A 72089-nucleotide genomic window follows, 5' to 3' on the forward strand; every position below is an offset into this window, starting at 1 on the left:
GCTTCTTCTCTTGATGTTACTTGATTTTCACTTTCTGCGCCTAGCTGAAAGGCGTTAAAGAAAAAGCGCTTATGGGAGACAACCTATTATTTTATTTCTGCAATTTTTGTTTTATATTTGATTCAAGATGCTTGTTACTACTGTAGCAATATCTTTGTATCTTTATTTTCTTGTATTGTTGTGCCAAGTAAAGTCTTTGATAGAAAGTTGATACTAGATTTGGATTTCTGCGTAGAAACAGATTTTTAGCTGTCACGAATTTGAGCTTTTCTCTATGTAGAAAAATCGTAAAATCCTGAAAAAAATCATGAGTAATCCTCAGATATGTACGCAACTTTCATTCAACTGGAGCTTTTCCATCTGAGCATGTTAAGTGCCTGGAACAAATTCGTCTTTACGGACTGTTCTGTTTTTGACAGATTATGCCTTTTATTTTGCATTGCCTCTTTTACTGTGTTTGAGTGGATTTCTTTGCTCCATTAAATTTAAGTAGCCTTGGGTAATGTCCAAAAGTGTTGGGAATGATTGTGTCCTTGCTGAACATGTGAATTTTTGATTATGCACTAACCCTCTAATGAGATTGATTTGAGTTTGGTGTGAAGGAAGTTTTCAAGGATCAAGAGATGAGGATGATATAATATGATCAAGAAGAGTGAAAAGTCTAAGCTTGGAGATGCCCCCGTGGTTCATCCCTGCATATTTCAAGAAGACTCAAGCGTCTAAGCTTGGGGATGCCCAAGGCATCCCCTTCTTCATCAAACTTATCAGGTCACCTCTAGTGAAACTATATTTTAATTCTGTCACATCTTATGTGCTTTACTTGGAGCGTCCGTGTGCTTTTATTCTCGTTTTTTATTTTAAGTTTTCTGAATAAATCGGATCCTAACATGCTTGTGTGGGAGAGAGACACGCTCCGCTTTTTCATTTGAACACTTGTGTTCTTCGTTTTATTTTTCATGTTCATGGCGAAAGCTGAAAGCCGCAACACTTATTGTTATTTGGTTGGAAACAGAAAATGCTCCATGTGGTAATTGGTATATTATCTTGAATAATTTGATACTTGGAAATTGTTTTGAGCTCTCAAGTAGATCATGTTTAAGCTCTTGCATCATGTAGTTTAAACCTATTAGCGGAGAACTACCGTAGAGCTTGTTGAAATTTGGTTTGCATGATTGGTCTCTCTAAGGTCTAGATATTTTCTGGTAAAAGTTTTTGAGCAACAAGGAAGACAGTGTAGAGTCTTATAATGCTTGCAATATGTTCTTATGTAAGTTTTGTTGTACCGGTTTATACTTGTGTTTGCTTCAAACAACCTTGCTAGCCAAAGCCTTGTACTGAGAGGGAATGCTTCTCGTGCATCCAAAACCTTGAGCCAAAACCTATGCCATTTGTGTCCACCATAACTACCTACTATGTGGTATTTTTCTGCCATTCCAAGTAATTACTTCATGTGCTACCTTTAAACAATTCAAAACTTTATAACTCCTTATTTGTGTCAACGTTTCATAGCTCATGAGGAAGTATGTGGTGTTTTATCTTTCAATCTAGTTGGGCAGACTTTCACCAATGGACTAGTGGCATATACATCCGCTTATCCAATAAGTTTGCAAAAAGAGCTGGCAACGGGGTTCCCAGCCCGAATTAATTAACTTTCATTAATAATTCTCTTCACATGTTTTGCCCTGATTTATCAGTAAGCAACTTAATTTTGCAATAGACACTCCTCCATGGTATGTGAAATGTTGGAAGGCACCCGAGGATTCGGTTAGCCATGGCTTGTAAAAGCAAAAGGTTGGGAGGAGTGTCATCTATAAATTAAACTAAAATACATGTGTAAACAAAAGAGAAGAGGGATGATCTACCTTGCTGGTAGAGATAACGTCCTTCATGGGAGCCGCTCTTTGGAAGTCTGTTTGACAAGGGGGTTAGAGTGCCCACTACCATTTGTTGACAACAACAAACACCTCTCAAAACTTTATTTTTATGCTCTCTATATGATTTCAAAACTTGAAAAGCTCTAGCAAATGATTTAATCCCTGCTTCCCTCTGCGAAGGGCCTTTCTTTTACTTTATGTTGAGTCAGTTTACCTACTTCTTTCTATCTTAGAAGCAAACACGTATGTCAACTGTGTGCATTGATTCTTACATGCTTACTTATTGCACTTATTATATTACTTTGTGTTGATAATTATCCATGAGATATGCATGTTGAAGTTGAAAGCAATTGCTGAAACTTAAATCTTCCTTTGTGTTGCTTCAAAACCTTTTATTAAGAATTTATTGCTTTATGAGTTAACTCTTATGCAAGACTTTTTGATGCTTGTCTTGAAAGTACTATTCATGAAAAGTTTTTGCTATATGATTCAGTTTTTTAGTCATTATCTTTTTGTTAGCAAACTATAGACCATTGCTTTGAGTCACTTCATTCATCTCATATGCTTTACAATAGTATTGATCAAGATTATGTTGGTAGCATGTCACTTCAGAAATTATTCTTCTTATCGTTTACCTACTCGAGGGCGAGTAGGAACTAAGCTTGGGGACGCTTGATACGTCTCCAACGTATCTATAATTTCTTATGTTCCATGCTAGTTTTATGACAATACCTACATATTTTATTCACATTTTATAATGTTTTTTTGCATTTTCTGGGACTAACCTATTAACAAGATGCCACAGTGCCAGTTCCTGTTTTATGCTGTTTTTGATTTCAGAAAAGTTGTTTTACAAATATTCTCGGAATTGGACGAAACAAAAGCCCACGGCCCTATTTTCCACGGAGTGTTCCAGAAGACCGAAGAGGAGTCGAGGAAGGCCAGCAGGGGGCCCTCCCCATATGGCGGCGCGGGGGGCCCCACTGCCGCGCCGAGACGTGGGGAGGGAGCCCCTGGCTCCCCCGACGCTGCCCCTTCACCTATTTATTCTTTCGTCCCCGAAAACCCTCGTACCGAGAGCCAAAATACCAGAACAGTTCCAGAGACGCCGGCGCCGTCAACCCTAACTCGGGGGGTTCAGAAGATCTCCTCCGGCACCCTGCCGGAGAGGGGAATCATCACCGGAGGGCTCTACATCACCATGCCCGCCTCCGGACTGATGCATGAGTGGTTCATCCTTGGACTACGGGTCCATAGCAGTAGCTAGATGGTTATCTTCTCCTATTGTGCCATCATGTTTAGATCTTGTGAGCTGCCTATCATGATCAAGATCATCTATTTGTAATGCTACATGTTGTGTTTGTTGGGATCCGATGAATATGGAATACTATGTCAAGTTGATTATTGATCTATCATATATGTGTTGTTTATGATCTTGCATGCTCTCCGTTGCTAGTAGAGGCTCTGGCCAAGTTGATACTTGTGACTCCAAGAGGGGGTATTTATGCTAGACAGTGGGTTCATGTCTCCATTGAATCCGGGGGAGTGACAGCAACCCCTAAGGTTGTGGATGTGTTGTTGCCACTAGGGATAAAACATCAATGCTTTGTCTAAGGATATTTGTATTGTTTACATTACGCACAGTACTTAATGCAATTGTTTGTTGCTTGCAACTTAATACTGGAAGGGGTGCGGATGCTAACCCGAAGGTGGACTTTTTAGGCATAGATGCATGCTGGATGGCGGTCTATGTTTTTTGTCGTAATGCCTTAAGTAAATCTCATAGTAGTCATCATGATATGTATGTGCATTGTTATGCCCTCTCTATTTGTCAATTTCCCAACTGTAATTTGTTTACCCAACATGTTATTTATCTTATTGGAGAGACACCACTAGTGAACTGTGGACCCGGTCCATTCTTTTACATCTGAAATACAACCTACTGCAATCATTGTTCTCTTTTGTTTTCTGCAAGCAAACATCATTTTCCACACCATACGTTTAATCCTTTATTTTCAGCAAGCCGGTGAGATTGACAACCTCACTGTTAAGTTGGGGCAAAGTAGTTTGATTGTGTTGTGCAGGTTCCACGTTGGCACCGGAATCCCTGGTGTTGCGCCGCACTACACTCCTTCACCAACAACCTTCACGTGATCTTCATCTCCTACTGGTTCGATAACCTTGGTTTCTTACTGAGGGAAAACTCGTTGCTGTACTCATCATACCTTCCTCTTGGGTTTCCCAACGGACGTGTGCTTTACCATCAAGATTATCATCAAATCTTGTAGTGTGAAGTTCGAAGAAAATGATGGCTCCCAAGTGGGGCAAGTTGATGTATGTGCAGGTGATGAAATACCTCAAGATGCCATAGTAAGAATGGGTGTGGGATTTTTCCGCCCCATTGAGGGACACCGTGTGGCGTCTCGGGAAGGACTATGCTCTACCACGGTGCAGCCCTCATCTTCTCAACATCAACAAACTCCATCTCTTGAAGCTAATGATGCACCAACCCAAGAACAAGAAGAAAATCCTCCCTCTCATGTACAAGATCAAGGACAAGATCAATCAAGGATTCATGATGGATCCGATGAATATCCATTCAATATTATCCTCTCACCGGATAATGTCCAAGATCAAGCACATGATATTGAGAAATCTCAAGAAATTGAGGAAGCTCAAGTTGAAGGTCAAGACGGGGACCCAAATGATCAAGTTTATCAAGTGACACCTCCAAGGCCAAGAAGAACCAAGGAGGAGATCGAGGCCCATCGTCTAGCAAGAAGAGAAAGGAACCTTGAAATTCGTGAACACACTCATGACAAGGTCCTTGGTGATTTAAGGGCAAGTGTTACCACAAGAAGGCAATTGGCTAACTTTAGCAATCATCATGCTTATATCTCCTTAGTGGAACCCAAGAAAGTGTTTGAAGCCCTTGAAGATTCGGATTGGTTGGAAGCTATGCACGATGAACTCAACAACTTCAAGCGCACTAAAGTATGGACTTTAGTAGAGAAGCCAAAGGAGTGCCGCAATGTTATAGGCACTAAATGGATATTCAAGAACAAGCAAGATGAGTTTGGAAATGTTGTGAGGAACAAGGCAAGATTGGTGGCTCAAGGTTTCTCTCAAGTTGAAGGAATTGACTTTGGAGAAACTTATGCTCCCGTGGCTCGCCTTGAGTCCATCCGTATCCTTCTTGCTTATGCATCGCATCATAACTTTAAGTTACAACAAATGGATGTGAAAAGTGCATTTCTTAATGGTCCTTTGCATGAAGAGGTTTATGTTAAGCAACCCCCGGGGTTTGAGGATCTCAACTTTCCTAACCATGTCTATAAGCTTGATAAAGCACTTTAGGGTCTCAAACAAGCTCCTAGAGCTTGGTACGAGCACCTTAAAGAATTGTTGATAGACCGTGGGTTTGATGTTGGGCTAATCGATCCCACTCTTTTTACTAAGAGGGTCAATGGGGAGCTTTTTGTTTGCCAATTATATGTTGATGATATTATCTTTGGCTCTACTAACAAGGCTTTCAATGATGAATTTTCAAAGCTTATGACCGATAGGTTTGAGATGTCTATGATGGGAGAGATGAAGTTCTTCCTTGGTTTTGAGATCAAGCAATTGAGAGAAGGAACCTTCATCAATCAAGCAAAATATCTCCAAGACATGCTCAAGAGGTTCAAGATGACCGAGATGAAGGGTGTAGCCACTCCTATGGTTACTAAATGTCATCTTGCACTTGATCCCAATGGTAAAGAGGTGGATCAAAAGGTATATCGCTCCATGATTGGATCCTTGCTTTACCTTTGTGCATCTAGACCGGACATAGTGTTGAGTGTTGGTGTGTGTGCAAGGTATCAAGCTTCTCCTAAAGAGAGTCACATGATGGCTCTCAAAAGAATCTTTCGATATTTGGTTGATACCCCAAGATATGGTATTTGGTACCCTAAAGGCTCAAGTTTTATTCTCAATGGATACACTGATGCGGATTGGGCGGGAGACAAGGATGATAGGAAATCAACCTCCGGGGCTTGCCAATTCCTTGGTAGGTCCTTGGTGTGTTGGTCTTCTAAGAAGCAAAATTGTATATCTCTCTCCACCGCCGAAGCCGAATATGTTGCCGCCTCAAGTGGATGCACTCAATTGTTATGGATGAGGCAAACTTTAAGGGAATACGGTGTCATTTGTGACAAAGTGCCTCTATTATGTGACAATGAAAGTGCCATCAAGATTGCCTATAATCCGGTGCAACATTCAAGAACGAAGCATATTGAGATCCGGAATCATTTCATTAGGGATCATGTTGCCCATGGTGATATTGAGCTTATCTATGTTCCTACCAAAGATCAACTTGCCGATATATTCACGAAGCCTCTTGATGAAGCAAGGTTTTGCTATTTGAGGAATGAGATAAATATCATTGATTCAAGGAGTATAGCTTGACCATCTTGCAAACACACCTTTATCTCAAAACTTTATTTGGTTTAGATGTGGGCATGGAAATAGGGGGAGTGCGGTTTAAATTATTGAGCTACCCCTCCCCCCATAATGCCAACATTAAGAAATCATTCTCTTTATATCATATGTTGATATGTGAGCTTCAATGATGTGGTTTGGGCCCAAGATATATCTTCGCGGTGCCATGCCATAACACTCATATATGGTGGCCTAGGCCACCACACTCTTCTTTGTGAAGAGTTGGAGTTATATGGATTTTCATGAATTTTATTTGACTATCTTTTGTTCTTATGGGAAATCACTCATGTTTGGTCTTTATTTGCAATGTTTTGAAAATATGGGTGATATCGTACCATCAATAGTGTGATCTTTCTATCCTAAGCCCCATCTTTCCTAAAGAAACAATTCCAATCTATATACACTAAAACTCTAAAAAATTTCGAGGTTGTTCGGGCTTTGGGCAGGTTTGGTGGCACTGTCGGTGCCTTCACCCCGGCACTGCCGGTGGTGACACCCCGGCACTTCCGGTGGTTCCACCCCGGCACTGCCGGTGGCAACAGCACTGCCGGCCTCGGCTGGGCGGCACTACCGCTGTGGGCGTGGGGTTATGTTGAGGGCCCGCAGGGGGAGTTAGGGCAACTGCCTCATTCTCCCCCACCCTGCGTCCCTCTCCTCCCACCCGACTCCAGCCGTCGCCGCTGCTGCCCCTGCCCTCCGGCCGCCGTCCCGGTCCCTCCCTCCTCCTCTGGTCGGCTGGATCCGGGCAGAGCAACCTCCTCCATGGCTTCCTCCTCTGGTTAGCTTCCTCTCCTCTCTCTCTCTCCCTCTCTAGAATGGGTAGACCTTTCTAGAAGAAAGAAGGCTGGATGAATCTCTCCCTAGGTTTTGCCATTGAGGTAGATGATGTAGTACATGGTGTTGTGAAATTTTGAGAAACAATGGCTGAGTCTGCGGTAGATCTGGGTGTTTCCCCTGTTGATCGGCACTGCCGACCTCACCTCGGCAAGATTTGGGCCGGGCTGCCGCCCCATCGCACCGGCATCGTCGGTTGGGCGGCTGCCGCGCCGGACCACCCCGGCACTGCCGGCCTAGCTGATGCTAGATTTTCGTCAGCTTCTTCCATTGTATCTCGCACATATCATTCACCATGCACTGATTGTCTTGTTTTCTCTGTTTTAGTGTACCTTATCATATGCTCCTTCTACCCATTGCTTTCACAGGTGCAGGTGGTCCTCATCGCTCTAGCTCGGGCAAACGGGCGGTACCTAATGACTTTGAAGCTGAAATCCTACCTGTCAAGAAATCATCTCGTTAGGAGAAGGGCATGGCTGATACTGAACCTCGCGGTAACATCATCCGAAGGCTGCGAGGCATGCCTGTTGGGAAGTGGCCGGATCATGAGTATGCTCGGCTGCGTCAGACCAACATCTACACCACTCCCAAGGCCGACAATTGCTCTACGCTGTTCTGGACTAAGTATCAAGAGAAGATTTTTGATGATCTCTATGCTAATGCCACCTATAGAGTTTCTCCTATGCATCATATCAACTTTGCTCACATGGATAAACACGCCCAATACTTTGCAGAAGCTCGAGAGATTTGTGACCAGTTTGGTCTTTTTCTGCTGATGAAGTTTCAACATCCTTACTGTGTTGATGTGATTGGGCAATTCTTTGCCACAGTCTATGTTGATAATGATGATGCCAAGACTATGACTTGGATGACACATGGTCGCATGTTACATGGCACTTGGGACCAATTTGCAGCATGTCTTGGTTATCCAGTGCTCTCTGCCGATGAAGACGGATATTTTAGAGCTCACAACACTCCCAAGCCCATTGAGAAGACTCTCCTTGTTGATCTTTATATTGAAGGAGAAGTGGTGTATGGATCGCAGAAATTTCTTCGCCCGGTGTATGAAATCCTTCTCCACATTTACCGAGAGGTCCTTAATCCCAAGGTTGGCTGCGTTGATCAGATCTATGGGTACCTTGGAAATTTGTTGTATCTCTCTCATCAGCACCGTGACTCTGACCTTCAGCTTGATGTGATGGACTTTCTGTGGAATGGGTTTTGGGCATGCATCATATCTCGCAAGGCTCCTGTGTTTGCTCCCTACTTCATGTTCTTCATTTGCTCTCGTTGGGACAATGCTGGGTATGGCAAACTCACTGATGATGTTATTCTTCTACCTCACAAGCCCAAGGATCTCAAGGTCAAGCCTCACCCCAATCCTCCTCGTCTTCCCAGTGCTGAGGATTCTGCTGAAGAAGACTCTGACATGGAGTATGCTCCTCCTGCTGACAGTGGCTGGGTTGCTCGCATAGAGGCCAAGTTGGCCAAGATGTTTTGTCTTAAGTCTGACATCAACAGGCGTCAGTATCAAGCTCATAGGGAAAGGAAAATGGAGAGGAGGAACACAAAGCTTATCATGCGCAAGTTGGATATTCCTGTTGAGAGTGGATCTGAGGAGATTATTACTCCTGAAGAAGAATGGCTCTCTAAGCATGGCAATGTGACTGAGTTTGAACAGCTTGGGCTTCCCGGTCCTTCTCGCCGTCGGCGCCCCACTAGTGATGAAGTTGAGCCCGCCGAGTCTGAAGACGATGAAGAGACGGAGGAAACCTCCGAGGATGAGTGAGCTTTCATGGGACGATGTAGCATCGCTTCTTTTCTCCTTTTTGGTGTCTTGATGCCAAAGGGGGAGAAGAAGGTCTAGTAGGACTTGCACGGGATTTGCTAGGGTTGAGGGCACAAGCATTTGCTTTTTATCATTCCGTTAAAGCTTGTGTCCTCCGTTTATCATCTATGCTTATGTTGAACCTTATCATGTGTTTTATGTTGTTTAAAACTCTGTTCTATGTGTGGTGGGAAAGACCATTTAGTGAGTGACTTATTGCTATGGTTTTCGGTATTCTATATGGTTGAGAGTATTGTCATGAAATGGTATGATCATCTTATATATCTCAACTTGTCTATGGGTTTATCTCAAATTGATACTTGATATGATTATGGGACTCTTGTTCATGAAATTGAGATTATTGTCATGAAATGTTGAGGATGTCATTATGAAAGGGTATGATCCTCACATCTCAACTTTTATCATCTTCCATACATTATCTGTCATATTTGTCTTATAAGCATTGTGCTCTCTACCTTGAAAGTTAAAGTTGCTCCATACCTAATGTGTGCATATATATTCAAGCACTAAATTTCTTGTATGCACACATCTAGGGGGAGTTTCTCTCTTATGTCAAACACAATGCTATTCTTGCTCTATACTTTGCAAAATCCCGGTATTGTCATCAAACACCAAAAAGGGGGAGATTGAAAGAACATTTCATGATCTCTGAGGTTTTGTGTGTTTGTTAACAACACCGGTGACAATTTAACTATGTGCTAAGTGGATTACAGATAGAGAAAAGATACCACGGGTAAATCTCGACCCACTCAAAAAGGAAGAAAAGAAGAAGAAGAAGCTGAAGTCTGTCCCTGGCCGGCACTGCCGGTGATACTGGGCCAGCACTGCCGGTGGGTGCACCCCGGCACTGCTGGTGGCTGCACCCCGGCACTGCCGGCGATTCTGGCCCGGCACTGCCGGCCTACCTGCCGACCTGAAGATTCAGAAAGTTGGCCGGCACTGCCGGCGTCTCAAGGCCGGCACTGCCGACGATTCTCCTCCAATGGGCAGAAAAGTTGGTGGGGTATAAATACCCCCCTTCCCCTACCTTGGAAAGGTGCTCAAACCCTAAGATCTTCATCCACCATTGCAGAGCCACCAAGAACACCAAAATAGCCAGATCTCCTCCCTCAACCACCCAAATCCCTTGTGCTTTGGAGAATCAAAGGAGAAGACCCCGATCTACATCCTCACCGAAGCATTTTTCATTTCCCCCTCATATGCTTGAGGGCCCTCTTGCTAGTGTTCCTCTTTGGATCCCTAGTTGTTTGTTGTTGATTTATTGTTGTTGATTGTTGTGTTGTTACAGATTTGTGAGCCTCCAATTTGGTTGTGGATGTGTGCCCCAAGAACCTTGTAAAGGCCCGGTTTCCGCCTCGAGGAAATCTCTTAGTGGAAGTGGGCTAGGCCTTCGTGGCGTTGCTCACAGGAGACCTGAGTGAAGCCTTCGTGGCTGTTGGTCTGGCTTTCGTAGCGACCACACTCCTCCGAACGTAGACGTACCTTCTTGCAAAGGAAGGGAACTACGGGAATCATCTCCATGTCTCCGTGTGCTCCACTCCCGGTTACCTCTATCCTTTATCTCCTCTATATATTGCGTAGCCATATCTTGCTTAGTCGTTGAACTTGTCATATAAGTAAATTCACATAGTTGCATATCTAGAGAATTTACCTTTGTGTCAAGCCTAAATTTAAAAAGAACTAAAAATTAGTTAGCACCTATTCACCCCCCCCCCCTCTAGGTGCGACATACGATCCTTTCATTACTCTCTTTGCATTTGGAGAGGTTTATAGGATTGGCACGGCTAATGGACTTCAACACTTATCAATGCATGGAACAATTATGCTACGGTGGAAGAGTGGTGATGTTCCATCACCGGGGTTCATGGTCAGCGGCGAAAATGTCTCTTGCTTAGAGCACCTTCAGCCGTTTTTCCGGGAAGGTTCTCAGGATCTTTTTTTATCTGGATAGATGAAAATGGCTCAGTCGCGTCCCGGATTCTCGTTTTCGTCCGAATTTGGGCTTTCATCCATCCGGCGAGCCCAGATCATCCCGGCACCTCGGGGAGCGCTCGGGGAGTCCGAAGGAAACGAAATCGCGGGAAACATCGAGAAAACTTCCGCACGGTTGGTGGCTCCGACTTGTCGGTGAAAAAGGCCAATTGTCTTTCGCGCGCTGCAAAAGCCTGCCGCCGGTCAGTTGATACGTCTCCAACGTATCTATAATTTCTTATGCTCCATGCTAGTTTTATGACAATACCTACATATTTTATTCACACTTTATAATGTTTTTATGCATTTTCTGGGACTAACCTATTAACAAGATGCCACAGTGCTAGTTCATGTTTTCTACTGTTTTTTATTTCAGAAAAGTTGTTTTACAAATATTCTCGGAATTGGACGAAACAAAAGCCCACGGCCCTATTTTCCACGGAGTGTTCCAGAAGACCGAAGAGGAGTCGAGGAAGGCCAGCAGGGGGCCGTCCCCATATGGCGGCGCGGGGGGCCCCACTGCCGCGCCGAGACGTGGGGAGGGAGCCCCCTGGCTCCCCCGACGCTGCCCCTTCGCCTATTTATTCCTTCGTCCCCGAAAACCCTAGTACCGAGAGCCAAAATACCAGAACAGTTCCAGAGACGCCGCCGCCGTCAACCCTAACTCGGGGGTTCAGAAGATTTCCTCCGGCACCCTGCTGGAGAGGGGAATCATCACCGGAGGGCTCTACATCACCATGCCCGCCTCCGTACTGATGCGTGAGTAGTTCATCCTTGGACTACGGGTCCATAGCAGTAGCTAGATGGTTGTCTTGTCCTATTGTGCTATCATGTTTAGATCTTGTGAGCTGCCTATCATGATCAAGATCATCTATTTGTAATGCTACATGTTGTGTTTGTTGGGATCCGATGAATATGGAATACTATGTCAAGTTGATTATTGATCTATCATATATGTGTTGTTTATGATCTTGCATGCTCTCTGTTGCTAGTGGAGGCTCTGGCCAAGTTGATACTTGTAACTCCAAGAGGTGGTATTTATGCTAGATAGTGGGTTCATGTCTCCATTGAATCTGGGGGAGTGACAGCAACCCCTAAGGTTGTGGATGTGCTGTTGCTACTAGGGATAAAACATCAATGCTTTGTCTAAGAATATTTGTATTGTTTACATTACGCATAGTACTTAATGCAATTGTCTGTTGCTTGCAACTTAATACTGGAAGGGGTGCGGATGCTAACCCGAAGGTGGACTTTTTAGGCATAGATGCATGCTGGATGGCGGTCTATCTTCTTTGTCGTAATGCCCTAAGTAAATCTCATAGTAGTCATCATGATATGTATGTGCATTGTTATGCCCTCTCTATTTGTCAATTGCCCAACTATAATTTGTTTACGCAACATGTTATTTATCTTATTGGAGAGACACCACTAGTGAACTGTGGACCCCGGTCCATTCTTTTACATCTGAAATACAACCTACTGCAATCATTGTTCTCTTTTGTTTTCTGCAAGCAAACATCATTTTCCACACCATACGTTTAATCCTTTGTTTTCAGCAAGCCGGTGAGATTGACAACCTCACTGTTAAGTTGGGGCAAAGTAGTTTGATTGTGTTGTGCAGGTTCCACGTTGGCACCGGAATCCCTAGTGTTGCGCCGCACTACACTCCTTCACCAACAACCTTCACGTGATCTTCATCTCCTACTGGTTCGATAACCTTGGTTTCTTACTGAGGGAAAACTCGCTGCTGTACTCATCATACCTTCCTCTTGGGGTTCCCAACGGACGTGTGCTTTACCGTCACAAGCATCAGTCTTCGCTGGACGCGTAGCTTCCACGCGGCGAGTTAATACCGCCGCCTCGAATTCAAACGTAGCTCTCTCTATTTATCGCGGAACAACCGCGTCTGGCCGCATTCACCACCGTCTCCCTTCTCTCCCTAGCCCAGTCTTCTCTCCCCAGTCCTCCTCCAGCGAGCAATGGCGGGCCACAACGAAGGCACGGCGAACAACGGCTTCGGCCGGCGTTCCCTACACCAGTGGGAGGCGGGACTTATGCACATGGCGGGCTACCAGGCGCCGCCGGACGTCCGCGCGCCCGAAGGATGGCGCCTGAGCGTGGGGGGCGTCCCGATCCCGCCGCTTCCGGTCGGAGCCGACGCGCTTGACGCCGCGATGGACGCTGTGCGAGTCACCCTCAGCGAGGAGCAGCGCGCGGAGGAGTGGTACCTCCCGACAACTACGACGCCTGGAACGAGCTCTTCCGTCGCCGGTACGAACGGGAACTCGCAGCGTACGACGGTCCTCCCTCTCTCCTCCGGTAGCGTAACAGAATAACGCCACGGCGCCCTGGCTGGTGGAGCGCGCCGGGCCGCACGCTCGAGAGTGTGCTCGCGCACATCGAGGGCGGCAACTCCCCCAACCTGGGGATGCCGCCGCCGGCGGCGGTGCCTTCCGTGTCGCGCTAACACGTCATCGTCGGGGTCGATGTCAAGGTTTCGACATGTAGAACGCCGTTTTTAAATTTTAATTTATGTTTCCTTCTGGCCGAATTCAAATATATTACAGATTCGGTCCATATATGTACGAACTTGTCTATATATGTTAAATATCTCTAAATTTCGTCTATATTTGAACGTATTTCGTCTGGTTTGTCTGAATTCGTCTATATTTGTTCAAATTTTACATCCATTCTGGGCTCGCCGCTGGGAATATAGGCCCCTCCCCAGACCAAATGTTACATCCATCTGGCGCTAAATCTGGATTTCGGCGATTACAATCAGTCAAACAAACCACGCACGAACCAGTGCAGAATGGTAGCAGATTACTCGCTCGGCGAGCGCGCGCACTTGAGGTGTTCGGCAGCGCGCCGGTTCACGAACTCCGCCACGTCGCGCAGCAGCCTCTCGCCGTCCGCGTGGTCCTCGAACACGTAGAACGCGTGGATGGCGTCGGGGAACTCGACGACGGTGGCCTCCACGGCGCCGGCGGCGCGGAGCGCGTCCGCGTACGCCCTCTGCCGGTCCTGGTGCACGTCCCACCCGCCCACGCACACCAGCGTCGGCGGGAACGCACGCCACTCGCCCTCCCCGCCGCGCCGAATCGCCGCCGGCACGTTCGCCGCCTCGTGGTCCCGCGTTGCACCCGGCGGCAGGAACGCGCGCCACACCCATGCCATCCTCCCCGGCTCGCCGAACGGCGCGTCGCGGAGCCGCAGCTCCGATGCGGTCGGCGCCTCGCCGCCGAAGAAGGGCTGCAGCAGGACCAGCCCGGCCACGCCGCGCTGCATGCGCGCGGCGACGTGGTGGGCGACGTTGCCTCCCGCGCTGTCCCCGGCGACGAAGACGGCGGTGGGGGGTGACGGGAGGGCACCCCCGCCGCCGGCGAGGATCCAGCGGAGGGCCGCCTCGCCGTCGTCGTAGGCGGCCGGGCAGCGGTGCTCGGGCGCGAGGCGGTAGTCGACGGAGGCGACGACGGCCGGGATGGACGCGGCGAGGCGGCGGCACAGCGCGTCGAACTGCGCCGTCGCGGCGGAGTGGAACACGAAGCCGCCCCCGTGGAAGTACACGACCACCGGCAGCTGGGTGCCCCCGTCGGAGTGCGCCGGAAAGAAGAGGCGGACTCGGAGGTGGTCGGAGACGGCGTGGTCGGAGGACGACACGCCGGCGGCGTCGGGGGCGAGGCTCGGTGGGACGGTGCGGTCGAAGAGCGAGAGGAGGAGGCGGTTGGCCGTGCCGTCGGCGCGGAGGGACGCCGAGTGAAGGATGGAGACTGCGCCCAGGAGCAGGCGCGCCCGCCAAGGCAGTGGGGGTTTGGCCGGCGCCGGCGGCGGAGGATCCAACGACGCCATATCGCTTTCGCTTCTCGCCTTGTGGAGTTCTGGTTGCCCCGAGTGAGGTCGCGGATGGCGGATAAGGAAACGATTGCTTTCCCTAAAAAAAAACTCGTTTGATTAGCAGATGGGCCGAACAAGTTGCGCGAGTAATAAATATGCGGGCCTATCCAGACGATTGAGCCCGTATGAAGATGGATTCGTACCACCACGAGTCCACGATGATGGATACCACACACCAAATTGGTTTCCCCAAAAATAAATTATAGACGTGTTTATTTTTAGCAAACTGTCTCTGGTCCAAATTAATTGCCAGATCGAAGGGGGTAGTATTGGTTATTGAAATAAAGCAATATCCAACGAAGAGAGAAGACACATATGTGGACCAATCTCTACACAAGTAGCTGACATACAGGAGTATGAGGCTCGAAACTAAAATGTATATCATGAATAAAACTAGCGTTGTTTGAAGTAAAACTACTCTTGGAAGATCAAACATCAAAGTGTTGCTCCTTGAAAAAAAATACTACCATAGGATTCGAACTGGTGACCTCCTCTTTGAGGAAAGAATGGCACAAAGCTCGCACTATGCCTGCATTCAACGTCACAACATTGATGATACCAAGAATTTATCTAGGTTTGGTGGTTTGAATTAAAATTTTAAGATTCAGTATTTTGATATGTACTGTACGGCTAGAGAATGCAATAACCAGTCTTATCGCGCCCACCGGTAACCCAAAATCATACTCAAACCCCACTAGACATTTTTTTCACCATGTCCCGTGTTTTCCGAAAATCACATAACCATCTCCTCGAACTCCGCCTTGCCTTGGCAATCACTGGTGACGAGGTGTCGTGGTTGATGTAGACTGTTTTTTCGATCTCATGCCCCATGAGCGCATGAGTCGTGCCATGCGAGTACGGTCGACGTGCACTTTGACCACTGGTCGTGGCTGTGCGGCGTTTTCAGTGACTGCCTGCAAATAATCGTGTTCTAGCCATGTCACGTATATGTACTAAAGGTCTCCGGTATTGAAAATGCGTTTACCAAGATGTTATGTGCATAATCATAACTAGAAGTGTACACACTTATTTCAAAGGAAATACACTGTCGTTAAACACAACAATAGTTAACTGGATCACGCGACACGGCATTTGACAACAAAAATCAGTTACGGAGGGCCCTTAGCTAGTGTTGTTGAGAAATGGCCAGGTATCAAAAATAAGCTAATCAGTATTAATACGATCATGTTCAAAAAAGAAGTATTGATACGATGGGAGAACTTGCTGAAGACTTGTGAATGATCGCAGCATGCAAATGTTAACGCAGAAACATTTGTTTCGGCTCCACCGGAATCTGCTAGGCTGTAACTTGTCCATCCCTCCCAGCCCAAGTAGAGTACGGCCTGCTGGCATGCCTTGTTAAGGCTTGTCCCTTTTGGAGGGAGTTTTGGACGAGGAGTTTGGAGCTAATTGAGCCCTGCTGGTTTGCTTGTTTTTTCTTGGCTCCAGCTCGAGGAAGAGTTGGGACTGGAGGAGTGGAGGAGGAGGTCATCCAGCATGATGATGGGATCGGGCCGGAGGAGTACCGTGTAAAGCTCATTGCTGGAGAGGAGGTTATCCGGTGGCCGGGACTCAGGAGCATGGCCAGAGCTGGATGGGGCAAGTGTTCTTGTTGGAGGTACGGTCATCCTGTCAGCGGAGGAAGAGCTCGGTGCTTGTGAGTCCGCGATGCAGATCTCGCGGGAGAAGTCGAAGAGAGGGGAGAAGCGGTGGATCCTAGCTAGGGTTCCATCGCAAGGATGCACGATTGCACGTCAATAAAGAGCTTGACACGATGGGCTCCCCTCCTTTTGCCTTTTATTTTCCTTTCCATAGGATTCACAACCAATATTTTTCGCTTAACAATGGCAAAGTATTAGAGCATGTCTAGCAGACCCATGAAAACCCATACCGTAAAACACATATGAGGTACCTTGAAAACTATTTGCAGCATCGCGCGGGCTTGGGTGAAACAGGTCCTAGCGTATGGGTGGACGATGCATCTATCCTCGAGACCCTATCACCTTTTTCGGGCTGGTGGATAGAGATTTCGGCCGAGCTTGTGCCCAAGGTGACACCGCCATTATTGTTGAATCGGTATACTAGACGACAGAGGATGCGGCCGCAAGGGGGCCGACTCCTTTGATCGGGTGGTTGCCATGTTGCTTCCTTTTCCTCACGATGTTAGAAGGATTGGTTGACCCGGTGGGGCCGTCAGCCGCGGAAGGAGCGAAACCTTAGAGAGGCTACGATTAGGCAGTGCGAATTGGATTTTGATGGGCGACTGCTACTGTAATTCCATGGTGGTGATTGGGTCGTGTAGCGAGGCTAGAAGCAGCGGGGTAGGTGAGATCAATGTCGTCACTTGAGTAGGGAGGAAGGAGATGAATGTCCCTCCGCCAATGAGCGTGACTGGATCTGAGGTAATGAGAATCTTGACGGTGGTCTAGACTATATCGGGAGTTGCACGATCCATTTTCTGCACCTCTTAAAAGTTCCAGGCCAATCAATTTTAAGGCACCGGTGCGGGTCATTTCTTCAAATGAAAACCTAAACAGATGGTTATTCTTAAGGGTTGGGTATTTTTAGTGATATGCAAGAGTTGCTCTTATAATTTTCCTTTTATTCTTTCATGAATATGAAAATAACGAGGTTCTCCTTTTGTACATGTTACGGCCTGAGATACGCGCATCTTGCTCCACATAGATGTACCTCTATGGGCAGCGGAGGTTCCGAACATGGGACCTACAAATTTGTCAAGCACACCCTAGGTGGCACTAGGAGGAGTTCTCCCATAGTGGGATTGTTGGAGGACACCCATTACTCGCTTCACTTGTCGCAGAGTTGCCGGATATGGGACCTACAAACATATGTGGCCATGCACCATATCTTCCCAAACAAAATTCGGCGTACTCACGCCGTTCATAAATAAGTGGACATCTACCTCTAAACTTTGTCCACAAAAGAGTGTACTACTATCTTTTCAATGCACTTTAATTGTTTCTCTCTTATGGCACGGAAATTAAACCCAATAATATTTTTTATGAGAAACACAGTACAAACGCAGGCGCTCACATACACGCGCATACACTCACCCATATGAATGCACACACGCACACCCTACCCCTATGAGCACCTCCGGAAGACCGAGCCGGCGAATTGGATCTTGAAATTAACGAAGTCACCACAGGCGCCTCGCTATCGACGGGAACGTCGCCTCCCACTGAAAGAATATTCCGCCTTTATGAGACACACAGATGTCAAACCTGGGGTTTGAACTCTGGTGGGCTGGGGGTACAACCACCCTCCTAACCACCCAACCTCGGGTTGGTTCTCTAAACCCAATAATATTGAGCACATATTTTCCTTGTTTTTTACAAGCACTTAGCTCATTGGAGGTGAAATAATTAAAGAGGAGAGATGCATCTTCCCAATGCATTTTTCACTTCACTTCATAATTTACCTTGAAAAGCCTGCATGTGCATTTATTTGTGGACGGAGGGAGTATATTTGTACTTCACGGGGTCTTATGTCTTCCCATGATTATTATTTTGAGAATAAAAATGCTAAGGACAGAATATAAAAAAAAAACGCTAGTATTTCTGAACTTGCCTGCTGGGCACATCTTCATGGCTTGACAAACCGACGGTCTCCACAGCCGACATGAAATATTTTCTCCAAGGTCATAGATTTATAAAGCCTAGGCTCCACGAGCTTGGTGGCTTACATGTGTGGAGATCTATTGCAAGTCAACCGTCGTCTTTATAGGTGTATATAGCCGACAGGGCACCATCTTAAGCACATTGTAGCGACCACGGTGTTCCATGACCAATTTTACATGTAGTGATTAGCTAGCTCTGATCTAGTACAACTCTCCAAATGGGAGCCATGTTTGCACAGAAGCAGGTGAGATGGATGTACATGTGCTTGTCACTGTTACGATCATGAGATGAATGTGGTGCAAACTTTTTGCAAGGTGGCTGTCACTGAAACAACTAATTACTAGCTCTACTGTGGATTGGTGGAAATTGTAGGCATGCAAAAGGAATCGTAGGGCACAGGCAAGTCAACTGCTAGATCGATCACTGTCCGGATGCAAGACGGCCGTCTTGAGAATGGAAAACGAGTTCCATGCAGTTACCGGCTGGAGCGGGCAACCCGGCCGGCCGGCCAGCATCATCTCAGCCGCATTAATCCGCCGGCGCCGCCAGCGCATCCACGACCTCATGCCGGACGCTGCCGCCCCATGACCCGTCGCAGCCGGCCATACACATAATAAACACATCTCAAATCTACACGGTCACTTCAAATAGAACGTCAGGATTCAAGAACCAACATTGTTGCCTGATTGACCAATATATATCTTTTCATTCTCTGAAATTCATCGATAAATTGTATATGCTGTGTGTTTGCCGTGGGATAACTGGCACGGCACTTCGGGGTTTGGACACAACCACTAGAATGTGGGCCCACTACCATGCTGGCATATATCCCCGCCATGGTTGTGATCGTCATGTCTTAGCCTTTCACGTATAACCATAGCTTGATATTCATGGGGCTCGAAGCCTCGGAGAAGCGACAAACCAACTTAATTCATGCGACTACATTTGAGGATAAATAAGAGTTGTAGTTATTATACATGTTCATATATAACTTTTCAGATGTCAAAATGACTTTTAAGTCAGAAAAAATATGTCTCATATATTCGTTAACACCTACCCATATCGTGAAATTTTGCCTTCACGGCATATGACTAAAAGAGAGCCGAGTTTGATGAACGAAATATATGGTGGATAGAAATACATGATAGATCCACATTAATAGAGGCGTGTGGTAAGGCAAGTGAGAGAGGCAACCTAGCATTATAATTACGCTCTATTGTTGTGCCAATTTTGAGGCTTTTTTGATTCATTGAATTTGCATAGGAATTGTATAGGATTTGGATCCTATGAGAGAATTTTCTATACAAGGCGTTTGATTCATAGTAACATATCATATAGAAACTAATACTATAAGAATCATGTAGTGTAAATCATATAGAAAAAAAACATGAGATCATAACTCATGAAAATAATTCTTTGCTACAAAATCAAGCACACTTCATCTTCCCATGGGATTCAGGTAGCTGTAACATCTTAAACACATACTTTCCCTATTCCTATAATTTTTCATATAATATGAATCAAAGGAGCCCAGCTTGAGCTCATTTCCCTCATACTATATATGTTATAAATCGGACGCATGATCCGTTCTCTGGGTAAAAAAAAGTACTCCAAAACTGATCCCTATCCTTCTTCCTAGATATTTTTGCTGAAGACTATGTTGGTTGGGTCTTGAATTTGAGATATATCAGTGCTCGCACCACACTAACTAAGTTTCATACACAAAACAATTTACCCAAAGCTCAAAAGAAGGTGCAACAATTATTTAAAGAAAATCAAATTGAACTTGATGCTCTGGCAAAAGCGATTCTAGCTCATGCTTAAGCACTACCAGCTTGTAAGAGAAAGGAAAAGAATAAACGTGCCAAAGGAGATGGCACTTGGGATGACACTCAACTTGATGCCACTTGTCAGTATGTAAAAAGGCTTGACTTGTTGCTCTTGGGCAGCAACGTGGTCAGCAAGCTTTTGCATCACTCATGAAGCACTTCTTTTCAAATAAAGTAGTTGGGTGCATAGTGGCAAAAAGCTAATGTGTTTTTATATCGGATCTATGCTTGCTAGGTGGCATATCGTGACGTGGTATAATTTACGATGTAGACATAATTTTATGTGTCGTGCACAGTACTAGATTAGATAGCGAGGCTCTGCACTAAGTATTCATAGGTTACAGGTGGCACGGTAAAAAATATCTGGATATCTGGTGATGACAACCAGAAGCAAGTCAAAATATAGGAGAGATGAAAGGCTAGCTCTCCTTCTGCCCCTCTGCCTCTCTCAAGCTATGTAATAAACCCCGTTCCACAGCTTTGATATATAATAGCGTAAGCCCGCTGTAGCCTAGGTCAAAAAAAAAGGTTATGTAATCTCTCGTCAACGTTGAATAGATATTACTGGTTGGGTTGTGTCTCGGAGAAATGAGATCTTTGTACAAATTGATAGTAGTCATCATCTCTCGTTAGATATTTGCTGCTGACAACGTTGAGATACTATATGCCACTTGGTTGCATTATGGAGGATCATGTCATTAACTTTGATTGAGATGTCGCTAAAAAGGCGAGTAGACGCCCAAAGGCCCCAAATAATGGAGGCAAGTGACAGCGAGATTCTTACAACGCCGAGTATAAAAATACTGCAGGGAGGTTTCGTGAGCATGGCCACGTCAGACCCAGATGCTCCACGTCGGCACCCCGCGTGGCACGGTGGCATGGACCACCCGCGCAGATCGATGCGCCGAATTCTCCCGGATGCCGCCAGCGTGGCACCGGCGGACGGCATCGCGGGCGCCGGCCGAGCCAAGTTTATCGACAAGCAAACGACCGGCTTTGCGCCACGTCACCCCCTCGATGCGTTCTTATCCCCACGATGCGTCCGAGACGGGCCCTGCCATTCTCCACTAGCTACCACCTCCCTGCTCCTCGTCAAACCCCCGGCCTCCTACGGTTCTCTACAAATTCTCGTCGTCTCGCTCGTTCCACCTGCGAATCTGCGATTGACGCGTATCCACTGCTGCTCTTTGTGCCGTTGATCGGCTTCCGAGTTATAGTTGCCGTTGGGTTTGCATCCTTCCATCGGCTTCAGAGCTGACCGGAGAAGCTAGCTAGCTAGCTAGGGAAAGAGGTTTGCTTGCTCTGTTTCTTGGTGGTTCAGGGATGCCGGACTCGGACAACGACTCCGGCGGGCCGAGCAACGCGGACTTCTCTTCTCCCAAGGAGCAGGACCGGTTCCTGCCGATCGCCAACGTGAGCCGGATCATGAAGAAGGCGCTGCCGGCCAACGCCAAGATCTCCAAGGACGCCAAGGAGACGGTGCAGGAGTGCGTGTCCGAGTTCATCTCCTTCATCACCGGCGAGGCCTCCGACAAGTGCCAGCGCGAGAAGCGCAAGACCATCAACGGCGACGACCTGCTCTGGGCCATGACCACGCTCGGCTTCGAGGACTACATGGAGCCGCTCAAGCTCTACCTCCACAAGTTCCGCGAGCTCGAGGGCGAGAAGGCCGTCGGCGTCGGCGTCGGGGCAGCCCCTTCCTCCGGCGGCCCCGGCTCGCAGTCGCAGCAGAGGGAGTCCACCACGCCCAGGGGCAATGGTGAACCCGGTGGCGGCTACGGCGGCATGTTCGGCGGCGCCGGGGGCGGCGGCATGTTCATGATGATGGGGCAGCCCATGTACGGCGCCTCTCCGCCGGCATCAGGGTACCAGCATCCGTCGCATCACCACCAGATGATGACGGGAGGGCAAGGCGGCTACGGCTACGGCGATGGCGGTGCCGGCGGCGGGACCTCGTCGTCCTCAGGGTTCGGCAGGCAAGACAGGACATGACTGTACCTGCTGCACGAACTTCTTGGTTGTCGTATCTGTTTTATTACTGTTAACTGATGAAGTTGGAGCTGGTGCCGTGCAAAGGCTAATTATTCTCCAACATTTTCTTGTGCTTTAAATGTGCTTAAGCTAGCTATTTTACTATTGTTCATTAGCACCACCACCGTAGTTGCATTTAACCTCTTGAGGATCCATCATCTGTGCTGCTAAAATGGGCTTTTGACAAGGTACATTTTAAGATCAATGGCAAGTGCATTTTGACAGGAAGTGATGAGTATGTTCTTTGGTGGCCTGGATATGCGTTACTCTTTCTTACTCCGTATCAATCTATTTCTCTATTTATTTGGGCCAGTTGTACTACTACCTGATTGGTACTTTTCTGTCTGAGATAATTTGGAATATGGGTGTCGGTTGTGTGATCTCAGGTGTCGGCATGGATAATCTTTTCAAGAAGATTTGTTTAGAACAAAGGTAATACTGAGTCTTAGTATGCTGCTAAGATATAAGAGCATATCTAAGGGATCCCTTAAATTTTGTCAAAATTGTTCTCAATATGTTCATTTGGAGGCCGCATGGGCATGTGTCCGCCCGACGTCCGCTGCTGCACCCAACGGGCGACCCAAGTTGAGCACCCCATGTCCCCCCTTTGGGCCTTTTTCTCACTTTCATCTATTTTTGTAAGTAAAATATTTTGCTGAATAACATCACAAATAGTTCATCGTGTGAATAAATAAATAACAATGAAATTCAAATAGCCAAGCATCGGCGAACGCATCGGCCATTGCATGCTAGTTGAGCATGATGACGACATGCTGCGTGAACATTCGCTGATTTGCGGCTTGTTACGCGGCGAACCAGGCGGTTCTCCTCCCTATCCCTTTTACGCCAGTCTTGACGATTCTTGCTTTGGGGCAAGGGCTCTTGAACTGTAGACCTTCTCGGTAAAACAGATTAAATGGATCATTATCGAAATGATTCGAATTGTTTTATTTGGCGGGAGCGAGGCCTTGGTTGCAGCGGTGGCGGGGTGGGCCAAGAACGGAGGAGTCCATGTTAGCTAGGGCAGCGGCAACGGAGCTTGGGTCTAAGAGAGGAGAAATATTGTGAGAGGGAGAAGGCTTGGAGTGACTGACCGCCGGGCCTGATGCGGACACAAAAGCACCGCACCTTCGGCCCCTAAACTGCCACGAGTCCAGAGCCAGGGATAAGTGGGCTATATCCCGACGGCGGACAGATTTGGGGGCTGCTGTTGGGAGCTTGATTTAGGCCTCCCATGCCCGCCAGTTCCAAAATGGACAGATGGAAGAAGTTTGGGGGTCTCCCTTGTAGGTGCTCTATGAGAGGTTTGTGTGAGGATCAAATTATTGTGGGGTTTAAACCTGGAAGCCGGTTAAAATGTGTTAGAAGAACATACTCATAGATACTAAGATTGAGATTTTTCAAAATTAAGGGTTCCTTTTTGAACATCTCCGGTCTCGACACATGGATACAAGCAGCAAATAGACAACACCATTAAAATAAAATATGGCGAGACTGCATGTACTTAGTGTGCAAGTAAATGACAATGCACAAACTGCTGATCTGTGATGAGTCACCAACCCGACCTTAACTTATTTAAGCAGTGCTAAACAAAGTTTATGCATGCGCATATGCTGAGGCAGTAGTAATGTTATCCTCTATTGACATGGATGAGTGAGCAGTTAGTTGCACTTAGCTTTCACTCACAGGCAGCAAGAAAGGGCAAAAATTAAAGGAGAAAAGGCAGGGAAGATAATGATGGATGGATAGCTCGATGGAGCACTTGGGTGACTCGGGAGGTGGAAGTTTCCACTGGCCTTTTGGGGGCAGGGACAAGTGAGCCCTGATTCCATTGGCCACTGAAAGATCTCCCTGGCTGATTGGACGACAGTTACATGCCTGCCTTTGCCTTGGCACCCTCTTGGGCTGCTTCTTCTTCCCTATCTGTGTCGAGAGAGTGGGAGAGACACTGCACTGCGTTTGCATGGGAGGAGTGTCCTGAAAGGTTGGCTTGACGCATCATCTAATTATTAAGGTCACTGTCCCTGTTATACGTGAGAATCTAGCATGGAGAGACACCTGTTGCTGGGGAAATCAAAGTTGAGATATTCTCGCCCATGTGAAGGCAAAAAAGGAACCGACTTGATGCAAAGGAGAACGAGGTACACATGGGGGTGGTAAACTATACGGAGCACCTTGGCATCAGAACATGCCAATTGGTTCCGAGAGGATATGTGCAGAATTAATTGCAGGCGAAGAACTTCAGGACAGCGATACTAAGAATAATACAGTTAGCATATACACTGATCGAGTATCTACGGATAGGCTAAATATAGTTCCACGGGTGCCTTGGCTAAAGCAGAGAAATTCGCTAGAACTCCCATCGGGTCTCAGAATCACACGACTCTTTTTAAAAAGAATTGCACACATCCAAAAGATTCAAAAACAACCTCAGATATAAATAACTCAATTTAGTTTCTGGATTTCCCAAAACGGATTTCATGTTTCGTGAAAATCGCAAATAATTTGTGTGTTATGGAAAAAATAACAGTCGCGGACACTTCTTGAAACCTGAAAATGGTATTCTAACTTCTCATGTTTTCTTTCCAACCATATCGCTAATCACTGAATATTTTGAAATGATATTGTTGTAAACATCGGCCACAACACCGCGTCACCACTAAAGATCAAAAGAACCGCTGTTCCAAGGTAGCGACACCTCCATGGAGGGACTACACCACAACGACACCACTGCCCAGTCGGAAAGATTTAAGATTTTCACTCGGGACATGCAGGTTGCCCGTCGTGATACATGTGTCAGCACTAGACGCACAAACGAGTGCCAAAAGGGGAAGTTCCTGGCTTGGAGTGGACTGACGAGGATATTGGTCTTCTAAGGAGGCACAAGGCTCAATAGGATTGATAGGATACTCATATTAACAAGGTATACCTTCTTTTCTGGAAGCTCATTCCCAAAAAAACTTCGAGGTTAAACGTGTTTCGGCTGAAGTGATTTGAGGATGGCAGGCCGATCGAAAAGTGCTTCCCAAGATGCACACGAATGAAGATAAAGTGCGCGAAAAAAAAACTTTTATTGATATGTAAAGCCAATCTAGAGATCCTCAAGCACTACGGTAACAAGCAAAGCTTGGCTGGACTGTGGCCAAGGCGTGACACTTATAAGGCAAATTTTAGTGACATTCGTTAACGTCAGTCTATCTCTAAATACGAGATATCCACATTTCATTCAACCATCCAATTGTTCATGTCAAATCCCACTAACATTTGTTGATGATTAATCTATCGCTACATACAAACTATTCACATCACATCGTGCATTCTTAAAACCATTATATCATCATGTCATTTCTGTGTAGCCTTCAGATTGATGAGACCATAGCAGGATGCTAAGCAGTTATTCCACGTAGATTTAATTTACCATTTTGACTAATCTAACCAATTGAATCGTGCATAGATTAGATAGATATATTAAGGGCAAAGGAGTTAACATCCTCTCAGCGCTCCACACCTCAGCAAAAGTCTACGCACCGTAGATAGTAGATATATTAAGGGCAAAGGATTTAACATCCCCATTCCCCTCAGCTCTCCACACCTCAGCAAAGGTCTATGCACTGTAGAGAGCTAATAACTTTAGCCAATGAGACAGCGTCACGTCTTAGTTTTCCTAATGGTAGCTTTCCCCCAATAATTTTTCAGTAAAAGCTACAGCTTCAAAACTCAAGAATAGTCACTAGCAGCAGTAAATTGTTTTGGCGCGTAATTTCCCTGATGGTAATTTTCTCCAGTAATTTGCCAATAAAAACATGCATCCTGAGCAGAAAATTCTTAAACGGTTATGATGCAGCAGTAAATTTTACGATGGTGCATTTATTAATGGTGATTTCTCAACGATTTTCACCCGACGATGCACGAACGATAATTCTTTCAAAGTAACTTTCGATATTCATATTTAACCTTGCATCCGTATTTTGTTGTACTCCCTTCGGTCTTTTTTAATTGACTTAAATTTAGTATAAAGTTGTACTAAATCCGAGTCAATTAAAAGAGACCGGAGTGAGTATTTTTTTAACAACTTCAACAATAACTCTTTAACTTCGATCTTTGGCGATAATTCTTTAGGCAGTCTATATATTAAGGACGGAGGAAATGACAGCCTCCTAGCGAACAGTCATGTCATGTTTACTGTAGAGGGACGGATTTTATCCAATGAACCACATCACCTCTTTCTTTGATGAAATAGAGAGCAGCTCTCAGGACACGCCGGTAATTTGCTAGAATAATTAGTGTCGAATAAAAACACGCCAGACAATCTTGGGACGCAGATCTTTTACTCCAACAACAGCTACCAACGGTAATTATACTTTTATACCTTTTCGAGGATCCGCACGTGTCGTAGAGTCCCTATTTTTTACCAATCAGATAGAGACACGTCGGCAGTTTGCTACAGTAGTTGAATAGATAAAAAATTGACAGAAATTTCCGAGTGCAGATCTTTTACTCCAACAACAGCTACCCGGCCGTAATTATCCATCATTAACAATACTTTCTCATTGACACGTTATTTTTTACGGTAATTCCCCATTTGTACTATTTTGCTAGAAAATTAACCGATTGAAAATATATAATTCCAACAACAATTACCCGATGGTAATTATCTTGCAATAGTTCTACAACGGTGGTATTTTACCAGCAACGCTCAGTACGCTTCAACAATAATTCTTTGACACAAACTTCCATCCTTAATTGCTTCCCGCTGGTAATTATTCACACTTTAACTCCAACAGGCGCGGCGTATCGCCGTGTCACCCGTCCTAGTAACCCGTTTAGACAAGATAGATTTTCAAAGAAGTTGCAGAGCACGGGGTATGCTTCTAGTTTACTTTTTTTTTGGGCGAAAAGTACTATCTATCTATTAATAATTATCATCAGTAAAAAAAAATCAAAAGTAATATAGATCAGATGTAGGTATTTGGAACGCCTAGCGACAACTACGAGCAAGCAAGCCGAAGGTGCGCCGCTGTCCTCGTCCCTCTATCACCGGAGCCGAGCAAAGCTTGTTGAAGTAGAACTTGTTGTGGTACTCAGACGAAAAATTATCATGCTACGGTCCAAGAACCAACATAACAGAGCAGACACCAGAAACAGAGCAAACCGAGGGGCGTGGTCAGTGAGGGGACGAAATTCTGGATGGGTTTTACCCTATGGCCTCTGTGTCTCCTAGAGCTGTACGTACAGGTTTCTTAGTTAGTTTACATAAGTCCTCATACTCATATTTACACAAATCTGAGTCTGTTTATCGAGTGGCGCACTTGCGCAGATGTGATGATCTGTTTTGGAGTTTATGGGTGAGGGTTGCACTCGGAAAGAGCAGTTGACCTTGTCTCACTAAAGGAGAGTGGCATTAGTTGACCGGGGACAGAATACAACACGAGTGTACTAGTGGGAAGCCGGGTGGTCAACGCCACAAATGGCAAAGGCACTCGCCCGTATCGTGCATGTACATAATACAAACGGCTGCAGCCACCACTGCGCGATGCGTATACGATGTCAACCCATGCATGTATCTGCATGCATGCGCCTCTCACAAGAAAAAGGGCCGGGATCGATGAGCCGCCAGACCAGTGAACGAGCCGCATTGTGCTCCGTTGCAAGAAGCCACCCATCGAAAAAATGAAGTGGCCGCTGTCAACGCCTCAACGCGGACTTAGAAGTGAGTGAGATTGCGCGTGACGGATGATGGTGGGTTGGGGAAGGAAAAGGTGTCAACGCCTCAACCGGAGAGCGATGCAAGATATTTTTCCATGAGCGTGGTCCTTCGACCATCGCGTGGTCGATCGGCTGGTAGACGGCGGCTTGCGCGAGTCGTGAGCGCCCACCCACGAGGGGATATGATCATGCATGGCCGCCAATGTATCTAAATATTAATTAAATAGTCTTTAGATACATCTAAATTTAGAGAAATCTTAGACGTCTATTTATAAACAGGGGTAGTATGTATGCTTTTTTTTTCCGCGCACTTTGTTTCTCGGATGTTACATTGTTGTTTTACGCGTAGTTTCGATTTCTTCCTTTGTGCTACAGTATAACTATTACCCAAACCGTGGTGTGATTTTGTTCCCGCTAGTCTAATGTTTTTTTCACTGAAGACAAGACTATACTAGTTGCAAACTAGTTCTAATACACTTTTGAACAAAATTGTATTCCACTTGCGGCTTTCGTTCCCTTGGCACTCATGATTTGTGTTCCATAATCCCTACATTGCCGCTCCTTTTTTTTACCACTGTTTTGTTCTACATGTAGATTCGATTTGTTCCTTCATGTCATAATTTTTTGACCCACTTTTGTTGGCGTCCGGTCTAAGGGGGTGTTTGGAATGCGCGCGGGCCTTACAAACCAGGGCAAGCCAAATATTTGGCACAACTTTTCCCGCCTGCCGTTTCGCCCAGCCGTTGGTGAGAAAAGTGACCGCATGACCAAAAAATTGGCTCGGATCCCAGAATTTGGTTTCAATCCAAACCCACGCCCACGCCCGTGGTCAACACCAAAATTTTGGCTGGGCAGTTTCGGGCTACAATCCAAACAGACCCTAAATTTTCATTCCCGCGTAGATGTGACTTGTTCCTCATACTCTACAGTTTTGTTACATCTTCAACTGTCACGACCAAGTTCGGATATTGTGCATTTTTTAGTCTCATACCGCTTATCCAAGAAATTTTTCACATGCTTATATACCATGTTCTGCCACAGCAAGTACAAGGTGTGCTCGGAAAAAAAAACAACTTTTTTTGAGAGAGAGAGAACTGCGGAAGCTTTATTGCATAATGTTTATGGGGATATAAAGGTGATCCGGTGGATCAATGAGCCATACATGACGACCAATGTCAAGACTGGTAGACATTTTAGCTAATCTATGAGCTTCCCCATTTGCTTCAAGCCGTTCATGTCGGAAGACTGATTCCTGGAAACTTGATCTGTACTGAGAGATGTCACGCAAGATCATACCATTTTTGCCATTATACATTTGACCATTAATCTCCTTCACCACCGTTAGACAGTCTGAAACTATCATCACCTTCTGTAGATGCAGGTTTGAACCCAAATTGAGTGCTTCTCTACATACATAGGACTCCAGGAGTACTGGATCGGTAACTCTATCAAAGAACATAGCCGAAGCACCTACAAACACTCCCTGATCATCATGGCAAACAACTCCAACAGCACCTCTTGGCGCCGTTTATGCGACTGCAGCGTCGGCATTCAGTTTCATGTATCCTTGTGGAGGTTCAATCCAGCAAGTTGAAAATTGTTGGGCCGCTGACATCTGTTTTGAACTCCCCGGGTGAGTCCAATCTAGCTCCGTAAATATCGCTTGATGAAACAATGGGTGGAGAGAGGGTTTTGGAACTCATCTTCATGTATGGCCCTCCGTCTAGCCCACCAGATTTCCCAAAGCGTGACCAAAACCTGGACGAACTTTCTTTGACTCAGATTAGTGCATAGCGACATCAACCAAAGTTTTGGGTCTGGCGTCTCGTCCATTCGCAGCAAATCCACCAGATCATCATCCATCAAAGCCCAGACCGCTCTTGCCATATTGCATCTTTTATCTCTTAATAGGAACCCCCACTACCACATTTTCCTGCATTTTCGTGAAGCCACGTCAGCACTTTAGTCCCACAGCGTACGTCCCGCCTCGCGTCACCTTGCTTTGCGTTGTTGCTTCTTTCTTCGTACCTGGATCGAACGACATGGGCTGGAACGACATGGGCTGGAAGTCTAGCTCGCGGGCTTGCAGGCTTCATTTTCTGGCTCCCTCAACCGTTCAGCATGTACTCGAAAAAAAAGGCAGAGCCGCTGTTCCTCTTCCTCAGCCGGCGCGACCTTCCGTCCTCCGCCTCCCAATGATCCACCAGCGACCTCTAGCCTCCTCCACATAATGCTGATGAAAATGCTTCATAAATTCCATGAATCACCGCTGGAAACTGCTCGAAGCAACTCATCTGCCGCCGCTGCCCCTAACATATAAAGAAGGCCATGCTGCGATAAGATTCAATCAGGACACCCTGCTCGCCCCACCACCGCTGCCACCAGCCTCAAAGCTGGTACTGCTCGCGCCCCATACTAATTTCTTCTCTATTTTTCCAATCTCTCACTGTCTATTCCCAATCTGGCAGGTTGAGCTCTGCTCCAAGTTTTGGCCCTGCTGACCATTTTCTTGGATCGATTATGACTATTGGTACCTCAGCGCCACCGGATTTCTTTAAATTTTTGGCGTTGCCGGTCAGCTCGCTCAAGAATCATCGGATTTATTCATTTTGTGGTCTGCTAGCTGAATCTAGGGAACACCACCTATCATCACGTGTACTAACTGCAGGCGTTGCAGAGCACCTACTTCCGTTGGTACGCAAATATAATATCCTCTCCTGTTCGCTAATCTTATCTCCTGCTCTTAAGTTTGTATTTGCATTGGCTGATCACATAGCACCTCATATTTGTTACCTCTCCTGAATTAATTATTATTTAGTTTCGTTGTAATTTTCTCTCCTACAAATCTTTCGTCAATGCATGTGTTCAGAAATATGTTGTCTACAGACCACAAGAACAGTACCTCTTCTTTTCAATTCGCCTGTGTGCGGTTGCAAAGATGGGTGCCCCTGAAAGTTCTGAAAATTCTCAAAACCATCATGTTAATCATTCCATCTCACGCAGAGGTGGACGACCATGCCGTCAGTCAGAAGCTGTTGCCACCACTCAATTAAACCATTCAACTTCTTCCATAATCGGCACCATCGTGTGCATCTTAGGAGTAGAGATAAGTCAAGGTCAATATATCTATTACACTGATCGACATTTGTGTCAACTTATTAACTTTTCATGTGCTTCATATCATCACACTACAACATGTACAAAATGTTTTGTACATGGGCGATTAAATCAGGAATCATCTGCATCAGATCTGGAAACAAAAAATTTAACCATTACCCACAACAGTAAGCCCTTCTTATGTTCACATTAGTGTACCTCGCATTCAGCTTTTTGGTCAATAAAATAAGTAAATAAACATTTCAGGAACTATCTTACCAATGGGCACTTCTTTATAGACCTATGTTGGATTTATTGACCTCACAGAACAGCTCAGTTTCAAAGCACTTCTTTGATCATATTCGGCAATACAATACCATGTTTGCAATTACTTCAATGGGTGCTAAAGTTATAATACCATATTAGGCAATACAATACCATGTAATGGGTGCAAGTCATTCTTCCATATCTAAATACAAATACAACTATGAACACACACGCTTCTCCCATCATTCGTACATGGAGCAACAAGGAGGCAAAAACATGTACTGCTCAGCGTTACATTTTTGTTTATATTCACATTGCTACATTCATGTAAATTTCTTTCTATCTTTCAGGACACAATTGAGAATCACCGCGTGTGTACTTCCATCTTCAACTAATCGACACATGGAAGCCAACAAGATGTTTACGGAAGCAATACAAAAACTCAAGGACATGAGACGACCCCTACATCTAACTCTAGAAGAAGGGAATGAAGGGGGACCTTCACAAGCCTATTAGGATCTGATCAGACGTTCTTCACAATCAAACACATAAAAAATGTAAAGAGATATGTCATGGCTATCCTTTTCGATGATAAAACTTTATAGAAAGACAATGCGCATAGTTTCCAATGCACTTATCAACTAATCAGATCATGTAATAAGCTTATGACCTATCAAATAAATATATGCGCTTCTTATCAAAGCTTTCATATAGCTAAATATATGAATTCTTATCCAATATATCACTAAAAACATCCCGCAGCAACGCGCGGGGTATCATCTAGTTCCACAAGAGTGGCGCCAATCATCCACTGGCTCGTTACAAATCGAGCAGGCTGAGGTAGTAGACATGTGGCAATGTTCTCATTCCTGACCCGTAGGAAAGGACGACCGAGCCAGTCTCCAATCGTTTGCCACAACTTTTTCCACTAGTTCTCGTCTTCTTCAGTACTAGATGATGCTGCTCGTCCTAACCATTTTTCACGCCTTTGCTTGGTTTCAATTAGCATTTTATAAGCTGATTGAACCGAGAATACACATGTTTTCTCATAATGCCAAGCCCATATATCCTGTTGCGTAGTGTGACTTATTGGAATCTGCCTGATGGCTTCAACATACATCGGTAGCATGTGGTGGTTCAGAGCTTGCATATTCCACGTACGAGTTGCTGCATATATAAAGTCCGAGACAAGCTGGGGTGGATTTCGGCGACATGGGCATACCGGTCGCAGATTAAAGTCCCTCAGCACCCAGTTATCATCCCAAACATTGGTTGATCTACCACAGAGATGCGCTTGATCAAGCCTTGTTTCAGTACATCACGTCCTTCACATAGTGATCTCCAAATATGAGAAGGGTTACTTCCAAGAGGGGCATTTAAGCATCCGTGCACTTAAGGAGCTTCGATCCATCAACACACGCCACACTTGCAGAGCTAGCAGAGCAAGGTTGAAGATCTCTATATCTCTGAACCCTAGTCCTCCTTTATATTTTGGCATCGCCATTGATTCGCAGGAAATCCATGCTGTCTTTCTTTCACCATTCTTACCGCCCCACCAAAACTTCCTGATCAACGACGTGATATGCTGGCAAAGGCCTCGAGGCAGCTTGAAAAGCGCCATAGAGTAGGTTGGGATTGCTTGGATTACCGATTTAATTGAAATTTCTTTACCACCACCCGAGAGAAGCTTCTCCATCCATCCTTGCAACCTCTTCGATACCCCTATCTTTCAGATATGCAAATGCTCCTTGTTTCGACCGACCAACATCCGAAGGAAGGCCCAAGTACTTCTCATTCAATGATTCAGATTGCACATTTAAAATTGCTTTAATCTCCAGCTTCTTTTGTCATGGAACCTTCTTGCCAAAATAGATTGATGACTTTTCATTGTTCACTCGCTGACCCGAGGCAAAGCAATATTTATCAACAATGTCTTTAAGGCGAGCTGCTTCCCCTGCCAATGCTCTACAAAATAATAGGCAATCGTCGATGAACAGGAGATGATTCACCCTTGGAGCAGTAGCAGCAACATGGATGCCACCCAAGTCACCAGAACGCATTGCATCATTCAAGAGGCAAGATAAGCTTTCTGCAGCTAGCAAGAAGAGGTATGGAGATATAAGGTCTCCCTGCCGCACCCCTCTACTAGGCTTGAACTCTTCTGTTGGTTTTCCATTAAGTAACACCGAGAAAGTTACTGATTGGACTCCCCTCATAACAGTATCCACAAACTTGTGTGATAATCCTAGTTTCTTCATAATTTCTTCCAGGTAGGACCACTCTAGGCAGTCATAAGCTTTTTTCATGTCTAGTTTCAAGGCACAATGACCATTCCTCTTGCTTCTATTATTCTTCATGAAATGAAGGCACTCATATGATGATGTGATAACATTGTCGGTAATCAGCCAACCTGACACAAAAGCCGATTGCTCTTCTGAGATTATCTCCGGGAGGATCTGTTTCAACCGGTTAGCCAACACTTTGGATGCGATTTTACAAATCACATTGCCCAAGCTAATGGGATGGTATTGAGACAGATGAGTGGGGTTTTGTACCTTTGGGATAAGAACGATGAACGTTTTGTTTATCTCCTGAGATGAATCAACTCCGTTAAGCAGCCGAATTACAATGTCAGTGATCTCCTCACCACATAAGTGCCAATGTTTCTGGAAGAAATGAGTTGGGTACCCATCGGAGCTTTGGTTGGAAACATTTGGAAAAGTGCTTCTTTTACTTCCTTCCCTGAATATGGAGCGTTCAAAATTTCATTCATCTCACCAGTGACTTTACAAGGTACATGTGAGAGTACTTCCTCTATGCCAATCACTGCCTCGGCTTGATAGAGATCAACAAAGAATTCCTTCGCGTGTTGTTCTAAGGCAGGCGAGTTATCACATACGGTACCATCATCTTTAACCAGTCGAGTGATGCAGTTTTTCTTTTTTCGGTTACTTGCTTTCTGGTGGAAAAATTTCGTGTTTTTATCACCTTCCTTCAGCCATTGCACTCTCGCCCGCTGCCGCCACATAACTTCTTCACAGAAACTGAGCTCCACAATACGTTGCTCTATCTTTTGTTCTTCATAAGATGGGCTGACCCTAGAAGAATCTGCTCTATACGCTTGGAGGTCTCTTCTTAGCTTCCTCAGCTCAGAGCGCACCGCACCGAAAGAGCTCAACACCCTTCAATTGCACCCGCGGTGTGCTTCAATTTATCATGCAGTTCTCCAACTGATCTAGCTCTCCTAGTGTTCCACGGTGATTCCAGCATTGGTTTGAACTCCTCATGTGACTCCCACATAATCTCGTAACGGGGAAAGAGTTTATTGTTAGCCATCCTTCTATTCTGTGCTTCCATAGAATTAAGGAGCAAAATCGGTGAGTGGTCTGTCAGATGATGTACTATGGCCATAGGAAACCGAGCACTCCACTCTGTGGACGCGAAAGCACGATCCAGTCTAACTCAACTCTGCAGTGTTCACCTCCTTGGACTCGCCTTTCAAAAGTCCAGTCGAGCCCCTGGTAGCCAAGGTCAACCAACTCACACACGTCAACACATTCCCAAAAAAGATTTATTTGTGCTATATCTCTATCATTTGGTCCAAACTGCTCTTCTCTTCGTAAAACTTCATTAAAATCTCCTATAGATAGCCAAGGAAGATCACAATCAGCCTTCAAGAACCTCATCATATCCCATGTTCTAAATCTCAAACTCCAATTTGCCTCGCCATACCAAGCTGTGAGTCTCCATGGCTCCTCTCCCAGCTCATTCACTACCATATCAATATGATACTTCGAGAAATTTCTAAGTACTAAACTCAGCGGGTTCTTCCGATAGATGCACAAACCCCCACTTCTACCACTGCTTCCCACACCATAAGCATGGTCAAACCCAGAGTTCTAGCTAGACCCTCCACTCTATATTTTGCAATCTGTGTCTCCAGGAGGCAAAGAATAGACGGCAAATGGGTGCGCACAAGATCACGCACCTCATGGACTGTCGCAGGATCGCCCACCCCACGACAGTTAAAGCTCAGGGTACTCATTGAGCCGGGCGGTCCTCCTCAGAGGCCGCCGATGTCGCCACGATAGTATCAGTTGTAGAACTCGTCTTGCCACTATCAACCTTCTTGGTCCTCTTTTTTATCTCTTGGAAGCGTGTACCCTGGTGGTGGGGGAGGCACTAACATTCCCGTTGACTTATTGGCATCCTCCTCCATGTCACCAGATTCCATGCTCTCACTCGCAGGCTCCTCCCCATCAAAATGCATGCGTCTTTGACGATTTTTAGCTCCTTCATTAGAGGCATCCTCCTCCATGTCTATCAGAGGGTTTTTTAGTGGGCTAGATGCTATGTCACGGATATCATCATCCTCGAACACATCCCCAGATGGACGCTTACGTGCCAGATGTTCGGCACGCCCTCCTCTTCCACGTCCTCCAGATTGAATATCCTTTGGATCATGGACCCCATCACCGCACTTCTCCATGTCATGCCCCATAATACCAAGGAAAAAAAATAGCTGGCTATAGCTTCGCTATAGCGCCGCTATAGCTTCTAGGACAACCTTCCGCTACGCTAATCCTGTTTCGTCCGCTATGGACGCTAAGTCCGCTAAGGTGCCGCTAATTACCGCTAAAGAGTATAGCCGCTAGAGGAGCTATAGCGCCGCAAACAAAATTGCTCCATCACACTAGAATTTGAAGCCTAATGCATGTTTTCATTGGCCGAAAACCAAGCCCTCAATGCATAGTCAATTGTTTCCATCCGTAACCTAGCCATTCCTCTCATTTTAGCTCGGTAGCCATCGAAGAATTGAATCCTAATGCAGCTAGAGCAATCCACGATCTCTAGCACCAAACCGGTTGTGCTCCATGACTTCTACGCCCAGGCCGTGACTACCGTGGCTAGGGAGACATGGGCTGAATTGAGACGACAGAAAACACCGTGATGTCTCATCCTGAAACTCAAGATGGATTGTCGCAACTCCTATATCCTTTACTCTTTGTTCCTCGGTGTATTGGTTCAGATGCCAGACAATAGAACCACAAAATTAATTTGTATACAGAAGCTTGTTTGTCTATTCAAGAACTAGAACTGCTACGTCGAGGCTTGCTTCTCTATCCTTTCCTCTTTGTACTATACTTCTATATGCGGAACAGATGCAACCTGCCTATTCAATTCCATTCAACCTCTTGCCATTTTTTAGAAATAAGGATCGTAGATAGAATTGGCGTATCTAGTTTAGGTCCATAGCAGATTATAAGAAATGCAATAGTCTTGGAGATGAAGAAAAATATTATCTTTCATGATGCATGCTGAGATTCTCTGTTTCTGCGACATATATTACTTTTGTTAGGGAAAACCGCTAAATGGTTTAGCTTCCGCTATTGCGCCGCTATAGCTTCTGTAGCTTTTGGACGAGGCATCCGCTAAATCAAATTATTATGATAATACCACAAACATCACAAAAATATCCAATTTTCTCATATTTAACATGCAATAGCTTCCGTTCTCCTCCGACGATATTTAGAGGGGCAAATCTGATCAGTGGTTGATTGACATCAATACTGGCTCGAACTCGTACGTAATCACCTTCAAACCAACGTTGATGATTCATCTCCACACTTTTCACTTTGCCAATTCGTCTTGCCAATTGATCCACCACCCCCTAGGTTAGGTACAACTCCGGAATAGAGTGTATCTGTGCCCAAACCGCAGTTCAGTCCAAGGTAGCCTCTGCAGGATTACCCAATCCATCATATTCTGCCATTACCACTACCAGCTTGCGGAACAACCACGGCCCCTGATTCATCACCTTATTCCAATCTCCGAAACAAAAGAACTTGAAGGTAAATAAATTATCATCTACCTCTCGGAGTTCAGGATCGTGGGCAAAACCCCACGCGAATTTGAGGGTCTGAAATAAAGCATCTGTACTGAAAGGTTTCCTTGTATGCACCTTTGCTACTGCCAGCCATCGAACTTGCTTTTTCATGACGAGAAGATCACTCTCCCTGATAAAGACGTCATCCAACTCCCTTCTCGCAGTTCTAGGTTCTGCAACGATCTACCCAAACCCTAGATACCACATGCTCGCTAAGGCCAGGTAGGCAGACAACGCTGCCCCCTTGTTCAGCCCGAGAGAGACACACGGATCAGGATCCAGGTACTGCCCAATCAAAGGGAAAACTCACACCGGAGACGAAGTCACCGGTGGAGTAGATGAACCCTAATCCCCTAGGGTACGAGCGGTCTAAAAGAATAAAAAAATGGGAATGCACCAACTAGTGATGCACACAGCCATAGGCATGAGTACTAAGATTTTTAATCTTGGTGAAAGATTAAAGCATAGTCCTCAAGATAAATCGCACGAGTACCAGGTCTAGCCTGGGCCTCAAATATAAATAGAAACCCAAACTCGCGTTCGTGAGGATTTGAACTCAGATGCTGGGTTTGTACATCCACTCCCTTAACCAGTTGAGCTAGGCTCACTTCCTTGGTGAATGGGCTATTCTGTAGGAGGGTTAACTGGGCTTGGTGGGCTGATTGGGCCGAACATCATTCTAGCCCAATCGAGCTAAATATAGGACCCGTCTCACCATCTCTTGTTATCGAGTTAGACCCTAGCCAGCACTGTTAGTGGCGCTGTTAGTGGTTTGGCCTACCTACTCAATAACGACGACACCTTGGCGAAAATCGCTCCAGAAGTCTCTCAGAATTTATTGGATCTGTTTCACGATCTCCGAAAACTAGGCAGACATGTGATCGCGCTTTGCTTAGTTCAGGCCTCAGATTTCCGGTGGGATTGCTTGGGCTCTAATTGTATTCCTCCAATTCATATTATTTGCCAATAAAATAGATGTATCTACAATTAAAATATGTCTAGATATATCTGTATTAGTGTCAAGTAATATGAAACGGAGGAGTACGTCTATTGTGTAATTAAATGGGCCCCGATTCCTTGGAAAAACGACCAGGGAGCTGGTGTTTCTAAAATTCCATAAAATACCATGTTACACATGTTGAATTTCAATCGTGTGCACATGGAATGAATCAATTGTTAACCACAAGAATGCTTATATGTTTCTAATGGAGAAGGCCTAGAAAGAATGTTTTGTCAATGTGTCGCAACTCACAGTTTGTACCTCTTTTATACATCAGCTATGATCAGAAGATTCTGCCACTTCGAGATCCGACCTCTCGTGTTCAATTACTCCCTGCATATGCAGCGAATCTTTCAGGGCAAGAACACTTTTATGTGGTAATAACGTAGCAGGATAAAGGGTGCTTGGATAAAATATAACAAACACAAATTATTAAACCTTCAGGATCAAAATAGCCGCCTCCTTGCCCAAAACCCCATTATATTCGCTACATGTAAACGACTGAAAAACAATAGCAGAAACTTATCAGATCTAAGACGCTAACATATATGTACTTTACCCTGGCAATGAGTTCGGTATAATATTTGAACTTACTTGGATACAATTTGGACAACCAGCATCACTAGTGCAACTGCATGTGGAAACAAGCTCTAAAGCAGCAAGTAGAAGTTCCCCAAAAAGTATTTTGACCTTACAAGATTGAACAGACAAACAAATGATGTGGTTTACACCAAGATCATTCACATGCATGGCCTGTATTACATGGCCGAATATTTGCTAGTTTTCCCATTACCTTTGATGCTATGCCGATACCACCAGGATGTTTATCGTATAAAAGGATTCTTTCTGGCATACCACGGGTTTCATGAGGATTTACACATTCTGTTCCTAGGTCAGAAGAAGTACACATCATATGCCTGCGCAAATCAACACGCGATCAACCCCAATTAAAAGAGCTAACTACTGAAGTACGCAATAAATTATGACAGAATTTAACACGACAACAGAGTTAACACTTCACAAACAAGTGGTTGGCAAATTATAACAGGGAATGAAAAATGCGCTACTGTTTTTTTATCAATGTGACCATATTCTCAAACAATTGTCCTTCAAAAATTTCTAGTGTCCACCACAAACCATTTTTTTATATCAATGATTGAGAGAAATAATTAAGAACTTACAAAGGCAATATATTCAACATAGCGTGTGAAGCAGCGTGTGAACCACCTCGAAACTCTAGCTTCCTTTCCTCCACAGCAATTTTAGCCGACTGCGGAATCCGTATCCAAACAGCCTGTAATTCCATATACAAACCACAGGTTTAAGAATCATGCAAAATGCATCACAGTGTTACCAAGATTTATAGCTGATCCACACACCTCAGAATTGTAGGAATATGGAGGTAGGCTAAGTTCAACGCTGTCCAATATTTTATTGCCTGATTTACTTATGCGATGAAAGCCAAACCATTTGGTTGTCACCTGGCAATCATTTGCTTGGGCAGTTGTCTTCAAACAGTTAGTTTTGCATGTAACCGTCGGAAGATAAGCCTTCAAGAGAAGAGCCAATTAATCATTGAGAACAAAATGTCAGTACACTAAAAAAAATCACTTAGGGAGAAGCTCATGACTTGAAGATCTTAATAAATTGTCCCTTTTTATATAAAAAAAGAAACTGAAAAGACTCAAAGGTGGTCAAGCATTGTAGGAGGAACATTTTGTGCTATTACATCAGGCAAATGTGGGTTTCTTCTAGAGAAAAGAGGAAAAACGAGGAACAAGACATAGATTGAATGTACTAAGTTGAGTTCAAACAAATCACAGTAATAGGTGGTATCATTGACATCTAATGGAAAAGGAGATGGTCAATGGTTCTCAGAATTAGCGAATTAACTAAGGTCTAGAAAATCAAGATAGAAGAGATATAAACTATATTGCTCAACAATATTTGGAGGGGATGCAACTTAATAGCAGAATACTTTCAATAATATATGAGATCAAGTGTTGTAATGCTTCCAAGAACATACGAAATCTCCTCCAATGACATTGATATCAGTGTAGTCTCGTGTTTTTGTGTAATACTTCACATCAGCTTTCCTGCAGAAAGCTGTTCTTGATGACAAATCAAGCTCCTCAACTAAGTAATTAACACCCTGATGCATGTAAATAGCACCCTCATAAACCTGAAATCGAGAAAAAGGCCATTGATATAATAAGCTACTAATGCCAAAATTCAGATTACACAGTCATGTGCTTGTGGCTCAAGAACGGATTACATAGGTAATTAAAAAAAAAAGATATGGTGCACTGATTGTAAATTCATGAATTTATCTAGCTGTTTTGCCAACAGTGAGGAATATTCAAAGAGCTATACAAGTATAAAATATCATGTACCAGTTAGAACATATTACCTGGAAAAATGCCTTACTTTCCTCAATTTCTTCAAGTAATCTGTTATTTAACTTGTCTATCACACTGTACTTGTCATGCTCAATTGCTCGTATGCTCACTGTCTGTGAAGGTCTTTTCTGCAGAAAACAAAATGTTATTGACACAAAAAGAAAAGGAGTTGATTTATACAGTAGAGAATAAAGAATAGACGAACCTCCGGTCCAATATAATTCCACATAGTAGAAGAAAAAGGTCCGGGCGGATTGTTAATCAGATAACCTTTCTCTTTTAGAGTCGTCATTATACTATCCAGACTAGAACCAAAGTGATTCTCATCATATTGCAAGCATAGTGGATGTTCATAAGCAGCACATGCAAGGTGTTGTTCCAAAACCTTTAATAAGTTTCCAAAAAAACCAAAGGAAAAGTTAGATACTTAAGTTTTTAAACTTTACCAATATAGTCGGTTCAGTAAGCACAGATCTATGGACCTACCTTTGGGTTATGTGAATCAACTTGGCAGTGCTCAATTGGTCTGCCAAATAGTTTATGTGGGGATTTCATGAAATACTGATCTAAAGGACCCTCAAATGCTACATAAATGGCTAATGATTGTTTTGCTCTCCTTCCAGATCTTCCGGCTTGTTGCCATAAACTACAATTAAAATTCCATATTTTAGCAGGTTCACAGAGAAACATAAACTCTACTGGAAAGATCACTTTCAACTACCTGGCAACACTACCAGGAAATCCAAGATGCAATGTTGCATCGATATGTCCAACATCAATTCCCAGCTCAAGAGCATTCGTGGCAGCAACACCACGAAGTTTTCCCTCAAAGAGATCAGCCTCAATTTTTCTTCTGTCCTGCAATAGTTTGTTTTCGACTCCAAATTTAATAAGCAAAACTTTTTTCTTCTCTTTTGTACTTGCTTCTATCAAAATGTAAACATGGGCTTCATTCTCTTACAAAAAAAAAAACATATCCACCACAACATCAACCTAAGGTGCATGTGATGTGATGGCTGATAACGCCTGTATCATGAGCATTTCTTTATTGTGCATTGGAGATCAATACATGTTGCAAAGCACTTGTGAGATTTAAGAATGTCAAAATGCCAAATTTCATGCTAAAATCTACTCCCTCCGTCCCTTAATATAAGATGTTATTACATCAAATATATGAGCACATTGGATGTAATAACATCTTATATTATGGGACAGGGGTAGTATAACAGAATGAAAGTCATACAGAACGGCATTATACATTAGGGAAATGCCAAAAAGATAACAACCTCTGCAATGTAGCCAGCACGATATACACAAATAGAATCTACCAGTTCTTTTGCAGTCACCTCGAGAATTTCGCGCCTACAATAACAGATGGATCATCTAAAGAACATAGAAACTAAACCCAGATAAAAGTTCAAAGAAGAACAGAGAAAATGAGAAGTAAAAATATAGAGGGGAAAATGTGTTCTTACGTGTAAGATAGAACAAGCTCACAGAGCTTCCTTGTTTTACAGAATGCAATGCAGCGGAGCCCATGCTGAACCATCTCCGAGAACAGATACGAAACCTCTACTATTGGGCTAACAAATAAAATATGATATATTAGTGTTTTTTCAAAAATAGAAGTTATCTGACAAAAAACTGCAGAGTATATGAATAAACAGCTAATAACTGGCATGCAGTAGGAAACCGAATATGTGCGAGGTCTGGTGACTCATGGTTACCACTTTTTGGCGGAGAGAAAGTAAAGAATTTCTTTTTGCATTAGAACTTACACATCGGCACATCGCATATTTTGATGTAAAGCAACTACAATACCTTACTAAAGGCAAACATGCCTTACTTTTAGGCGTATGTACTTTTGAATAATGATGTCACAATAAGGTAGTATAGAGTTTAACAGAAGGTTTCAATCTCAAGTAATATGGTGTGTTAATGTTAAACTACATTTAAACTTTTGAGCCATCCTGTTAAGAGTCTAGCTGGCAATACAGCTGCTATTAGCAATAATTCTTTGAACCAGATGAAAATGAAATGGGGGAAATTTTCAATGTCATGCCAGCCACCAAAGAACAATCGTACATGTTATGTACAGAGAGGTGATTATAGCTGAAATTTGAATTATAGACTTGCAATGAACAAAAAGTATCAGGAACCCTAATTAGAACAAGGGTGTGCAAATACCTTGAGCGCCTAGTTACTGAACTACCTTTTGAACCTCCCTCTTTTGTCCTATATAGTGGGGGATTCCACAAGAGAAAATATTTTGAACCACACGGGCTTCCATCTTTCTGAATCAACTCAACATTATCCAATTTGGCCAGCTCCTGAGATAAAACAAAATGCCCGAAGAAAAATGCATGTGATTCCCAAAGAGTGTATATAAGTTAAGTCTGCAAAAAAAAAATTAAGATGGCAACTCAAAATAATATTATCTACTATAGTAAGATCTTGGTCAAGTAATTAATATGTGTTTTAGGTAATAATGTTTATCTTAGAAAGAACAAGGGGACATTTATGGGGATAAAAGGTTGCGTTTGGACAAAAATGACCAGAGTCTGATACATTAGAATGAGCACAAGCGAGTGTTATACAGACAGTAAAATTATTAAAGAGAGCTGGTTTACCTTCTTTTTCTTGGTACAACCATATATTTTCAAAACTATAGTATGACCTACCATAACATGCTCACGTGGGTTTGCTGAGGTAGCTGTACAAAACATGAATGTAGGATGACTGCCGTAAACTGCAAATACAGAAGACCAGAGTGTTAGGAATTATATTTGTAACTGCATGAGTAGCCCAAACTGAAGTATATATCTGCTAACTTGTATCACACAAATCAATAAAATGAAGGATTAGCATTGCAATTTATGGAGAGCTAATCGGCAGTCCAGAGTTTTGGTAGAAACATAAATGAAGCCTCGAGTCAACAACTAAAATATGGTTCAACAAAGTATCCATACTATTTGAACAAATGCGCCTCAATCTTCTAAGTATAAGTGCAGTATGGCAGCCAAATGCTCCTTGATATGAATGTGCTTCATCAATGACAATATACCTGAGTACATTCAGCAAAAGCACGTTATGGAATGCACAAGAAATGAGATATTTAACAAAAATGCATAAAGAAAAACAAGAATTACACTAGGTGATGAAACTAAATCGTGAACGAAACAAAAAAAAAAGGAAATTCAATCACTTCCACCTGAGATTTCATATTAGGAATTGACCATTTTCCATACGCCTTGCTTTATATTGAAACCGCAGAAATGGTACCATACTTCATTCAGGAATTTATAATTGACGACTAAATAAAACTATAGGAAAGACTAAGGAAATCATTTGTCTACCTCAAATTTGACAAAATCCTTTGAAATTGACCATGACACGGCAAGACTGACACATGCAGCATATCTGGGTTGGTAATTAACTGAGAATGAAGAGAGTAAGTGATCCGATGTGCTGAAATAAATAAATTAAATAAAGCACAACTCTATAGCCTCAGGACCACCTATTTACCAGCCGGGCATTATCCCTGATCCACAGACGATCTTCTCTAGGAGTATCTCCATCATAGATGTTAACATTAATATCAGCGTGAAATGCTTTTTTCATCTCCAGTAAAGTCCTCAACTGATCTTGAGCTAAAGCCTGCAATACAACAGCCAAGTGGGTTTCTGCAAAAAATTCACATAACTGTGCTTACAACATAGTGGTTCTGCCTATACCTTTGTCGGAAATATATAAAGAGCACACGTCGTCGAATCTTGAGAGAGAGATTCCAGGACAGGAATATTGTAACACAAAGACTTGCCACTCGATGTTGAGGTTGCAACTGCAACATGCTTCCCAGAAATGGAAGATTGTATAGCTTCGGACTGTACTTGAGTTCAAGGAAACAGAAGGAATTAGCCCCAGCAACAAAATGTAAGCAAATACAGTAGAGGACATACTCCATAATACCTGATGGCTGTACAATCTAGATATTCCAATACTTTGTAATGCTTCCTTCATAGCTTCTGAGAGATCAGGAGGTAGTTCTGCATATGATGCTCCTCTGCATGGTATCTCCTCAATATGTACAATCTGAAACACATAAATCACAGCAGCATAAGGATTATGGTTTTATTGGCATTGTTATTTTAAGAAAATCAAAAAGAGTGGAAACCTGCCCCTCCTTTCCAAGGCCTTTTTTCAGATGTTCAACCATTTCAGCAGGTCCTAACGGGTGTTTATCCTGCAATTCAAAATGCATTGTCATTATACTGTCCTACCAACCCATGCTTAGAATATGCCTAAAGCACCTGTTTGTAGACACAACACTAGGCTACAGTTTAGATATATTCTACCTGGTGTGGAAGCTAAAGTAAAATTGACAAGGAAACCTACATGGCATGATGATGCAGCAGATTTGACAAAACCATTCTTCTTATTCATGCTAGGCTGCTCCGATGCGCTGTCAACTCCAGATGTATCCCTGGAACTAGTTCCATTTTCCTTAAATATTTTTCTCTTTTTCACTGAACGTCCAGTGGACGGACCTTTACCAGTTGACACATCCTCCGCATAGCTCCCAGAACACAAATCTTTCGATGCAGCATCAGCAGCATGTGGGCTACTCGGTATTGATGAGAGGTCATCCATAATGTCTTGCCAGGCTGAATTAGCTTCAGCCGCAACTTCCGGTGAAATTGGTGGATTTGCACTCTGCTTTTCGCCTGGCGTGGCCGCTGGAGAAGACTGCGCTGACTTCCGTGTAAAGGGAACGAGGACAATGAATTCGCCATGGCTGACAGCAAGGCTGTCAATTTCGGCGTCTAACCGTAGTTTAGCACCCTTCAACATGAGAAAAAAAATGCTGTCATCAGAAAACAAAGCTGCAGGTATTTGTAGCAGTTTCGAATGCAGAGCCATCCACCAATGCCGCAAAGAGTGACTAACTAATTTGGCAACGGCATCCACCAAAAGGGTCAGAGAGGCGGGGGAGGTGCACCTTGAGGAAGAGATGGAAGTTGTTGGAGATCTGCGCGGGAGGGAAGGAGCTCCGGAGCGCGGCCTTGAGGTCCCGGACGGACGCGGCGGCGGCGAGCGTTAAGGCGGTGGACCGCCCGTCGAGGGCTCTGACCTGGAGCTCCCTCTCCTCCTGCGCCATTGGGAATCTACGGGAGCCGCCAGCCCGCCGCGGTTTGTGCGGGAGCGGGGGGTTCCCGGCCGGCGAGTTTTGGCGCGCGCCTGGAGGAGGGCGATGGCGGCGTTTGCCGTTTGCTTGTGTTGTTCGTCAGTGTCTCTCTCAGGCAGAGAACTCCCACGACCACGGATATCGGGCCACGCTATGGGCTTCAGAAGGCTTCTCTACGTCAACGCACGCCAAGGAGGCCCTTCCGAGAAAACGCCACGGCCTGTTAGCGGCCCGAAGGAATCACCTTGGGGCCCATTATCATGTGAGATTCTTTTGGAACATAAAAAAAGTTGCTCTCTCTCTATACCAAATCAGATGTCATATAGATTACAAAAGAATATAATATGAGCTGTTCACACGTTTCAGATGAGGCCTTCGAGTTCTGAACTGCTAGCTCAAGTTTTGCCTAAGGCAATATGAAATATTGACATTTCTTGTGATTTTTCTAAGCGGCATCAAAGCCACCTCTATTTCAAGGGATATTTTTTCCTAAAACATCCAAAATCCTCACATAACTAGAACATTCTACATTTATACATTTAGGATTTAAAATCCACATTCCAAAGAGGTCTTATTGTGTGAAGTGGAGCCTCCAGTTTGGCTAACATACGAGCTCATGAGGTTGGAGAGCATATGGGAGGTAGCAAGGCTTAATTAGAGGATACTAGAAGGAGGTGGGGACGCGGCGGTGTGAAAGAGGGAAGGAGTGGGCCAAGAGGAAGAAGGTGGACTGAGAAAGAGGCCTCCACGACATGGTAATGTGAGCAAAATTGTTGACGGTCACTAGTTAGGTCACATCACTGATGAGCCTGATTTTTTCCCGCTAGTAGATAGGTACATCATGTCGTGATTAAATTTTCAGTTGTAGCTTGTTTGTTTGTTTGTTTGTTTGTTGGCATTGCCACTAACGGCTATAATTTTTGTTCGTTAGTACTATTAAAATTGTTGTTGTTTTATATTTATTTGTTAGTGGAGGTCGACAGGCAAAGGGCCTTTTCTAATTGTGAAATATGCAGATAAAAAGTGTGCCATAGTTTTATGGTCATATATGTAATTCGTATGTGGTGGATATTTACTATATGATTTGATATATGAGATTGGAACCTATTATTTGTAAGATGTATTGATAGATGCATATGATCTACCCCATTCTTAAGTATTTGTTCTGATCCAAATTGTATACAAGAGCATGTGTGGGAAGAAGTGTGTATTAGGTGGAGTAGCATGGTGGTAGTGATTGAATAGTGACAAAAAATTCAAGATCTACTATGTATTACCTCTCTTTTGCTGCCTCACTACGACTAGCGATAAAGTGAGTTCATGTGCTATAATTATCTGGTGACATCTTAATAATCTTGTTTGGTCAAGGTAGCATATAAGTGATCCAAATATTATATCAAATTACCTAAAGATATACAATGTTAATTCTTAATTCAAGATTGCTTGGGGTTTTCCCTTCTTGAGGAGTATAAGAGAGATGTGTTGCACCATCTCTACGTTAGGACATGATGCCCATATGAATGCTTGTCAAACATATGTTAAAGTTTCACCAATATTATGTCTTTGATGAATTGATTGTGTCCACGTACTACAACCCAAAAAGAGAGTAGAAAAGTTGAAAGGACGATATGTCACCTAGAGGGGGGTGAATAGGCATTTTAAAAACTATTACGGATTTGGCTTGTAAGAATGCGGAATTAAACGAACGTTTATTTTACAAGCACATATCCTAAATATGCTAGGCTCACCTAAGTGCAACAACAACAATAACTAGAGCTAAGCAAGATAGGCACACGATATATGTAGCACAAGTGATAGCAAGATAAATGTACTTCAAGCACGATGGCTATCACAAGGAAAGTAAGCTCGGGTATAGAAATAACGGATGCACGCAGAGACGAAGATGTATTCCCGTGTTCTCTTCCTTTGCAAGAAGGTTCGTCACGTTTGGAGGGTGGAGGTCCCATGAAGGATTCCCCAATGCGACGAAGGCTCACCCTATTCTCCGAGCCTATCCCACGAAGGAGTAGCCATTTCCTTATGGCTAGCTTTTCCTCCACTCCGGACATGGCAAGCTCCACAACCACTTCACAAGCTCCATGAAGGAGAAACCCGGGCCCCTTCACAATCTTCCACGAAGAGATCACCGGGACACCACCCAAGCCAACTAGGAGGTCACCCTCCAAGAATAACAAGCTCACGGTCTCTCACTCGAACTAATCGTGATGGAGAGCTCAATACTATGCAATGATGCAAAGCAAGAACACTAGAGGTATTCAAATCCTTCACACTCAAATCCCACCAAAGCAACAGATGCTAGGATGAGATTAGAGAGGAAGAACAAAGGAGGTAATCAACAAATGACTTCGAGATCTAGATCCAAAGGGTTCCCCTCACTTAAAGGAGAAATGGATTGGTGGGGATTGTAGATCTAGATCTCCTCTCTTAGATCCCTCAAGAATGAGCAAGAATCATGGGGAGAATCAAGAGATAAGGCAAGTTCTTCGAAGTTAACAATGGAGAAGAGAGAGTGTAAGAACTTACCCAGCCCAAGGTGGAAGAATGCCTATTTATAGCCTAAGGGAAAATATAAACGTTGGGTGAGGAAATGGTCAGAAAAATGACTCAACTGGCCAGCCGACCAGTCCACCAGGCTGGGCGCCGGATGGGCCGGCGCACAGGCCGGTAGCGCCGTCTGTCAAGCCGGACTGGGGAAGGCGGGCCACACAACGGCCAAAAGGGCCCTGCCGGCGGGAGGGCCGGTCGACCGGGCTCTGGGCCGGCCGGTCCGGCGGCCACCGGGCGTGATGCCGGACATGGGTCGAGAGACCCCTGGAACATGCCCGGTGTGCACGAGCCCAGCAATCGGTTTCCACCGGGCGGGCCGGCGGGAGGCCCGGCGATGCCAGGCGGTGGGCCGGACTGCAGGACTCCCGAAGATCTTTTATTTTTCTTTAAAATAGAAAAATGCTCTCGAACTCCGATTGACATGAAACCAATTTTGTTGGAAAGATAACGACAAATAGAACCCCAACAAGAAATATGGAGACTCCTCACAGGATATATTTAGATGATACTAGAGAGGGAGTCTCCCACCGTCAAGAAACGATGAAGACGTCCAAACTCGAAAACGCAATAGAAGATGCATGAGGATTCCGTTTTTGATGAACCTAGGCTTGTTGTAAAGCTAGCAACAATGATAAGGGGTGGCCCGATCTTCTCAGTAAGCAACGGTGGTGATGATGATCACGGGGTGATAGCAGCGGAGGAACACGACGATGTAGTGGATGATAACTTGTATGACGCAACGAGATCTCTCGATTGGTCCCTATCGCCAATGCAACAGCTCTCAACCCTGCAAGATATTCGCAACTCCACACACTTGCGCACGTAGCCGCCGACCACGAAGCGGTAAGTTGCAACCTTCTAATTCCCAATGGAACAGCAGATCACACAAGACTTTTTCAGGATCTACACAATATCAAGCAATATGGTGTAGGGAATTCAATAGTTTTGCAGAACAACAACTAAGAACTAGGGTTTATCTTAAACGTGGTCTAAAGCAGCTAGGGGCGTCCTTGGCACTTATATAGGAGTTCAGGACGACCTCAGGTCGAAAAAGTACGAAAATAACCGACCCAGAACAGATCTGGTCGAGACAGACTCGGAGTCGGCCGGTCGGGAGGCCGGTCGACCGGGTCTGGGACCGGCCGGTCCGGTTCAAACCGGGCCTGGCGCCGGGTGGTGACCGGGCGACGTTTCTGGCTTACTGGACATCGCCCGGATGGCACAGGTCAAAATCCCGGTTGAAAACCGGGCGGACCCGGCGCTGGATCCGGTCGGACCGGGCCTGGGACCGGATGGTCTGGCGGCACGGCCGGTCGGACCGGATCTGGCACCGGCCTGAACTTCAGCTTCCCCTCTCGCGCATTCCTCCCGCTCATCTCTCGCGTGTCCATGGGATGTCTTCATGTCCAGCTTCACGTCCATCTTCTGGTCCAGCTGCTCCTCTCCTCCTCGTGCGATGCTTGCTCCCTCCTCATACCTGATCATACATAAGTAATAGCACTTAGGCAGTATAAAGTTCTCATCAATCAAAGTATCGTTTAGGAACAAGTTCATGATGGGGTTCGTAGCATAGAAAACAAAAATTTTCCTACCGCAAGACGAATAAATCCAAGATCTAATCTATGGAACACCCAAGATCTAATCTACAAGATCGGAGCAACGAGATTGATACGATACTAACCCTTGAAGATTTCCAAAGCCTACGAGATCATATCTCGTTGTTGATGTAGACGATCGTCCCCAGTGCTGCAATCCGGCAGCACTTCCGTACTCGGTCGTGCGTATGGTGTCGATGAAGCCCGTCCTCTCCCCGCTCCAGCGGGCAGCGGAGGTGTGGTAGATCCCCTCGGAATCCCAGCAGCACGACGGCGTGGTGGTGGAGGTGGAGGAGAAATTCCTGCAGGGCTTCGCCAAGCCTGCGCAGGAAGAAGGAGGAGGGAGAGAGGGGCGGCTAGGGCTTGGGGGAATGATGTGCTGCGCCCCAGCCCTCCCCTCCCTCTTATATAGGCGTGGGGGGGCTGCCTTGGCCCCTCCTCCAAGCCTTTGGGTCGGCCAAAACAAGGGAGGGAACTTCCCCCCCAAGTTAAGTCCCTATTTTCAAGGGATTTGATCTTATCCACTTGGTACAGCCACATGGGCCTTGGGGGGGCTGGTGTGCATGGCCCATGTGGGCCTATGCGACCCCTCCGGTCCATGTTGGTCGTCCGGGATAGGTGGGCCCCACTATGGTACCCTCCGGAACCTTCTAGAACCTCCGGTACAATACCGAAAAATCCTGAACTTTTCCGGTAACCCTGAAAATGACTTCCCATATATGAATCTTATTCTCCGGACCATTCCGGACCTCCTCGTGATGTCCTGGATCCCATCCGAGACTCCGAACAAACTTCGGTCTCCATCTCATATTCCGAATCTACTTATGCGACATCGAACCTTAAGCGCGTCACCCTACGGTTTCGCGAACTATGCAGACATGGTCGAGACTCCTCTCCGAGCAATAACCAATAGCGGGATCTGGAGATCCATAATGGCTCCCACATATTCAACGATGACTTAGTGATCGATTGAACCATTTACATACGATGCCGATTCCCTTTGTCTCGCGATATTTTACTTGTCCGAGATTCGATCATCGGTATCTCCATACCTTGTTCAACCTCGTTACCGACAAGTACTCTTTACTCGTACCGTGGTATGTCATCTCTTATGATCCAATCATATGCTTGCAAGCTAATCAGACGACATTCCACCGAGAGGGCCCAGAGTATATCTATCCGTCATCAGGATGGACAAATCCCACTATTGATCCATATGCCTCAACTCACACTTTCCAAATACTTAATCCCATCTTTATAACCACCCATTTACGCAATGGCGTTTGATGTAATCAAAGTACCCTTGCGGTGTAAGTGATTTACATGATCTCATGGTCGAAGGACTTAGGCAACTATGTATCGAAAGCTTATAGCAAATGAAACTTAATGACTTGATCTTATGCTACGCTCATTTGGGTGTATGTCCATTATATCATTCACCTAATGACATAACCTTGTTATTAATAACATCCAATGTTCATGATCACGAAACCATGATCATCCATTAATCAACAAGCTAGTTATACAAGAGGCTTACTAGGGACTCCTTGTTGTTTACATAACACACATGTACCAATGTTTCGGTTGATACAATTATAGCATGGGATGTAAACATTTATCATGAACACTAAGATATAACAATAACTAATTTATTATTGCCTCTTGGGCATATCTCCAACAGTCTCCCACTTGCACTAGAGTCAATAATCTAGTTTACATTTGAAAAGATATAACACCTTGGCCTTCTAGTGCTTATCATGTTTTGCTTACGGGAGAGGTTTTAGTCAACGAATCTGACATGCTCAGAACCGTATGTATTTTGCAATTCATTTGCGTCTCAACGCATCACTCATTTTCCAAATGAGTCGGCATTAATCGTATATGTTCAGTCTTCTGGTGGAACCTTAATTCCGCGGTCTGAAATAAGTCACTAATATTGTCACACACAATATAGCTTCAAAGTTCTGACACTATCGGAACTACACCAAGTTCTCAAAGAACTCCTCGACTTAACACTCTTAGTCATTGTCAAAACAATGACATATTCTGCCTTCGTTTGTAGAATCCGTCACACCATTTAGAACTCTTCTAAATCTAGCAAAGACTTCTTCTAGCTCATTGCGCTACCTTTTAATCAACACTTATCCTAATTGAGATTGAAAAATATTTTTATATGTGACCAAACTAATATCGGTGCAACACCTTACAGCGATTTGTTTGTCATTACCCCATACAAAATCTATATATATATATCCTTGGTTCTTCTAAAGTACTCAGGGATATTATTACTGTTGTCCAATGATCATCACATGAATCATTCTGGTATATGCTCCCTTTTAGAGCACATGACATCTGACTTTGTACATATTATTCGTGATCTAAAGTCACTCATGTGTTTTTACTCATTGAGTGTCAGATACACTCAAGTGTTGTTAAACCTTCACATGACAAGAACATTTTTCTTAATATTTCTATATTGAACTACTTCAATATCCATTCTATGTAATTTGACTTAAACTTATTATGTGTTTCAATCTATCTTCATAGATCTTGACACTAAATATATTTCACTCCATATCCTTTCATTGAAGTTAATTCTCAATGAAACCTTTTTAATCAATTATATAATTACATTATTTATAATCAACGATATGTCATCTACATAAAGTATTATAAATATGTCTTAACGCTCCCACTTAATTTCTTGCAAATGCAAGCATCTTCATCGTTTCTGATGAAATCAAAAACTCTTTGACTATTCCATCCGGTGAAGATTCCAACTCCGTGATACTCACTTCATCCAATTGAAGTTTGTATACCTATCTAGTATTCCATGGACCAGCAAAACTCTTGGTTGTATCTGGTATACATCCTTCATACATACTTCTGGTAAGGAATGTATTTCTGCCATCCTACTATCATATCTCATAAAAGAAATATGTAGCGATTACTAGAATAATCCACATAGACTATAAACATTGCCACGGAAGATCTAATCTTATCGTAGTCAACTCTTTGAACTTTGTCGTAAACAATTTTTCGATAAGTCAAGCTTCTTTAAGGATATTCCATCCAAGTCCATCTATGTTATAGATCCATTTACTTTCAAAAGTATTCACCTATCTTGGATTTCATGGCGCATAGCCATTTTAATGGAGTCAGGGCCCATCATAACTTCTTTGTATGTAGTTGGTTTATTATTGTTCAAAATCAATCCTTTGTCCACAAATCATTTATTTGATCATAAAGTAAACCATACCTACAAGGTTCAATAAGTACTTTGATCTCCATGACTATAACACTTTGTAGACATGGGAGCCATGATCTTCGTAGCTACTTCCGGAACCATTTTCGATCTTTGTGCTACTCGATCATCATGCTCAGGTTCATGAACCTTATCAAGTTCCATTGTCCTCCCACTCAAATAGTTCGCTAGAAACAATTTCTTTGAAATAAGTAAGAAACATCGACAAACACTTTTATCTTTGTCTCCATAGTGGAAAGAATTCCCAATCTATTCTCTGGGATAACCAACAAAGACATTCATCCGATTTTGGTTGTAAACTTATTTACTTATGCTATGCATACCAAAATTTAAGAAAGGACTATTAGGGTTTATACCCATGCCATAACTCGTATGGTGTCATTTCAACAGATTATGATGATGCTCTATTTAGTGTAAAAGCGGTAGTCTCTAAAGCATAATCCATAAAAATATAATGGCATCAATATTTTATCTCATCTTTGATCCAACAAGGTTTGGATACGTATCTCGGATACTTCATCATCACTATGATACTCCAAGAAACGTGAGTTGTAGAACAACTTCATAACTCTCTTATATGTTCGCTAAAACTCGTAATTCAAATATTTCCACTATGATCCAATCATAGATATTTGACTTTTCTATTACGATGATTTCCACTTCATGCTGAAATTTATTTGAATCCATTCAAATGTTTCAAACCTCTTCCTTATCGAATATATCCACATATATATACTCAATTCATTGTTGGAAGTTTTCATGAAGTAGAAGAATCTCCCGCACACAACTATGCCTAGTGAACCACATATATCATCATGTATGTTTCCACTAAGTTAGTTGCCCGTTCAACTCTTGGCCTATGAACGGTATTTAAGTCATTTCCTTTTAGAAGAGATTTGCAAGCGCCAAATGATTCAAAAATCATATGACTACAAAATTCCATTCAAATGGAGTTCCTTCATGCGTTCCTTTCTAACATGACCTAAATGGCGGTTCCACTAATGAGTGGAATTCAAATCATTTGCCTTATGGCATTTTAGCATCAGTGTTATGTATGTGTGTTTCACCATTAAGATTTATAATAACTTATCCATCGTACATGGAGCAATGTCATAATTTGAACAACTCATTGTTTTCATTTGACCAGAGCAAAATAACAATTTATTAAGTTCTGTATTATAAACTCTAAGGGCTAGGTAGAATGCCAACGACAGACATAATAACACTTTATTATGTTCCAGACGTGCATTATTACCATATTCCTTATCAGTCACTTAGGCCATCGTATTCTTGTATTGCGTTGTATTGTATGACATCTCATACCAACCAATCTGGTACAAATACCCAAGAATTTTATTATGTGACCAAACAAGGAATACATCCATAACATGTATATCATCTATATACAACTGAGCTAGACTTTCTAGTCTTTTTCTTTCTTTCTGCCAAAATATCTTTGTGGTTTCTCTTTTAGCTTTCCCTATTCTTAGAAAACACTTCACCTTCAATAACTTCTAGGTCCATTGGTCAAATACCAATAACCTTGAGGTTCTTACCTTGAAGTTGATCATCATATGACAAGTGTTCCAGACTTCACTATTAGAAACTTTGTAATATGATGAACAATTTCACTCATCATTTTATCCATCATATCATGATGACTTTCCGAGACCATGTCTTTACATGCTAGGCTCGTAAAGTTTAACCTCAGTATTCGCATGTGCAAATCTGGCTTGCACCCGTTGTATGCACACGTAGAATCTATCACACCCGATCATCACGTGATGCTTCGAAACGACGAGTCTTAGCAACGGTGCATACTGAGGACGATCACTTCATGGATATGCGAATATCGTTAGTGCCCAACTTAGTTGGAGGATTGGGACGCCTGGCGTCTTCAACCTTCGTACATTCCCATAAAACTTATGAGTTTATGTAGTCTCACTAGATTATATTCTATCATCTTGCAATAAGGTCTTAGATATCACATATATCTCATACCTCGCTTATTTCTGAAAACAAAATTTTCAGCTCCTTACTTTTCAAACGGATTTGAACTTCAAGTTTCACGGAGACAAGATGATTTTGTACTGATTGAAACCATTGCTCTTTGAATCATCAATGTGAGGTTTACTAAAAGTTTGCATTAGGACTTAATCATATCTTGATTCTTTAACAATACGGTACCAGTCCGTAAAGTTACTTGTCAGACTTAACAGTATTTCTATCTCAATTACAAGACTAGCGCATGGTAGAAAACGGATGCCAATTCTACAAACTTTAATTCAAAATACTATTTAGACTATGTTCATGATAATTAGTTCATGTTTTAATCTAATTACTAATGAACTTCCACTTAATACAACATCCCTCATGGTTGTTAAGTGGCACACGATCCATATCCACTACACCAAAACCGATCATCACGTGAGATGATGTAGCTTCAATGGTGAACATCAACATGTTGATCATATCATCCATATGACTCGTGTTCAACCTTTCGGTTTCCTGTGTCCCGAGGCCATGTCTGTACATGCTAGGCTCGCCAAGCAAACCCAAGTATTCCGCGTGTGCAAACATGGCTTACACCCGTTGTATGTGAACGTAGAATCTATCACATCCGATCATCACGAGATGCTTCAAAATGACGAACTGTAGCAACGGTGCATACGAGGGGAGAACACTTTATTATCTTGATATTAATGTGAGGGATCATCTTATAATGCTACCGTCGCGATCTAAGCAAGATAAGATGCATAAAGGATTAACATCACATGCAATTCATAATACTCCCTCCGTTCCTTTCTATAATGCCTATTGTTTTTTCGCTTTTGTTTCAGAATATAAGAAGAAAGTTGTCTTTTTTTTGCAAATAACCCCTTCCACCGATCTGTTTCCATCCAGAAAATCTGGAACGAATCTGTTCACGTTGAGAAAATCTGGTATGCAATCACGTAGAGAAAATCTGGAACAAATCTGTTTATGTAGAGTATGTTCCCTTCCTAAATACGTGGACCAATCTGGTCGCACGCCTCATCTCTCTCCACTTCTAACGTCGAGAAAAGTAGCCTTGATCTGTACGTGGGAGTAGATCACGCGCGCATCATTAAGGCAAGTGTATTTCTCACGGAACGGCCACGTACTTTCTCGCGAGGGAGCAGATCACGTCTCGGATTTGTTTTCAGTTTCCTTTTTTTCTCTCAAATAGTGCTAGGGGGTTTTGTGTCAATAAATTTGCTTGCGCTAATTTCCGTGCCAAAAAACAATAGGCACTATAGAAAGGAACGGAGGGAGTATGTGATATGATATGGCCTTTCTTCTTGTGCTTTTGATCTCCATCTCCAAAGCACACGAGCATGATCTCCATCATCACCAGCATTGCACCAAGGTCCATGGCACCGCTTCATGGTTGTCCATCACTTATAGCTACTATAACAACTACTTGAAATAAAGCTATTACATGAAGAATAGACACGCAGGTCTTAACAAATTTAAAGACAACCATTAGGCTCCTGCCGGTTGCCATAATACAATAATGAACATCTCATACATCAAATATAATCATCATCACATCATGGCCATATCACATCACCAAACCCTGCAAAAACAAGTTAGACGCCTCTAATTTGGTTTGCATATTTTACGTGGTTTAGGGTTTTCGAGTAAGATCCAATCTACCTATGAACATGAACCACAACGGTGACACTAGTGTTGACAATAGAAAGTGCAAATTGGAATCTTCACTATGGTGGGAGAGACAGACACCCGCAAAGCCACTTATGCAATACAAGTTGCATGTCAAGCGTGGAGCAAGTCTCATGAGACGCGGTCATGTAAAGTTAGCCTGGGCCGCTTCATCCCACCATCCCGCAAGATGCAAAGTACACAAACTAAAGCAACAAAAGCATCAACGCCCACAAAACCATTGTGTTCTACTCGTGCAACAGATCTATGCATAGACATGGCTCTGATACCACTGATGGGGTTCGTAGCATAGAAAACAAAAATTTTCCTACCGCAAGACGAATAAATCCAAGATCTAATCTATGGAACACCCAAGATCTAATCTACAAGATCGGAGCAACGAGATTGATACGATACTAACCCTTGAAGATTTCCAAAGCCTACGAGATCATATCTCGTTGTTGATGTAGACGATCGTCCCCAGTGCTGCAATCCGGCAGCACTTCCGTACTCGGTCGTGCGTACGGTGTCGATGAAGCCCGTCCTCTCCCCGTTCCAGCGGGCAGCGGAGGTGTGGTAGATCCCCTCGGAATCCCAGCAGCACGACGGCGTGGTGGTGGAGGTGGAGGAGAAATTCCTGCAGGGCTTCGCCAAGCTCGCGCAGAAGAAGGAGGAGGGAGAGAGGGGCGGCTAGGGCTTGGGGGAATGATGTGCTGCGCCCCAGCCCTCCCCTCCCTCTTATATAGGCGTGGGGGGGCTGCCTTGGCCCCTCCTCCAAGCCTTTGGGTCGGCCAAAACAAGGGAGGGAACTTCCCCCCCAAGTTAAGTCCCTATTTTCAAGGGATTTGATCTTATCCACTTGGTACAGCCACATGGGCCTTGGGGGGGCTGGTGTGCATGGCCCATGTGGGCCTATGCGACCCCTCCGGTCCATGTTGGTCGTCCGGGATAGGTGGGCCCCACTATGGTACCCTCCGGAACCTTCTAGAACCTCCGGTACAATACCGAAAAATCCTGAACTTTTCCGGTAACCCTGAAAATGACTTCCCATATATGAATCTTATTCTCCGGACCATTCCGGACCTCCTCGTGATGTCCTGGATCCCATCCGAGACTCCGAACAAACTTCGGTCTCCATCTCATATTCCGAATCTACTTATGCGACATCGAACCTTAAGCGCGTCACCCTACGGTTCGCGAACTATGCAGACATGGTCGAGACTCCTCTCCGAGCAATAACCAATAGCGGGATCTGGAGATCCATAATGGCTCCCACATATTCAACGATGACTTAGTGATCGATTGAACCATTTACATACGATGCCGATTCCCTTTGTCTCGCGATATTTTACTTGTCCGAGGTTCGATCATCGGTATCTCCATACCTTGTTCAACCTCGTTACCGACAAGTACTCTTTCCTCGTACCGTGGTATGTCATCTCTTATGATCCAATCATATGCTTGCAAGCTAATCAGACGACATTCCACCGAGAGGGCCCAGAGTATATCTATCCGTCATCAGGATGGACAAATCCCACTATTGATCCATATGCCTCAACTCACACTTTCCAAATACTTAATCCCATCTTTATAACCACCCATTTACGCAATGGCGTTTGATGTAATCAAAGTACCCTTGCGGTGTAAGTGATTTACATGATCTCATGGTCGAAGGACTTAGGCAACTATGTATCGAAAGCTTATAGCAAATGAAACTTAATGACTTGATCTTATGCTACGCTCATTTGGGTGTGTGTCCATTATATCATTCACCTAATGACATAACCTTGTTATTAATAACATCCAATGTTCATGATCACGAAACCATGATCATCCATTAATCAACAAGCTAGTTATACAAGAGGCTTACTAGGGACTCCTTGTTGTTTACATAACACACATGTACCAATGTTTCGGTTGATACAATTATAGCATGGGATGTAAACATTTATCATGAACACTAAGATATAACAATAACTAATTTATTATTGCCTCTTGGGCATATCTCCAACAGTTCACCTGTTGTTTGAGTAGCTTCGCACGAGCTCGTGTTATTGGTCCAATCCTAACTTCATTGGATTTGAGCTTCACAGCAGGATCATCTTGAGCTTGCAATGACGGAGGTAGTAGTGAGGTAGGGATGTCCTCATCATCTCCCCCCCTTCAAAAGGCGTCGACCCCGACGCTCCAAGGTCTTCTCCGTCTTATGGTGTCAAATCAGAAACATTGAAAGAATTACTGACACCAAACTCATCAACTGGAAGATCTATCGAGTATGCATTATCATTGATCTTGGCAAGCACTTTGTAAGGACCAGCACCACGAGGCTTCAACTTAGACTTCCGCAGCTTCGGGAACCTATCCTTGCGAAAATGTACCCAGACCATATCACCAGGCTTGAACAACATCTCCTTACGCTTCTTGTTCATCCTTGCAGCATTGCTCTTGCCTTTCTTCTCTATCAACTCTTTAGTCTTCACATGGATCTTTCGCACAAAATCTGCCCTCTTGGATGCCTCCATATTAACTCTCTCATGTATGGGCAAAGGCAACAAGTCAAGTGGAGTAATGGGTTTAAAACCATACACTACCTCAAAAGGACACAGCTCCGTGGTAGAATGTACCGCTCTGTTATAAGCAAACTCCACATGCGGCAAACAATCTTCCCACTCCTTCAGGTTCTTCTTGATCATGGATCTCAACAGTTGTGACAATGTTCTATTCACCACTTCAGTTTGTCCATCAGTTTGGGGATGACAAGTAGTACTGAAAAGTAGCTTCGTCCCCAGCTTTCTCCACAGTGTCTTCCAGAAGTAGCTCATAAACTTCACGTCACGATCAGAAACAATAGTCTTCGGGACTCCATGTAGTCGTACAACCTCCCTGAAAAACAGGTTAGCAATATGCGACGCATCGTCGCTTTTGTGGCAGGCAATAAAGTGTGACATCTTAGAAAATCTGTCCACTACCACAAATATAGAATCATGACCTCTCTTAGTACGTGGCAAACCTAACACAAAATCCATACTAATATCCTCCCAAGGTGTAGTAGGTGCCGGTAACGGAGTATACAAACCGTGAGGCTTCAGCTTGGACTTGGACTTGTTGCAAGTAATGCACCTCTTCACATACCTGTCCACGTCCCGCCTCATCTTTGGCCAATAAAAGTGGTCAGCAAGCATGAATAGCGTCTTCTCGCGCCCAAAGTGACCCATTAAGCCTCCAGCATGTGATTCCTGCAATAGGAGCAAACGCACAGACGATTCTGGAACACATAGTTTGTTAGCTCTAAACAAGAACCCATCATGTATGTGATATTTTTCCCATGCTTTACCAAGAGCACATAAGCGATATGGTTTAGCAAAATCATGATCAGTAGCATACAAATCTGTAGGATAACGTTGCATAGAAAACAAAAAATTTCCTATCGCGAACACGCAATCCAAGCCAAGATGCAATCTAGAAGATGGTAGCAACGAGGGGGTATCGAGTCTCACCCTTGAAGAGATTCCAAAGCCTACAAGATGAGGCTCTTGTTGCTGCGGTAGACGTTCACTTGCCGCTTGCAAAAGCGCGTAGAAGATCTTGATCACGATCGCTTCCGGCGCCACGAACGGGCAGCACCTCCGTACTCGGTCACACGTTCGGTTGTTGATGAAGACGACGTCCACCTCCCCGTTCCAGCGGGCAGCGGAAGTAGTAGCTCCTCTTGAATCCGATAGCATGACGGCGTGGTGTCGGTGGTGGTGGAGAAATCCGGCGGAGCTTCGCTAAGCGTGCGGGAAGTAGAGGAGCGGGGCGGCTAGGGTTTGGGGAGAGGGGGCGCCGGCCACTATGGGGTGCGGCCACCTTGGTGGTGTTTGAGGTGGCCGGCCCCCTCCCCCTTGGCCCTCATTATATAGGTGGAACCCCAAGAGTTGGTCTCCAAGTCTTCGAATAAGACCCGAACCAAAAACCTTCCATATGGAGGGGAAACCTAGCCAAGCTAGGACTCCCACTAGAGGTGGGAGTTCCACCTCCCATATGGGGGGGTGGCCGGCCCCCTAAGGGGGAGTCCACTTGGGACTCCACCCCCACTAGGGTTGGCCGGCCATGGAGGTGGAGTCCCATGTGGACTCCACCTTCCTTGGTGGTTTCTTCCGGACTTTTCTAGAACCTTCCATAGAACCTTCCGCGACATTTTAATTCACATAAAATGACATCCTATATATGAATCTTATTCTCCGGACCATTCCGGAACTCCTCGTGATGTCCGTGATCTCATCCGGGACTCCGAACAAATATTCGAACTCCATTCCATATTCAAGTTCTACCATTTCAACATCCAACTTTAAGTGTGTCACCCTACGGTTAGTGAACTATGCGGACATGGTTGAGTACTCACTCCGACCAATAACCAATAGCGGGATCTGGAGATCCATAATGGCTCCCACATATTCAACGATGACTTTAGTGATCGAATGAACCATTCACATACAATACCAATTCCCTTTGTCACGCGATATTTTACTTGTCCGAGGTTTGATCTTCGGTATCACTCTATACCTTGTTCAACCTCGTCTCCTGACAAGTACTCTTTACTCGTACCGTGGTATGTGGTCTCTTATGAACTTATTCATATGCTTGCAAGACATTTAGACGACATTCCACCGAGAGGGCCCAGAGTATATCTATCCGTCATCGGGATGGACAAATCCCACTGTTGATCCATATGCCTCAACTCATACTTTCCGGATACTTAATCCCACCTTTATAACCACCCATTTACGCAGTGGCATTTGATGTAATCAAAGTACCTTTCTGGTATAAGTGATTTACATGATCTCATGGTCATAAGGACTAGGTAACTATGTATCGAAAGCTTATATCAAATAACTTAATGACGAGATCTTATGCTACGCTTAATTGGGTGTGTCCATTACATCATTCATATAATGATATAACCTTGTTATTAATAACATCCAATGTTCATGATTATGAAACTAATCATCCATTAATCAACAAGCTAGTTTAAGAGGCATACTAGGGACTTCTTTGTTGTCTACATATCACACATGTACTAATGTTTCGGTTAATACAATTATAGCATGGTATGTAAACATTATCATAAACTTAAAGATATATTATAATAACCATTTTATTATTGCCTCTTGGGCATATCTCCAACAGTCTCCCACTTGCACTAGAGTCAATAATCTAGTTTACATTTGTAAAGATATAACACCTTGGCCTTCCGGTGCTTTATCATGTTTTGCTCATGAGAGAGGTTTTAGTCAACGGACCTGACATGCTCAGAACCGTATGTATTTTGCAATTCATTTGCGTCTCAACGCATCACTCATTTCCAAATGAGTCGGCATTAAATATGTTTGGTCTTCTGGTGGAACCTCAATTCCGCGGTCTGAAATATGTCACTAATATTGTCACACACAATATAGCTTCAAAGTTCTGACTCTGTCGGAACTACACCAAGTTAAAGAACCTCTTGACTTAACATCCTTTGTCATTGTCAAAACAATGACATACTCTGCCTTCTTTTGTAGAATCCGTCACAATATTTAGAACTCTTCTAAATCTAGCATAGACAACTTCTAGCTCATTGTGCTACTTTTTTAAACAACATTTAGTCTAATTTGAGATTGAAATTATATTTTATATGTGACAAAACCAATATCGGTGTAACACCTTACAGTGATTTGTTTGTCATTTCTTCATACAAAAAAATATATATATATATATCCTTAGTTCTTCTAAAGTACTCAAGGATATTCTTACTGTCGTCCAATGATCATCATATGAATCATTCTGGTATATGCTCATAACACTTTATAGCACATGATATCTGATTGTGTACGTATTATTCGTGATCTATAATCACTCATGTGTTTTTACTCATTGAGTGTCAGATACACTCAAGTCTTGTTAAAACTTTAACATGACAAGAACATTTTCTTAATATTTCTATACTGAACTATTTCAATATCCATTCTATGTACTTTGACTTAAACTTATTTTGTGTTTCAATCTATCTTCATAGATCTTGACACTAGATATGTTTCAGTCCATATCCTTTCATTGAAGTTAATTTCCCAATGAAACCTTTTTAATCAAGTATATAATTACATTATTTATAACCAACTATATGTCACCTACATAAAGTATTATAAATATGTCTTAGCGCTCCCACTTAATTTTTTGCAAATGCAAGCCTCTTCATCGTCTCTGATGAAATCAAAAACTCTTTGACTATTTCATCTGGTGAAGATTCAAACTCCTGCGATACTCACTTCATCAAATTGAAGTTTGTATACCTATCTAATATTCCACGGACCAGCAAAACTCTTGGTTGTATCTTGTATACACCTTTAATACATACTTCTGATAAGTAATGTATTTTGCCATCCTACTAGAATAATCCATGTAGACTATAAGCATTTCTACGGAAGATCTAATCTTATCGTAGTCAACTCTTTGAACTTTGTCGTAAACAATTTTTCGACAAGTCGAGCTTCTTCAAGGATATTTCATCCAAGTCTATAGATCCATTTACTTTCAAAAAGTATTCATCTATTATGGATTTCATGGCGCATGGCCATTTTAACAGAGTCAGGGCCCATCATAACTTCTTTGTTTGTAGTTGGTTTATCATTGTTCAAAATCAATCCTTTGTCAACAAATCATTTATTTGATCACAAAGTAAACCATACCTACAAGGTTCAATATGTACTTCGATCTCCATGACTAAAACACTTTGTAGTCATGGGAGCCATGATCGTTGTGGCCGCTTCCGAAACCAATTCCGAGGCTGCGCTACTCTGATCATTATGCTCAGGTTCATAAACCTTATCAAATTATATTGTCCTCCCACTCAAATACTTCACTAGAAACAATTTCTCGGAAATAAGAAACATTGACAAACACTTTTGTCTTTGTCTCGTGGGAAGAATTCCCAATCAAATCTCTGGGATAACCAACAAAGACATTCATCCGATTTTGGTTGTAAACTTATTTACTTATGCTATGCATACCAAAATTTAAGAAAAGACTATCAGGTTTCTTACCTATGCCATAACTCGTATGGTGTCATTTCAACGGATCATGATGATGCTCTATTTAGTGTAAAAAGCGGTAGTCACTAAAGCATAATCCACAAAAATATAATGGCGTCATAATATTTTTATCTCATCATTAATCCAACAAGGTTTGGATACATATCTTGGATACTATATCATCATAATGATACTCCAAGAAATGTGAGTTGTAGAACAATTTCATAACTCTCTTAGATGTTCGCTAAAACTCGTAATTCAAATATTTCCACCATGATCCAATCATAGATATTTGACTTTTCTATTACGATGATTTCCACTTCATGCTGAAATTTATTTGAATCCATTCAAATGTTTCAAACTTCTTCCTTATTGAATATATCCACATATATATACTCAATTCATTGTTGAAAGTTTTCATGAAGTAGAAGAATCTCCCGCACACAACTATGCTCAGTGAACCACATACATCATCATGTATTTTTCCACTAAGTTAGTTGCCCGTTCAACTTTTGGCCTATGAACGGTATTTTAATCATTCTCTTTAGAAAAGATTTGCAAGCGCCAAATGATTCAAAAAATCAAATGACTCAAAAAATCCATTTGCATGGAGTTTCTTCATGCGTTCCTTTCCAACATGACCTAAATGGCGGTTCCACAAATAAGTGGAATTCAAATCATTTGCCTTACGGCATTTTAGCGTCAGTGTTATGTATGTGTGTTTCACCATTAAAATTTATAATAACTTATCCATCGTTCATGGAGTAATGTCATAATTTGAACAACTCATTGTTTTTATTTGACAAGAGCAAAATAACAATTATTAAGGTCTTTATTATAAATTCTAAGGGCTAGATAGAATGGCAACGATGAACATAATAACACTTTATTTTTGTTCCAGACGTGCATTCCTATCATATTCCTTGTCAGTCACTTAGGCCATTGTATTCTTGTATTGCGTTGTTTTGTATGACACTTCATACCAACCAATATGGTACAAATACCCAAGAATTTCATTGTGTGACCAAACGAGGAATACATCCATAACATGTATATCATTGATATACACCTGAGCTAGACTTTCTAGTCTTTTCTTTTCTTTCTGCCAAAATATCTTTTGTAGTTTCTCTTTTTAGCTTTCCTCATTATTCAGAAAAAAAACACTTCAACATCATTAACTTCTAGGTTTGTTGGTCAAATACCAATAACCTTGAGGTTCTTACTTTGAAGTTGATCATCATATGACAAGTGTTTCAGATTTCACTATTAGTAACTTTGTAATATGATGAACAATTTCACTCATAGTTTTATCCATCATATCATGACGACTTTCTGAGGCCATGTCTGTTCATGCTAGGCTCGTAAAGTTTTAACCTTGGTATTTGCATGTGCAAATCTAGCTTGCACCCGTTGTATGCACACGTAGAATCTATCACACCCGATCATCACGTGATGCTTCGAAACGACGAGTCTTAGCAACGGTGCATATTAAGGATGGTCACTTCATGGATATGCGAATATTATTAGTGCCCCAATAGTTGGAGGATTGTGACGCCTGGCGTCTTCAACCTTCATACATTCCCATAAAACTTATGAGTTTATGTAGTCTCACCAAATTTATATTCTATCATCTTGCAATAAGGTCTTAGATATCACATATATCTCATACCTTGATTATTTCTGAAAACTAAATTTTCAGCTCCTTACTTTTCAAACAGATTTGAACTTCAAGTTTCACGGAGACAAGATAACTTTGGGTACTAATTGAAACCATAGCTCTTTGAATCAACAATGTGAGGTTTATTAAAAGTTTGCAATAGGACTTAATCAATTCTTGATTCTTTAACAATACGGTACTAATCCGTAAAGTTTCTTATCAGATTTAACAGTATTTCTATCTCAATAACAAGACTAGCGCATAGTAGTAAACGGATGCCAATACTACAAAATTAATTCAAAATACTACTTAGACTATGTTTATGATAATTAGTTCATGTTTTAATCTAATTACTAATGAACTCCCACTTAATACAACATCCCTCATAGTTGTTAAGTGGTACACGATCCAAATCCACTACACCAAAAACGATCATCACGTGAGATGATGTGGCTTCAATGGTGAACATCAACATGTTGATCATATCATCCATATGACTCGTGTTCAACCTTTCGGTTTCCGTTGTCCCGAGGCCATGTCTGTACATGCTAGGCTCGTCAAGCAAACCCAAGTATTCCGCGTGTGCAACATGGCTTACACCCGTTGTATATGAACGATGAGTCTATCACATCCGATCATCACGAGATGCTTCAAAACGACGAACCTTGGCAACGGTGCATACGAGGGGAGAACACTTTATTATCTTGATATTAATGTAAGGGATCATCTTATAATGCTACCGTCGCAATCTAAGCAAAATAAGATGCATAAAGGATTAACATCACATGCAATTCATATGTGATATGATATGGCCCTTTAGTCTTTGCGCCTTCGATCTTAATCTCCAAAGCATGGACATGATCTCCATCATCAACGGGCATGATCTCCATCATCGTCGGCGTAGCGTCAAGGTCCATGGCGCCGTCTTCATGGTTGTTCACCTCATGTAGCAACTATTACAACTACTTTGAAATACTACTCAACATGAAATTTAAAGACAACCATAAGGCTCCTGCCGGTTGCCACAATACAATAATGATCATCTCATACATATTCATCATCACATCATGGCCATATCACATCACCAAACCCTGCAAAAACAAGTTAGACGTCTCTAATTTGGTTTGCATATTTTACGTGGTTTAGGGTTTTCAAGAGAGATCTAATCTACCTACGAACATGAACCACAACGGTGATACTAGTGTTGTCAATAGAAGAGTAAATTGAATCTTCACTATAGTGGGAGAGACAGACACCCGCAAAACCACTTATGCAATACAAGTTGCATGTCGAGCGTGGAGCAAATCTCATGAACGCGGTCATGTAAAGTTAGACCGAGCCGCTTCATCCCACTATGCCACAAAGATGCAAAGTACTCAACTAAAGATAACAAAAGCATCAACGCCCACAAACCATTGTGTTCTACTCGTGCAACCATCTATGCATAGACACGGCTCTGATACCACTGTAGGATAACGTTGCATAGAAAACAAAAATTTTCCTATCGCGAACACGCAATCCAAGCCAAGATGCAATCTAGAAGATGGTAGCAACGAGGGGGTATCGAGTCTCACCCTTGAAGAGTTTCCAAAGCCTACAAGATGAGGCTCTTGTTGCTGCGGTAGACGTTCACTTGCCGCTTGCAAAAGCGCGTAGAAGATCTTGATCACGATCGCTTCCGGCGCCACGAACGGGCAGCACCTCCGTACTCGGTCACACGTTCGGTTGTTGATGAAGACGACGTCCACCTCCCCGTTCCAGCGGGCAGCGGAAGTAGTAGCTCCTCTTGAATCCGACAGCATGACGGCGTGGTGTCAGTGGTGGTGGAGAAATCCGGCGGAGCTTCGCTAAGCGTGCGGGAAGTAGAGGAGCGGGGCGGCTAGGGTTTGGGGAGAGGGGGGCGCCGACCACTATGGGGTGCGGCCACCTTGGTGGTGTTTGAGGTGGCCGGCCCCCTCCCCCTTGGCCCTCATTATATAGGTGGAACCCCAAGAGTTGGTCTCCAAGTCTTCGAATAAGACCCGAACCAAAAACCTTCCATATGGAGGGGAAACCTAGCCAAGCTAGGACTCCCACTAGAGGTGGGAGTTCCACCTCCCATATGGGGGGGTGGCCGGCCCCCTAAGGGGGAGTCCACTTGGGACTCCACCCCCACTAGGGTTGGCCGGCCATGGAGGTGGAGTCCCATGTGGACTCCACCTTCCTTGGTGGTTTCTTCCGGACTTTTCTAGAACCTTCCATAGAACCTTCCGCGACATTTTAATTCACATAAAATGACATCCTATATATGAATCTTATTTTCCGGACCATTCCGGAACTCCTCGTGATGTCCGTGATCTCATCCGGGACTCCGAACAAATATTCGAACTCCATTCCATATTCAAGTTCTACCATTTCAACATCCAACTTTAAGTGTGTCACCCTACGGTTCGTGAACTATGCGGACATGGTTGAGTTCTCACTCCGACCAATAACCAATAGCGGGATCTGGAGATCCATAATGGCTCCCACATATTCAACGATGACTTTAGTGATCGAATGAACCATTCACATACAATACCAATTCCCTTTGTCACGCGATATTTTACTTGTCCGAGGTTTGATCTTCGGTATCACTCTATACCTTGTTCAACCTCGTCTCCTGACAAGTACTCTTTACTCGTACCGTGGTATGTGGTCTCTTATGAACTTATTCATATGCTTGCAAGACATTTAGACGACATTCCACCGAGAGGGCCCAGAGTATATCTATCCGTCATCGGGATGGACAAATCCCACTGTTGATCCATATGCCTGAACTCATACTTTCCGGATACTTAATCCCACCTTTATAACCACCCATTTACGCAGTGGCGTTTGATGTAATCAAAGTACATTTCCGGTATAAGTGATTTACATGATCTCATGGTCATAAGGACTAGGTAACTATATATCGAAAGCTTATAGCAAATAACTTAATGACGAGATCTTATGCTACGCTTAATTGGGTGTGTCCATTACATCATTCATATAATGATATAACCTTGTTATTAATAACATCCAATGTTCATGATTATGAAACTAATCATCCATTAATCAACAAGCTAGTTTAAGAGGCATACTAGGGACTTCTTTGTTGTCTACATATCACACATGTACTAATGTTTCGGTTAATACAATTATAGCATGGTATGTAAACATTATCATAAACTTAAAGATATATTATAATAACCATTTTATTATTGCCTCTTGGGCATATCTCCAACAGTCTCCCACTTGCACTAGAGTCAATAATCTAGTTTACATTTGTAAAGATATAACACCTTGGCCTTCCGGTGCTTTATCATGTTTTGCTCATGAGAGAGGTTTGTTTGGAACAAATTGCAAGCCTTGTCAGGACCAACTAAAGCCTTTGTTTGGAACAAATTGCAGCGCTGAGTAGATGCACTAGGCAACACATTAAGAGCACGCTGCGACACAACAATGGTGCGAGCATCAGACGGATATGCATCTTCACCATCAGTGTCATAGTCATCATCTTCTGGAGCATTAGGATTAGCATCATCTCCAGCCTCATACTCATTGTCCTCATTGATAATCATGACTTTTCGGTTAGGACAATCTCTCTTGAAGTGACCTTTGCCACCACATGTATGACAAGCCATATCACGGTTACGCGCAGTAGACATATTAGAGCCACTTGTACTTGCAGCAGATTCGGACTTCTTTGTGTTAGACACATTGGAGACCGGCTTGCTAGGCGGAGTAGAGTAAGGGACGGAGTGCATCGAAGGCGCCGGCGTCGTAGGTGTGGGCGCGCGAGGCGTGAAGCGCCCAGCTCCTGAAGCTCGTCCTTTAACCTTTGCTTCGTCAGCCAACTGTGATTCAGCTTCTCTTGCATGATGTAACAATTGATTCATATTGGTGTAACTGTAGTGACGAACAATGCCTTTGATATCATACTTCAAACCATTCAGAAAACGCTGCATTGTCATCTCAAGAGACTCACGGACACGGCCACGCTGCATAAGCATCTCCATCTCCATGTAGTATTCATCCACAGTCTTCACACCTTGCCTCAATAGTGTCAACTTATCAAATATATTCCGCAAGTAATTTGTAGGCACATGATGACCCACAAGTATAGGGGGTGTATCGTAGTATCTTCGATAAGTAAGAATGTCGATCCCAACGAGGAGCAGAAGGTGTTGACAAGCAGTTTCGATGAAGGATTCACTGTAAATGCTCACAGACAAGTATTCAGGGGGTTTTGATGTAACAGATGAATAAAGTACGAGTAAGTAAAGTGCGAGAGTAACAATTGCAGCGAGTGGCCCAATCCTTTTTAGCACAAAGGACAAGCCGGTTTGTTTACTTATAATGACCAAACGTTCCTGAGGACACACGGGATTTTAGTCTAGTGCTTTCGCTACATATGGCTAATTAATCTTCATTATTTTGATAAGTGTTGTGTGGGTGAACCTATGCTAATGTACCGCCCTTCCTAGGACTAATACATACTTGTGATTATACCCCTTGCAAGCATCCGCAACTACAAGAAAGTAATTAAGATTAAATCTAACCACAACCTTAAACTCTGAGATCCTGCTATCCCTCCTGCATCGATATACCAACGGGGGTTTAGGTTTCTGTCACTCCGGCAACCCCGCAATTAGCAAACGAATACAAGATGCATTCCCCTAGGCCCATAAAGGTGAAGTGTCATGTAGTCGACGTTCACATGACACCACTAGAAGAATAACACCACAACTTAAATATCATAACATTGAATATTACTCAACCATGGTTCACTACTAACATTTAGACTTCACCCATGTCCTCAAGAACTAAACGAACTACTCACGAGACATCATATGGAACATGATCAGAGGTGATATGATGATGAATAACAATCTGAACATAAACCTTGGTTCAACGGTTTCACTCAATAGCATCAACAACAAGTAGAAATCAATACCGGGAGAGTTTCCCCTATCAAACAATCAAGATCAAACCCAAATTGCTATGGCGGTGACGATGTGCAGCGGTGGAGACGGCGGTGATGATGGTGGAGATGATGGTGATGGTGATGGAGATGATGTCCAGCTCGATGATGGTGACGATGGCGTCGATTTCCCCCTCTGGGAGGGAATTTCCCCGGCGGATCTCAGCCGCCGGAGAGCTCTTTTCTCTCTGGTGTTCTCCGCCCCGCAGAGGCGGCTGTAACTCTTCGCGAGGTACCCTCTGTGGCTTAGGTCTTCGGGACGAAGGATTTCGCGAAGAAAAGGAGGCGAAAGATGCTGTGGGGCCCCCTCACCACCAGGTGGCGCGGCCAGGCCATGGGTCGCGCCGCCCTGTGGTGTGGGCCCACCTTGGGTCCACCTGGCTCCCCCTTCTGGCTTCCTTCGTCATCTGGGAAAATAGGATTTTTGGTATAATTTCCTTCCACAGTTGATCTTCCGAAATATTGCGTTCTGACGGTGCTTTTTCCAGCAGAATCCTGGCTCCGGTGCTTGATCCTCCAATAATGATGAAACATGCAAAATAGATGAAATAACATAAGTATTGTGTCCAAACATGAAATATATCAATGAATAACAACAAATTATGATATAAAATAGTGATGCAAATTGGACGTATCAACTCCCCCCAAGCTTAGACTTCGCTTGTCCCCAAGCGAAACTGAACTCGGTAAACAGGAACACATGTTTATGGAGTGAAGAGTCGATAAATAAAATACGGACAAGAAGCATCATATTCATTCACACAAGACATTCTAGTAAACAACTTCCTCATATAACTCAACTTGAAACAAGTATAAGGTAATCACAAATAAAGGTGCATAAGAAATCATAGTTGGTGATGGCAAACTTCGTTCTTGGTCAGAGAACAATTAACAGGTTATACTTATCTATCGAGCAATGCTCTCATATTAAAGTTTATATTGCACAGCTTGCATACTCAATCATAATAGTCTCCTCATGATCATTGATAACTTGCAAAGCTATATTCATTCAGATAAAACTTGTACTAAACAAGGAAAAGTAAAAGACATGATGAAGTAAATCACAATATAATGGTTTGATCACAACTACTCAAATGCTTGCTTGAGATGGAGGGAAATAGGTTCTTGACTCAACATAAAGTAAAAGACAGGCCCTTCACAGAGGGAAGCAGGGATTAAATCATGTGCTAGAGCTTTTTCAGTTTTGAAATCATATAAAGAGAATAAAAGTAAAGTTTTGAGAGGTGTTTGTTGTTGTCAACGACTGGTAGCGGGTACTCTAACCCCCTTGCCAAACAGACCTCCAAAGAGCGGCTCCCATGAAGGACGTCATCTCTACCAGCAA

The 72089-nt window shown here is 43.6% G+C and overlaps 3 protein-coding genes and 1 long non-coding RNA gene across 6 annotated transcripts; 2 read left to right on the plus strand and 2 right to left on the minus strand.

Annotated features, from left to right (window-relative positions):
• Positions 1-13522: 13522 nt before the first annotated feature.
• Positions 13523-14922, minus strand: LOC127322862 (probable carboxylesterase 18). Its single transcript, XM_051351282.1, has one exon. The coding sequence runs from the start codon at positions 14854-14856 to the stop codon at positions 13831-13833; it is 1026 nt and encodes a 341-aa protein (XP_051207242.1). The 5' UTR covers positions 14857-14922; the 3' UTR covers positions 13523-13830.
• A 6493-nt stretch (positions 14923-21415) lies between these two features.
• On the plus strand, positions 21416-22630 carry LOC127322863 (nuclear transcription factor Y subunit B-3). The gene has a single exon (XM_051351283.2). The coding sequence runs from the start codon at positions 21695-21697 to the stop codon at positions 22361-22363; it is 669 nt and encodes a 222-aa protein (XP_051207243.1). The 5' UTR covers positions 21416-21694; the 3' UTR covers positions 22364-22630.
• A 7746-nt stretch (positions 22631-30376) lies between these two features.
• On the plus strand, positions 30377-32159 carry LOC127322812 (uncharacterized). Its single transcript, XR_007865122.2, has 3 exons — positions 30377-30504; positions 30577-30802; positions 31822-32159. It is a non-coding gene; the product is annotated as an uncharacterized lncRNA (long non-coding RNA).
• On the minus strand, positions 30800-46080 carry LOC127322811 (uncharacterized). 3 transcript variants are annotated; one of them, XM_051351216.2, is made up of 24 exons: positions 45757-46080; positions 45153-45599; positions 44932-45000; positions 44727-44849; positions 44492-44641; positions 44283-44414; positions 44114-44193; positions 43727-43821; positions 43388-43506; positions 42945-43087; positions 42233-42340; positions 42044-42119; positions 41479-41615; positions 41244-41403; positions 40963-41142; positions 40769-40885; positions 40385-40540; positions 39738-39908; positions 39540-39652; positions 39152-39275; positions 38953-39048; positions 38797-38859; positions 38620-38691; positions 30800-31358 (listed from the first exon to the last, which is right to left on the minus strand). In XM_051351216.2, the coding sequence occupies exons 1-23, from the start codon at positions 45913-45915 to the stop codon at positions 38632-38634; spliced, it is 3078 nt and encodes a 1025-aa protein (XP_051207176.1). In that variant the 5' UTR covers positions 45916-46080; the 3' UTR covers positions 30800-31358; positions 38620-38631. The 3 variants fall into 3 exon arrangements, with proteins under 3 accessions (XP_051207176.1, XP_051207175.1, XP_051207177.1); XM_051351215.2 differs by lacking the exon at positions 30800-31358 and having other exon boundaries at positions 38436-38691; positions 45757-46079; XM_051351217.2 differs by lacking the exon at positions 30800-31358 and having other exon boundaries at positions 38436-38691; positions 43439-43506; positions 45757-46078.
• Positions 46081-72089: the final 26009 nt, after the last annotated feature.

This window comes from Lolium perenne, chromosome 2 (assembly GCF_019359855.2).
Source record: "Lolium perenne isolate Kyuss_39 chromosome 2, Kyuss_2.0, whole genome shotgun sequence".
Taxonomy (NCBI): Eukaryota; Viridiplantae; Streptophyta; class Magnoliopsida; order Poales; family Poaceae; genus Lolium; species Lolium perenne.

Coding starts and splice junctions, on each gene's coding strand:
- LOC127322862 (XM_051351282.1), bottom strand. CDS start 14,856: ATGGCGTCGTTGGATCCTCCGCCGCCGGCGCCGGCCAAACCCCCACTG.
- LOC127322863 (XM_051351283.2), top strand. CDS start 21,695: ATGCCGGACTCGGACAACGACTCCGGCGGGCCGAGCAACGCGGACTTC.
- LOC127322811 (XM_051351216.2), bottom strand. CDS start 45,915: ATGGCGCAGGAGGAGAGGGAGCTCCAGGTCAGAGCCCTCGACGGGCGG. Junction 40,886..40,962: donor GGAATTATATTGGACCGGAG/GTTCGTCTATTC, acceptor TGTTTTCTGCAG/AAAAGACCTTCACAGACAGT. Junction 39,049..39,151: donor GTATCGGCATAGCATCAAAG/GTAATGGGAAAA, acceptor CAATCTTGTAAG/GTCAAAATACTTTTTGGGGA.